This window comes from Fundulus heteroclitus, chromosome 15 (assembly GCF_011125445.2).
Source record: "Fundulus heteroclitus isolate FHET01 chromosome 15, MU-UCD_Fhet_4.1, whole genome shotgun sequence".
In the NCBI taxonomy this organism is placed as follows: Eukaryota; Metazoa; Chordata; class Actinopteri; order Cyprinodontiformes; family Fundulidae; genus Fundulus; species Fundulus heteroclitus.
Window position 1 is genome coordinate 12350494 of NC_046375.1, and position 71838 is coordinate 12422331.

General features: G+C 38.4%; 2 protein-coding genes and 1 pseudogene across 3 annotated transcripts; 2 read left to right on the forward strand and 1 right to left on the reverse strand.

The window, feature by feature from the left end:
- The first annotated feature begins 25558 nt into the window (after nt 1–25558).
- alkal2 (ALK and LTK ligand 2) lies at nt 25559–31362 on the forward strand. The gene is made up of 6 exons (XM_021318891.2): nt 25559–26369; nt 26697–27041; nt 27207–27260; nt 28597–28677; nt 28800–28880; nt 30091–31362. The coding sequence occupies exons 2-5, from the start codon at nt 26768–26770 to the stop codon at nt 28862–28864; spliced, it is 474 nt and encodes a 157-aa protein (XP_021174566.2). The 5' UTR covers nt 25559–26369; nt 26697–26767; the 3' UTR covers nt 28865–28880; nt 30091–31362.
- Nucleotides 31363–35497: 4135 nt separating this feature from the next.
- On the reverse strand, nt 35498–54070 carry acp1 (acid phosphatase 1). 2 transcript variants are annotated; one of them, XM_012867407.3, is made up of 6 exons: nt 53975–54070; nt 51766–51839; nt 50767–50880; nt 43279–43340; nt 42463–42568; nt 35498–35915 (listed from the first exon to the last, which is right to left on the reverse strand). In XM_012867407.3, exons 1-6 carry the CDS (start codon nt 54015–54017, stop codon nt 35838–35840), a joined length of 477 nt encoding a protein of 158 aa, XP_012722861.1. In that variant the 5' UTR covers nt 54018–54070; the 3' UTR covers nt 35498–35837. The 2 variants fall into 2 exon arrangements, with proteins under 2 accessions (XP_012722861.1, XP_012722862.1); XM_012867408.3 differs by lacking the exon at nt 50767–50880 and adding an exon at nt 50946–51059.
- Nucleotides 54071–69100: 15030 nt separating this feature from the next.
- LOC118566165 lies at nt 69101–70355 on the forward strand (annotated as a pseudogene).
- The last annotated feature ends 1483 nt before the right edge of the window (nt 70356–71838 follow it).

A 71838-nucleotide genomic window follows, 5' to 3' on the forward strand; every position in this document is an offset into this window, starting at 1 on the left:
ATACTTTTTAGTTCTGGTTCTCACATATCGCTTGATGACATAAGCGTTTTCCATTTCTCCAACAAATCATGAGACACTTAATTTAACTTGTAGAAATCTAGTCCCTTCAGGAGAGCTTTCAGAGATGGAGAAATAATTTCTTCCATGATTGTTTGAGTTTCTTCATATAGTTCTTTATCTTCATTTTAGGAGTATAACTGCAAAATAGGAGAAAATTCAGGTAAAACAACTGGGAAACAAGTTGCTTTGAAAGAGGTTACGGAGTTTGTTTAATAAGCTTCCTCATGGCAAGTAGATAACCTTTAATTGTTTATTTCTTATTCCATTTGGACAACTGAACGTTGTCCAAATGGAAAGTTTTTATCATTTTTAAGTTCTATATTTTTGTTTAAAAGGTCTTGCCTTTTATTTCTCTGTGTCCATTAGTGCTAGAAGGTGTTGCCATACTTCTTAATTCCTCTACGTTTAGTTTGTTAGAGTATTCTTGTGTTCTGATCCTTGTGCAATTGGATTAATTTCTCTTAGATCAGCATGAATATTTTTCCTGTTGGTTTGTGGTTTCTTTATATCCAATTCAACTTTATTAATGTTAATTATACATCCTCACTTGCTCTTCTGCACAACTGTTCCCAACTGCCTGATTAACACACCTGCATTCAATGGCATTCTCCACTCTCACCTCAGTAAATAAGTTCATTGGTTGTTATTACCTGCCTGTGGCCCTTGCTCTGCTCATCCTTCCTGCCCAACAACTTCTTTGTTAGCTCCCCTTTTTGTTTATTATTTATAAACTTTCTTTTTGCCAAAGACGTCTCTCCACTTGGGTGCTTTACTAAGCACAAACATGACCTCCAAACAGTTCAGAGCTATAATCATAAAGGTTTGCTTGACTGTCCAATTGATGCTTCTTAAGAAGTCTGTGCAGTTATTACAAAACTAACAAACAAAAACATTCAGCATGTCTTTAAAAATTTTACTTGATGTTCATAAACTTGCAAAAAGGGTCATGATTGGGTGAAATAATCTGGTCAGGTTGCAAAATTTAGAATTAAGAAAAATGAAAATGACTAAGGAAAAAAATATACACTGGATTTCACAGTTCTCTCACACTAACCAATGTCATACTGCCTACTATTTATTAATTTTAGGCTATTTTTAAGGAATCAACACATTTATGGTTGAGTCTGAGATGTCTCTTTTTGATATGAATTGTTACTTTTGGAGAAACTGATTAACAACCCCCTCTACCACTAAACTGACCAGATCAATATTCCAAAAGGTTACCTGACTTGATATTATAATTTAATTTAAAAAGCTGTTCTTTTTGAGCAGCGTATATTTGCCCAGGTAATCTTTGTTTGATATTAAAATTAGTTTGATTATTTCAAAAATTTAGATTTCTTTCTTCAAATGTGGTTTACTGCCGCTCCTTGAGCTATATTTGACCACTGGAAACATATAAATCAGACACATTAATGCTCTTTAGCCATTTATTTTCACTGCATTCCATTATCTTGTTTTCTAACACAAACCATAATTTTTGTCATTTATCCCAACAGTTGTTATTTTCCTATTTGTTCCTTAGCTGTTTCCCTAATATCCTCATCTTTAAAGTGTTATTAGAACTCATCTTTGTTTTTGTTAGCACAACATCACACTGATTTTATTTCTAAGGTCTGAGAGAATCCTGGGGAAAAAAAAGAAAAGCATTAGGGAATAATCAATGCATTGCATTTAGCTTACAGCTCTTGGTTGTTAAAAAAAATTGAGTGTAATGACTTTGCATTTCCTATGTGTGTGCATCATCTATCTTATGCCTATGAGTTTGAATTACAGCCATGGAGAATATCCTGTTTCATGTCTGAGATTTGGAAAATATCATTCTCTGTCAACAGTATGAGGATGTAGCAGGAGATCATAATCTCAAAGTGTTTTATTTGCACCGAAATTGTACATCTAAAAATAGCATGACGAGAATTGTTTCTGCAAATCTCCCTAATTCAAAAATGTACTTAATGCTCATGCTGTTGAAAGGGTAGACCACAAAACTCAAATTCTTTCATGGTGGTGCTAAAGGAAAACTGGCATTAAAAAACAGAATTTTTCTACTGGAAAATAAACAGAACAATGATTCAATTATGTGTTTTTCATTAAATTATTTTTTTATCTTTCTTTGAGTGGTTTAAATTTTGGGAGACTGGAACAGTTTGAGGGGTACTTATGCTGCTCTGCTTCATGGTTTTGTATAAAACGGGACACAGTTTGACATGCATATCTATTTTTATATTTGTACTTTTGCACAAGAGGTTGTCTTAAATGAACACATTGAAAATAAAGTATAACCACACAGTGTATCTGTAACTTGTGTTCATGTTTTTAACTGAGGCCTGGTCCTGAGCTGAGGTCCGAACCATCCTCCCTAAGGTTTACAGGAGAAAATGAAAGATGGTTGACCTTGTTCTGTTTTTGGAAACAACTGGCTCCCAATTATTTACTGCTTTAAGTATTAACCAGTCACATGGAGGCTTGTAGGACATCAAAAGACCACTACTAATCATGTAAATAATGTTAAGAACATTTTCTCTATTTGTTGTCTGCAATTAGTCAATATTACAGATTAAAAAATATAAATAAACCGGCTTCTCGTTTTGAGAACATAAAGCTTAAAGTCTAGGAATTGTGTCTTTCTAGATAATTGTAAGTACCACAGTTCTTCCAGTGAACTGGCTGCAAGCTGAAGTAACTGATCCAGGCCTGAGTGCATTTTCCGCACAGTGATGGTGAGACCTTTTCTTGAGAATGCACTGTTGTCAAGCAGGAGCCTTCTAGGAATTAATTAAAGCCTGTGACCTAATGCCAAATCAGATACAAATTATATTCCTCTGAGAGCATTTCAGTTTTTTCTTTCTCTGCTTCCTATCTCTGGCATTCGCCCATATCCACGCTCAGCATGCGGGTGCATGCATGCAAAAAGGAAGGACACTTTCCATTGTAACGTGATGCAAAACAATACCACTTATTCTCTCTGGGGAAATTTCATCTACAAAGCTCTCACTCTGAAACATTTACAGTACAAACGTTGAGCTGATGCAACCTCATATTCATCTTCTCTCTCTCTCTCTCTCTCTCTGTTTCTGAGGCTTTTAGATCCCATGTCAGCAATCCTGAGAAGTCGGGGGGTGGGGGGTGAGAACAGCATGAAAAGTGTTGGTATTATTACTGAGTGATAAAAATAGGGGGAAAAAACTTGTTTACAACCTAACGTTCACAGAAACTGTTTCTTTGATACAGCTGACAAAGCTTGCCCCTTTTGCTTTAAATGCAACATTGGTCACTGTGACCAAATGCATTTTTGTTTAATGCAATCTGGCTTTTTATGTCATATATTGTTTTCATTAAGAGCCCAAATGCAGAGAGCAGTCAGGCAAGATTTGCTGGTGTTTATATATAAAAAAAAAAGTGAGTGAACTGAAGACACCCCGGTTCAGAGATGGTTAATCCAGGTTTGGTCAATTTAGACGTCTGTACAGAGATTAGTTTCAACCATTTGCATTTACTGCTCCACAGCATAGACGGTGACCAATGTTTAAAGCAATAGTCTCAAGCTCCAGTCCTCCAGGGCCTGTGTCCTGCAACTGTTGCTACGTCTCTGCTTCAACACAGCGGACTCCAATATGAGCTCATTAGCAGAGCTCTGCAGAGCTTGACTGCATCATAGACATCGTACACGTAGACATCTCACTGGAGCTGCCCATTAGAGTTGATCCCTCATGCGCCTCCAGTACATTTATAGGAAGCCGTTTGCCCAACTGAAAAAACAATAAAAAAAAATCAGAACTGCCCGAATCTTTAACCGATTTTCACACGGCTGGTTTGCTACAAATGGTAGAGATGTAGTTGAGATACAGAACCCTGTCACACATTAACAATACATGTTTTCATGCTAGAATACCTTGTTTAATGCTCGTTAATAAAAGACATATGATGTGGGTAATAAATGTGTAAATATCTCCTTTCATGCTGAAATGTTTTGTTTTATGCTCTTTAACAAAGACAGACATATGGTATGCTATGTTAATAAATGTATGAATTAAAACATTTTAGATTTAATAAACAAAAAAGATTGTTTCATTTAAATGTATTTCATGCTTACACATATATTCAATCCTGTAAACGGCAACAACAATTTCTTCATATTTTTGCATGCAGCACATCCCCACGTGCGTGGTGCACAGAGTTTCTTTTAAAGGCCTGGAAAAATAATTTTTAACATTTCCAGGTCATTCCAGTGTCTTACGCTCTGTAACGTCAGTGTGCTTAATTTTGCAAAGTGATGCAGTCTTGGTTTGTGAAATACAGAGACAACAAAATTACATAAGCAAAAAATGATGATTCTTAAATCCAAATTGGGTTGCTGCAATGTTCTCCCCAAGTAAAAACACATCTTCTAAACCCATCTCAGCCCAAACAAAATGGTGATCTGCACCGTGTCTTCTACTTTCAATAGTGCACCGGTTATTGCAACCATATTACTAGCCTAGAGGAGGAAAGACCCATCCAATATGGTGGTGACGCAGGATAAGCTCTAGCAAATAATGAGGCATCTACATAAATAATGTTTATGGACTGCATGCTAGTGAGGTAATTTAGCTATTTGATTCAGGTGTGTAGGACACAGTTAAAAGTTGCAGGAAAATTTGAGTTTGAGATCACTGGTTTAAAATCATCTGATTACGTGAACAGGATAAAGGAAAACTACGCAGGGGTTTTACTTTCTGGAGCCGGATTTACCCACCTCAGCCTGTAAAACAGGTGAACTTGAGGAACTACCAGGGGAAATCACATAGGAGATGACAAGAAGTGGCAGAAGACAGGCAAGAATAAAAAGAAAGTAAGATGAACACAGAAATGAAGGGAAGAAATTATTTAAAAAATAATAATAACAGGATCATAAGGTAAGCAGTTAAAACAGAATCTTAACTAAAGCACAAAATAAAGATAATAACTGGACAATCCTTTAGTGCTCATGGTTGAGGGGAACCCAAAGGCATTTTACCCAAGGGATAGCCACACTTATATAGACGTTCACAGCGCTCTTCCTGATATCTTGCTTGATTTGTTTTTATTGTTACGCAACGTCACAAAAATGACGCAATGTGTTTGAGGTTTGAATCCATTTAACTCAAATGCTGTGAATTGACCTACCAGAAGCTTACACATCCATGACATCATCATCATTATCATCATCTGGGCTCTTCCAAATCGTTTAAAAGCTGAGTAATCTTATTGTATGGGAACGTTTGACTTTGAAGAAAACAAAACAAAAACAAAAAAAACAGAAAGAAAAGGGAAAAAAAATTCTTTAAAAAGTAACATTTAATAATATTCTAGTATTCTTCAAATAAAAAAATGCTGGTGATCACAACTGACCTAACAGGAAAGGTTTAGTCTCCCTGGCTGTTATATCTCGAGGTAAAAACTGGTTAGATACCTTTTTCGTCTGTATCCGTCTGTCTGTTTGGGTTACTCATGGACAGACAGCTGCCATATGAGATTGTTCTTGATCCAATTCAGATTTGTATTTCAGCAGTAGTACTGACATGCACCGCCTTAACCCTTCTGCAGTCACCGAAACTTCTCTACGAGCATAAATATCGATTAACTCTACCGAAGTGTGACGATACTGAACCGGGGGGAACAAAAACCACAGATTTATGCAAGGCAATTATGATGCGAGGCCAAAAGCGGTGCACTTTCTCCCCGGAGCAAATATCTCATTGTCACGAGAAAACCAGTTTGATTTTCTGGAGATAAGAAAAACAAATGGAAAAATAATGTTGCCATGGGCCTTTGCAACTTTTCTTATGAAGAATACGCCATATGACTCGTACCCACAGCTGATTCAACAAGTTTTCTAGTTGTTCTGTTTGAACTTAAGGCTGAATCTCTTTAGAAACTCTACACGAGGTTAGACAAGAAAGACCAAAACATAGTAAGTAAACGGGCTGACAAATAACTGAAGAATTTTCATCTGTTTAGACATCCTTGTCTTGTCTAAGTTTCCCGGTGTGCAAAATGCTTCCTGTTGTGTTGGACTTGTGCACAGAAGGTAAACGTTAAACACAGCGAATGAGATCGCTCACACATTTTAGCTTCAAGTGATCCACCTTTGCTGGAAATTTGGAAAAATTTGTTCCAGCATGAAAGGCGGCGTTGGTGGACTGCTGACCGAGACAGAGAGGAGTAATCAGTGGAAACACTCTGAGAGGTGGCATGCCTGGAGGAAGAGGAGGAAGATGATGATAACTAGCAGGACGGATAACAGGAATTTAGGAGGAATTCTAGAAAGTGTGATAAAGCAGTAAAATGTCAGCAGACTCTCTGTGGCCGCTATTATCAGCTTAGTCACACAGAGCTCAATGTTTGCAGATGTTTCTGCTGAAATTGGCAATATTTATGTGCTTTTAATTTCTACGCACCGTTGCAAACGACACCTAGGGGAACTGTTTTTCTAGCAATAGCTCATTATCTTGGTTAAATTGTGTTGTTGAGTTGTTAAAAGGGATAAAATGAGCTATCCTCCAGATTTTCTAAATCTAACCCTAAGGTTAGATTTAGAAAATGTTAACCATTTAATCCAGGAACACATATCGATTTAACGTTCTTAAGCAACTCTTAAGAGATGTTCGAAAAACCCTTTTGACCCTAACCATTTACACCATTATTTAAAAAAAATAATAACCTAACCCAGATCTATTATTTTTTATGTCACAGTTTGGAGACCAGAATATAAATCCAGTGGCTTGCAAAAGTATTCACACCCCACTTATTGTCACATTTCAACCACAAACATGAATATATTTTATTGGAATTTTATGTGAAAGACCAACACAAACTGGTATACAGTTGTAAAATAGAAAGAAAATGATACATTATTCTTTTTTTTCTACAAACAAAAAACTGAAAGGGCATTTTGCAAAAGTATTCAGCCCCCCTCAGTCAATACCTTGCGGAATCACCTTTTGCTGCATTTACAGCTGCAAGTCTTTTAGGGTATGGCTCTGCCAGCTTTGCACATCCAGTGACTGAAATATTTGCCCATTCTTCTTTGCAAAACAGCTAAAGCTCAGTCAGATTGGATGGAGAGCGTTTGTGAAAACCAGGGTTCAGATCTTGACGCAGATTCTCGATTGGGTTTAGGTCTGGACTTTGATTGGGCCATTCTAACACATAAATATGTTTGGTTTCAAACCATTCCATTTTTAGCCCTAGCTTTATGTTTAGGAGTGTTGTCCTGCAGGAAGGTGAACTTCTTTTGCATACTCCAACAGGTTTTCTTCCAAAATTGCCCTGTATTTGGCTCCATCCATCTTGCTACCAACTCTGACCCTCTTCCCTGTCCATGCTGAAGAGAAGAACCCCCAGAGCATAATGCTGCCACCATGAGTTGCACTCAGATAAAAGGGGGCTGAATACTTTTTCACACAGCCATATCCACCTTTTTATTTGTAAAAAAAAATGTTAAAATCATGTTTAATTTTCTTTCTATTTCACAATCTTATGTGTTTGTGGTCGTCTTTCACATAAGATTCCAATAAGAAAATATTTATGTTTGTGGTTGTGCTGTGACAAAATGTGGAAAAGTTCAAGTGGTAGGATTACTTTTGCAAGCCACTGTAAATCTAAAAAAAAAAAACGAAAAACAAAGTGTGTCTTAACAATTATCCTTAAAAACCTCCCTAATAGCGTGCTGCAAACAAATACTCCGTTGAAGAGTGGGCCAAAGACTGGATCCCAATCATGTCTGCAGGCAAGAACGTTGCGCTCGGTCCAAGCATCGCACACACATGCACTCAGCAGGATAATAATCTGATAATAGCAAACAGACATTAGGGGTGATTATTCAAAGAAAAGTGGGGGAGGGGGTGGGGGAGGAAGAAAAACTGTAGAATGATCAAAAGAAAAAGGCAGTCAACCGAGTAGGGAAATGGGACAGTATTGGATCAAGAAGAGATTATTTCCTCCTTCTTAATGTTTTTTGACTGGAGGAGGCTGTGGGAACATGAGGCCTGGACCGGTGCTGGATGTGCTGCTTTGGCACCATCAATATGCGTAAAAGAGCAGGATCAAATGAATATGCCCCAATCTGCTGCATAAGCAAACGTTTACGTTAAAATCTTTATTTGTACATTTGTTCTCCTCTGCCTACCAAATAGACACACAGAATCCAATTTATCAAACTTTATACGATGTGATGAGCGTAAAATCTAACTAACGGGGTTTGATCGTATAACCGTCTCAAGTAGGGTACAAAAATACCAGGTCCTAAAACAACAAAGCAGCCCCAGACCATCACACTACCAACACCATGTTTGAATGTCAGTATGATGTTCTCTTTCTGAAAATTATATTTGTTTTACACCAAATTTTACAAGATGCACAGCCACTAAAAATTTTTACGTTTGTCTTGTCAGTCTACTCAATAGTCACTCAAAAGTGTTGGAGTTCACTGAGTTTTTTGGGGACTTTTTTTTTGGTAAATGTGGGAGAATGTGGTTTATCATAATTAATTAATGATTCAGCCAGGTAGGCTATGGCTTTTTCATATGTGCCAACACCGCGTTGGATAGCTTTTTTTTCTCTTAATAAATGACATACTCATTTGAAACCTTCTTTTTGTATTTACATTATCTTTTTCTGACATTAACATCTGTTTGATGCAACCAACTTTTTACTTGCCTCTCACAATAGAAAGTACTCCTTGCGTAAAATGCTGTGTAATGAACAGCAGATCAGAGAACCCGACAGCCGGACACGGAGATGCGTTTTAAAAGTTTATGGTGAAGGTTTATGGATTGAATGACAAAACAACACCAGGCAGGTGATGACTGGAGCTGCTAGTGGTCGATAGAACTGGCTGGAAGAGGATGAACTGAATAGAGGCAGGAGATGACAACAGGAAAACAGTCAAAAGCAGGACGGGATGAAGAAGGAAGATGAAATTAGTTGACACAGAGAGGCTGACCAGATTAAGATGACTGAAGCAGACGTGACCAGGTGATGACCAGAGTAACGGCTGATGAATCCCGAGAGAGGGCAGGGCGAGCACTTGATCCAAACAAGAAGTTAGCACAAGCACTAGAAAGACAATCTAGTGAGGGCAGGGCGAACACAGGATCAGCAGACGATGCAACACAAATATGAGCTAACACAAGCAGGCAATGAGGTGAGACTTTCTGGCAGAGAGTGGTTTTGGGAACCTGGTATAAATAGGTAGAGTCATAGGTGGAATGACTTGGTGTTAATCAGATAGCAGCAGGTGGAGCTGATCTGGGGAATGGAGCTGGGAATAGGGAAAAACAGCCAATCAGCCAAAAAAAAAAAAAAAAAAAACAGCACAAATAATGACAATTCTGTACTATTTTTCTATGTATGGTCTTTCTTCTCAATCCCCCAGTTGTGGCAGACAACCGTTCACACTGAGCTTGGGTCTGCTGGAGGTTTCTTCCTATTAAAGGGATCCATGATTAATTGTAACAATTAACTTTATTTGGAAATATCTATATATATATATAAAAATAACATCCATGATTAATTGTAACAATTAACTTTATTTAGAAATATCTATATAAAAAAAATAACATCAGTTGCCATAACTATGCTGACGACACACAGGTTTACATCACCATGTCACCAGGTGACTATGAACCCATTCAAAAAAAAAAAAAAGAAATGCTAAAAAGAAATCAATGTATGGATGTGCCAACATTTTCATCAGCTGAATAAAAACTAAACTGTAGTAATAATTTTTGGACCGATTGAGGAGCGTTCAAGAGTTAGCACACAGCTTCAGTTGATTCAGCTGGTAATCACCGATCAGATCTGAAATCTGGGCGTAGTAATGGACTCAGACCTGAACCTCCAAAAGCATCTAAAGACAATTACAAAGTCAAATCTATTCTTCTGGCTCAAATCTACTCTGCATACCCAGAATCAGAACCAAACATGGAGAAACAGCATTTAGTTCCTATGCTCCGCTGACCTGAAACAAACTCCCAGACGACTGTAAAAATACTGAACGCTTGAGTTCTTTTAAACTTTAAATCAAGATTAAAAACACATTTGTTTAGGATTGCCTTTGACTGTTCTAGTTAAACTGTTTACTGAAACAATTTATAGTCCAACTGTTTTCAAAATCATTGAAAACAGTTTCCATTTACCTATGTTTTATTTTGCTTAAATTTTCCTACATTTTATCCAAATGTTTTTTTTCTACTTGCTTCTGTTCTGCTTTCATTTTCCTATGTTTTAATCATGTAAAGCACTGTGCATTGTTCTTGTATTGAAATGTGCTATACAAATAAACTTATCTTACCGTGCCAATGTCCTTTAGCGTAAGCTCCATCCAGCCAAAACAGCAATGAGTAATGTTAATAATAATAATAATAATAATAATAATAATAATAATAATAATAATAATAATAATAATAATAATAATAATAATAATAATAATAATAAAATAATACTTGCTTAGGATCTGATCGGTTTGGTCTTCAGTCCGTTAACACCTGTTTAGGGTCTGGTCTTCGGTCTGGTGTTAGGTCTGTGATTTCACAGTCGGTACTGGTGGCATTGAAAGTAGTTTCGTTGTTTAAACAGGCATCCGGTGTTCCCTGTCTCTGATGTTTCTCCCAGTGTCTTTCGCTCACGAGGCAGCTGGGTTTAGGCATTTTACGTATAAAAATAGTCGGTACGGTAGCTGGTTTTTGCTTGCGAGGATGACGCATACCTGTTAGCTCCTTCATCAATTTTGTTCGTATAAAGTCTTCTGGTGAAAAGCATTGAGAGCACAAATGTGGGTTCTTCAGAAGTTGCCTTCTTCTAAAGGGTTCTTCCCTTGCACTTTTCTTTTTTTCATGTGGGAAGGGATGAAGATTCACCTCATGTTTTCTGTTGTTTTTTTGTTTTGTAACTACAGCCAACAGTGACACAGTGTGGCATTGTCTACCAGTCAAACGCAATACAATAAAAAAAGAACTTGGATAACTCTGTCGTTTCCAGTCCAGTAGGACATAACCTCATCATTAACCCAGCATGCATTGCACAAGGGAAAGAAATGGCAACCTCCATGGGTGAAAAATAGAACAAACGATATACAACTTTTGAAGTAAATATGAGTTGTTACATATCACAAACAGCAAGTTTTAAGTTAATAGGAAAATTACAACATATATTGGCCAATGTGTTCAACTCGGTATGAGGGATTGTTGTAAAGTCAATGACACAAGGCAAGTGATTGTCCACTGTCGCAACAGTGATTGCATAAAGTCAGTAACTTGATGCAATCTGCTGGGTTTCCTTTGATAGAAAACTTTTCCACCAATCTTTCTGCATGATTTGAAACTAGTTTCTTCAGTAGGATCAACTCTTGAAAACAGAACAAAAGGGATGGAAAGTGACTCGGCAGCAATGTTTTGCATTTTACAATGGGAGGTTTTTAACTAATATCTTATGGGAAGCGCTTCTGACTGAATTTCCCTCCATGCCTCCTTTCCTTGCACAATGCCAGCTGGATTATCAAAAGATTATATTAGTGCTCTCTGTTGCCATCTTCATAACTGACTAAAAAAATATTTAATAGAGGGGTAAGACATGAGTAATGCCAGGCTGTCACTTTATTGTGAGGCATTGCAGGACGGCCTACTGGCTCTAACAGTAGCTGCATCAATCGTTGCCATCTTGCTTTCTGATGGCACAACAATGTTCATGTCTGCTGATCGGTGCAAAAAAAAATTCAAGTTCATAAGGGACACGTTAACTCTCAGGTTTTTGTGTGTTTTCTTTTTATAGTAAAAATATGTGACTAGACCCCCTATCTTCATTTCGCAACACACAGGCAAGGACTGGTTACTGGTTGTATGCAGTCTGTACAAAATGACAATAAAGTTTGTCTAAGTCTAACTATCAATACCAAGGTTTAAAGTTGTAGCTGATGATACCCATGTGTCATATGCAAGCTTCCATAAGATATTATCCATGTTCATTCACTTTAATAACAATGGCATAACTACAATGTTAGGTATGGCCGTCTTTGCTTGTTTTCTACTCCACCAGCACATCCTCATATAGAAGACAGGGAAGATGCATAAGGCTGACAGTTTGTCCCCTTTCTGCTTCTGAAATCAGAAATAGCGACGCAACATGGCGTCTCCCATTGGGTGCACCAACACCTATGTATTTATAAGCTTCTAATTCTAAGTTATGAGAATGCTTTCATTTTTTGATGTGATGTTATTAGACTTTGCCAGAATATCTATTCATAAAAGTAATACTTGATTTTCGCTAATTAAAAGCCAAATTAGTTACACACTGTCCATTTAATTATTTTCGAAACCCACTGTGAAACTTTTTTTTTCAAAGTTATACAATAAAAATCCTGCCTAATTATAGATGTTGATTGTGCAGTTTAGACAGTATGACTTTCACTGGAAGCTAATAAAAGTGACGCTGGTTTACATAACTATAAGTGATCTATCTGAGGGCAGTTGTGTTTGTGGTTGTGCTTCAATGCACCTCAGCTCCTCCGCAAAGTAGTGGCAACCTTAGAAATGTGTAAACTTGCAAGTTAATCTGCTAAGATCATTTATAGGCTGCTTTTACGTGTGGCGTGTGGTTCAGGGGTTTATAGGGTTTTGAGTAGAAGCAACTGTGATAGGTACGCTTTACCGCATAGTCTAAATTACTGATTTACAGTAACAGGATGTTGGATAAATGTGAGTGAGAGAGACATTTGTGGGACAGAGATACCAATGTAGTGTGTAAGTGATGCATATTTGAGCTGAGATTGGACTTTAAATTCATCTTTGGAAATTGAGTGAAACATAGATAATTACAGTTGCCTTGTCTGGAGACACTGTGATACACTTTCCTATATAATTTTCCTTATATAGGAGGTGTGCTGAGCACAAGCCCAACTGCCTTTATGGTTTCTCATTAAGTGAACATTAGGCCAACATTTGAAATGAGGAATGTCTTTATACCTGTGGCAGCCAGTTTGTCTTTTTAGTAATACTCAAAATTTGTTTGTGTTTCATATGGTTGCATGTCCTCTTTATCTAAACTGCTCAGTTGATGTTGTGGATGTTCAATATCCTGCACTTATATGAAATGAACAAGAGGCCCGGCATGTCTGGAACGGCCTAAAGAGCAACTTACAATATGAAGAAGAACTCTGTAATTTGTTGAAGTTTTAAAAAAAGGGAATTAACACAGAAATTTCTCACAGTCAACATGAAACTAGCATTTAATTGTTCATTCTTTCAACTTTCATCAAAGCGATAGAATAATTCAAGTGTATCAGATTCTAGAGCACACAGTTCTGACCTAAAAAAAGTTTGTCATTACAAAGCAAAAAAAAAAAAAAATTTCTTTGTACATCCTGCCATCCTTAGATGAAAGGAAATTGTTTAGGATGTTGGGAAACAACCCAGGAACCCCAAATGCCGAGAGGCCTAACGAGAACTAAAAAGGGCTGAAACACCAATTTCAGCCTACGTCGAAGCAAATATTAAATCACCATGCACTGGCCCACAGAGAAGCCTCTGTTCAAAAACCTTCAAAAATTTGCAGTTTTCCTCATAGGCAAGCCAAATGCCTTCTGGAAAAACATTTTTAAGGTCATGGGAGACTTTAGATAAGGTTGGTATACTCACATATGTTTAGTTGTGTTTCTCTCCTAAATGAAGCCATTAATGGAGCCACTGCTGCCATTAGCTCTCTACTTTTTCTTTAACATAGATTGTAATCCTGCACCAGTGTGTCTGTGTTTTTGTGTCTATGTGCTCTGTCTTCTCAAACCCCCAGTCACAGCAGATAGCTGCTCATACTGAGCCTGGTTCTGCTGGAGGTTTCTTCCTGTTGAAAGGGAGCTTCCCAGAGGATATTGCTACAAAGTAAGTCACTTGATATAATTGTCTGGTTTTCCTGAGATAGAAAGCTTTTTACCAAATTGCATAACAAAACTAAATTTCACCGGAAGCTATCACTAAACTGGAATGTAAGTAACTTAGCTTGAATCTGTCTGTATGAATTAATTGGATCGCTGTCTGGTCTGTACCTGTGATCAGTAGTATGACAAATACTATTAATAAACTCCTAAAAAAGGGACAAACCTTAATGTAACTAAATATTAATGGCTTGATAATTTTGCCATACCAGGTTCATTGCAAGTTAAAAGTTGGCTACGGATATTTATATTTATATTGTTGTTTATATATAGGTAAAAAAGTGTGCCAATGATATCATTCTAATTGTTAGAAACCATTGTTATATGTTATATGTTATAAATTAACCCATTTATATGTTATAAATTTTAAAATGGATTCTGGGTAATCTTCAGAACAACAGATTTAATGCATTAAAACAGAAAACAGAAATTCTTCCTTCTTCAAAGGGGGGCACAACAGGAAATATTTGGGAACTATTGCCTTAAATCAACAGTCAGACCTTGTTAAACTGTTAAACTGATTGACAAGATAATGACTCCAGATCCACAAATTTGATTTTAGAAGCATGCTACTAGCAAGGTTTTCGAATGCTCGTCTCCAAGCCTTGACATCAGCAACATTGAAAATGTGTAGACTGTGCCCAAAAGCTGGATCTCTGCCAGGAAACCAACTAATTCAAATTATGACTCCCAATTCTGCAAGAAGAGTGGTAAATGTGGTAAATGTACATCCAGGCAGAAATCTGCTTGAGGCTTGTCAATTGCTGCATAAAAAGTTTGTAGACGTATAGTTTAGAAAGAGACATTTAACCAAATCTTTTTGGGTACATGTTTATGTTAAGTCTGACCCATTGTGTGAGACTAACTTGCATATTCAGAATTACAGTAAACACAATTTACCTTTAGTACAGTAGTGCACATTAGAGTACACGTTCTAGATTTAGCTGAAGGCATGAGACACCTAGTTCAGTGTACATTAGTAACTGAAGACTTCATCGAAATTCTGTAAAAACCTCATAATTAAATGTTATTAGCAATCACAGTGAATGGTTTCCAAAGTTTCTGCTAGTCAAAAACCAGAATGTATTTCCAAAGACAATTTTTCATAGGTGCCTAAAGACTACGTTCACACTGCAGGTCTTAATGCTCAATTCCGATTTTTTTGTGAAATTGGATTTTTTTGCGTGTCCGTTCACATTTCCAAGTATATGCGACTTGTATGTGATCTCCTGTGTGAACTGAATGCGTTCAACCTAAGTGTCCCGCATGCGCACTCGAGGACGCGATGACGTCACACGTAGCAAGCGTCCTCAGTGTTTGCAGAAGTAAACATGGATTATAATGCTGCTGCACATTTTGCGGTCATTAATTTATTTTCTAACCGGAGCTTTTTCTTCACTGACTGCTCTCCTCATTGTAGTCCGCTATGGGTGTCGTCTTTCTTCCCGCTTCTGCATAGCAGGAAGCAGAATAGTGACGTTTGTCGAGTATCGTGACGTACAGGTCGGATAAATGCGACCCGGCCGTACAGACACAGGTCGCATTTGAAAAGATCAGATACGTATCGGATTCAGGACCACATATCCAAGCGGCCTGGGTCGCATATGAAAAAATCCGATCTGTGTTGATCAGGCTGTCATAAAAAGATCAGATACAGGTCACATATGGGCAAAAAAATCTGAATTGGGTCACTTCAGGCTGCAGTGTGAACGTAGCCTTACTGGCTTCTCCTAAAATTCCAAGACTCTTAATTGAAACTCAGTAATTTAGTCCGTCTTTGGTTGTGTAGCGGGTTAACTCCATGTTTTTGATACGGGGAGAAGGGGGGGTTTACCGGGGTTCAAATCTAGGTTGCGTCAGAAAGGACATCTGGTGTAAAAACTCTGGCAAGTCTGTGTGCAAGTTGTAATGACTCGCTGTGGCGACCCCTGAATAATAGAGCAGCTGAAGGGAATCACCACTGATAATCATTCATTTAAATTCAGTTGTGCAACAAGCAAACACATTTAGGGACACTCTCTCAGACGACAACAAACAGAAAATGCACAAAGTCTGCAGAAAGATTAGGCAGGACATCTTTGGTAGGAGCTTGTGCAGACAATACCAGGATGAGATGGATGTTTTAGATTGGTGGAAGGTGGTTTCACTGACTGAATTCGCACTAAAGCCTTTCTCACAGTGTTGAAAATCAATTTGAAATGCACTCTTTAAAAACACAGATTTTTTCTTTTATGACTTTAAACCTCTGTGTACTTCTCCATTGGTATAGTGGTCTCAGGTTGACAAGGTTTACCTTTTTTCTTCAGATCCACAGGTGTGTGTGTGTGTGTGTGCGTGTGTGTCCGTCCGTCCATCTGTCCGTCCGTCCGTGCACCTTACCTCCCTGACTGCAGGGTGTGACCGGTAGGCGTGTTCTCACATCTGAGCACATTTTAATCCAATCAGGAGGAGTTTAAAAAGAAGTGGATCCACTGAGGCAGATACCAGACTGTTCTGACCTTTAAAGGGGTAATCAGACCTCCTCTGCTTTGTTGCGCTTAACTCTAAATGTTCTTAGCTCACCTTTTGTGTACTCATTCCAGGAACAAACTCGTACTCCAGTCCACATTCTGTCTCCTGGTCTTTAGTCCTCTGCCTCCTCGTTTCCTGGAATTCACTGGTGAACTCACCTCTGGATCTCCTTCGGAGAATATCTCCACCGCTCCACAGATTGCTCCTCTGGTTGCTCCTCTGGTTGCTCCTCCCTGGATCCGCCACCTGGACCTCTTCACACACCAAAATCATCACTCATTACAAATTACCACATCACCCATACAACAACCACCTATAGGTGTCATCTTGGAAACCGCTCCCAAACCTGGATGAAACCTTTTAATTTTTTCTCCTCTGTCAAGAAACCATTTTAACCTTCTTCTGTCATCCATTGCACAGGGGCCTCACTAAAAAACAACAACACCATGGCCTTTTTTTTTTAACTGTACTTATTACATCTTCAATTTCAGTTTCATGAGACCATGGACACTAGGATATGTATGTCTCCAACAATTCAGGTCTTTGACGCTAATCTCATTTGTTGGGCATTGGGCACTGAATGCAGTTAAGTTGTTTTATGCTGTTATCAAATAAATTGCCTCAAATCATAATGTTTCCACCTCCGTTCCTGACTGTGGAGATGGCATTTTTCTGGTCATTTTCAGCACTCCATGCAAACACACTGGGTTGAGTTGATGCCAGAGAGCTCAATTTTAGCTCCATCGGACATTAGCGCTGTTCACCAAGCCTTATCAACTCATTCAGGTGCTCACTGCCAGATCTAAAATGTACATGTGTTTTTTATAGCGGGACCCTGAAAGATTTACATACATTACAGTTCAGTATTACCAGATTACTGATCATTTTAGATTTCTCCAGTTTCCAAATAATCACACAAGCAGTTGCCAGATCCTCACCAAGCGTCTTACAGATGGTTTTGTGGCCCATTTGAAGCCTTGTCCAGCGCTACTATCTGGTTCCTGGTGCTCTTTAACAGCTCACTGGTGTTGTCCATGATGACTGAGAGATTGCATTGAAGGAAAATGACCCTGCTCTTAATTAAGACATTGGCTTTTCTTTAAAACAAACTCTTGTTAACATCAATATCCTTGCCCCCTGCCTGCTCCTCCTCGCCACTTGTTACATACTATTGAAAATAAAATTGCTGCCTGTTAAAGAAGTATTTATGCCTGCACAACAAAATTCCAACCTTTGCGCATCCGGATCAAGCGGCTGCACTTTCTCCTCTTTGCAGCCTTAACCTCACTTTGGGGCTTAGAGTTAACAGATTGCCTCCATTTGGCAGTTTTAGATGAAAAATTGTATTTGCTTAGCTGTGCCAAAATTGCAACCATTTGCAACTTGTCATTTTGTAATCAGAATGCGTGGACTCATTTTTCATTTTTGACATCGGATAGTTATTTAAAGCTTATTGAGTTTGAAAAACACCTTAAACCAATTACAATTGCGTGTAGCTGTAACTTATTACATTTAGAAATTGACTGACCCTTACTGGGAAACATACTTATATCCTTTAGATCCTTCTGGAAACTGTCAGTCAAACACAGCGTCTACTTCTCTGCACAATAGACGCACTGAATCCAGTGAGCATTCAGGAAACTTATAGATGACTGTAAACAGTCCCTTTCTGAATTAAATTTCACTTTTGATTAAACTCTGGTTTGATACCTAAAGTGGATGAGTAATGAAAAACATTAACAACCTTAAAGCAATCACACGTCTGACAGGAAAGAGAGCAACATTTTCCCCTGATAGTATTTAAACCACTTGTTTAAACATTAATGTAAATAATGTCAAAACAAATAAAGCAACAGGCCATACATTCAGCAGTTCCTCAATGCTCACAGTCCAAAAACACAATCAGCAGATGCCTGCTCTAGTTAAAACAGCAAAATGGTACGCTCATTCCCAAAAATAGAGCTTTGTGACAAACTGTACATTTCAAGAGTTAAAAAACTTTAATCGCATATTTTCTTTATTCTAACATATTTTCTCTATATAGACCTAAAATATGAAAAAAACGTTTAATAGAAAAAAATTGCAGTATCTTACAAACATATTAATAAAATATTATATATATTATATATTCATATTTTGGCGTCCTACAACTACAAGTTTTAATGTGTCTCATACCAATTAGGATAAGGAAAGTAGCCCCTAATTGTGAACTTGAAGCAAAAGTAGACATTTTTAAAATAAAAATCCTATCACACCATTTCAAGTGGTCTGTGAGACGTTAAATTGTAAAATCTATTTTCAACCTAAATGGAGGTCATTTGCTTGTGATTGTAATGGATAGATGCTTAATTCAGTGACCTGCAATCTTTTGGAGGGGAATTTGGCCTTTGCCCAAAGCGTTTATTTGTAAAAACAAACAAACAAACAAAAAAAAAACCAGAATGACGAAGTTCCTAAACTGCAAAAAAAAAAAGAGAAAAAAAACAACATTGCATTGTTCTCTGTATTTGACTAGAGACCTTCCTATAAAACTGAGTGTGAAAAACGTCTCCCTTCACGAGGTTTGCTCAATAACAAATACGCTAAGATGGCTCCCTAACCCAGATCATGGAAACTGTTGTGGCAAGAGACGAGCTTTTTAGAGCTGAACGCTGACCCTTTTTATTTATAGATAGCGTATTCATCAAATCATGAATACAAGCGTATGATTTGTTTGAAAAACAAAAAATAAGTTCAAGATACCTTGAAATATGTGTTCTGCAATAAAAGAAACATCAATGAACTGAGTCACTTGGGAATCACTACATGCTGTTTAGATTAATAATTCCCACACTGTTCTGACTTCGTATTTGGGATTGGATAATGTAAAAGAAAATATGCAATAATATGCAACGTCCTTTTGTTTTTATAAAATCATATTCAATATTCAAAACATTATTTTCAAATGTCTTATCCAGTTATTGATATAGTATTTGTGTCTTGAGAGATAACTGATTTCATACAGCAAAGCCTCTCGTAAATATTGGAAGACGCTACCATAGTAATTGAAGCCTAAAATGAATAATACCACTAGTAGATTTAGATCCTATTCTATTTTCAACAAACTACAAAGTTTGTTTTTTGGTTGAAAATTTGACAAGTATCTCCCAAAACATAATAAAACAAGGTAACAGGAGTGGGAATTTTTAACAGAACAAGCATATCTGTTTTTATTTACATTTAGATAAAACACAGCATGCCAGTAATTATTTATACCCTTCTTAATAATCAACACAAAAATTGGTATAACAGCAGTCAAACCCTTTCTAGAAATACTGACCAGCTTTTTACATATTTCCCACTTGTATTTTGTGCTTTTTCTATTTGATAAGTTCCAAGTCTTTGAGGTTCCTGCTGGCCATCACCCTAATCTTTAGCTCCCTTTACAGATTCTCTGTCCAATTTAAGTCGGAAATCTGGCGGGGTCCCTACACAACGTCGATATCACTTTTACCCAGAAAAAAACCTGTTGGTATAGTGAAAATATAACTTTAAACCTAAAACTTCCAGGGGTATGAATAATTTTGGCCTCAATTGTTGATAAAAGGTAAATAAATCCTTTCGTCTCTCCAGAAGGAGTATTCACAGGGTCAGGGGTGAAATCGAGACTTGTTGCCTGCTTTTCATCTCTCTTTGGGACTAAATTATATTCAACCGGTAATACAACAGACCCACACACACACACACACACACACACACACACACACACACACACACACACACACACACACTTGAACAGTACGGTTGTATTATTGTAAGGGTCAGGATGATGAACATAATAATGATCTGCAAGTCAGATTTTGGCTGTGGCTGAACGTCATCATTAAATCTTTTTTTAATCTTTGCTTTTGCGCCACCTTTTTTCACAGTTAAAAATATGTCTTTTGTTATTTCACAAAGATCATTAAACCTTTGTTCAGCTATCCAGCTGTTTGTGTTTCTGGTACAGTCAAGGTTTTAATTTTGAGACAAGTATTTTGCAGCCTTTGTGGAAAATAATCATGCTCTTTTTAGGTTGCTGAATAGGTTGATCAAATGTATTTATTCCAAATACACTAAAATGTTGACTTTATATCAAAACCCATCAAATGTATTTCTGCTGTTGCTCGTGGTTCTAAATCCACTTCTTTTCAGTGCAGTCGTTTCATATGCAAACGCAAAGGTTTTAAGCCGTTGTAAAATCACATTTCGTAATCAGAAAAACGGAAAATTCTCTTTTGTTTGGTTGCCTCCAAGGAAACCATGATGCCAGGATTGCATAAAACAGTTGAAAGGGACCATGAAAGAAAATTGCTTCCAAGTGTTTTATGCATGAATCAAAGTTTTTCAGATGACAAAAACTTTTGAGGTAAAAGTTTCAACTGCAAGTGAGGAAGGCTTACGTAAGGTTTGTCGTTTTTATTCCCGCTGCCAATGTGTTTTGCCCTCAAAATATTGGGTTGGTGGCCTTGTGGCAAGAGCTAAAAAAACATTTCTGTTAAAACATTAATGGTATAATACAAATTTGTTAATTACACAGCCCTTATCTGCCCATTGTCTAGCACCATGGCGCAAAAGCAAAAAAGCAAAAGCAATAGTGAAGTCGCTCAAGGATTATTATAGTGAAATTCTAAACTCACAGCCAAGAAATTCTCTTGATCATGAATCCCAGTGAGAACATTTTGGACCCTTTGATGAATACAGATTTGATAAACTCTAAGCTCTAGTATAAGAATAATCACCATCACAGTCAGTAGTTGGCCCCGATGTTGCATTCAGCATGCCAAAGAAACTGCCAAAGTTACTATAATTTGTTTATTTATTTAATTAATTGTTTATGACTTGGTATGTTCCCTATATCTTATCCCAAGCATTGTTTCTGAATGTTCTGCTCATAGGGTGTGCCATCAGAATGCAGACTGACAATTCTAGCTGGCCCAACAAGCTGGTTATAATACTGAGCGGGAAGAGGTGGAGAAAAGGTGGGCAAAGAGAAATAATCCCCTGCCTTTGGGAAGGAATTACTCTTGCAATTAGAAAACTTGCTCTACTCTAAAACACATGGCAAGCGATGTGATGCACGGAAACTTGCTCCAGGAAACAACAACACATTTCTGGGTGGGAAATGTTGTGGCGTGTTGATGACTGAAGATCAGGATTTCTGTGTTTATAGAATAGTTCAGCAAATTAAAGATTTAAGAGTTTTTTTTTAAATTAAGAATAAAGAGATGTTCTCATCTCTCAAATAAAAGTATATATATATATGTCATCCATTATTGACAGATGATGTCACAAGTGAAAGCAGAGACTCCAGGATTGATTTGAAACAGTCTAGGGTAGCATCGTAAGGTGATGTCACACAATACAGAGAAATAATGTTGTAAGTGAAAGCCAAGATTCCATGTGGCCGTGACAAAGTCTAGGACAAAATACGTGGGTCAAATAACATGGAAGAGTTTTGTCAGTATTTTAGAGTGTCAGCTAATCAAAATAGATTTTTTTTGTTAAATAAAAGGACAATATTTGACAAAGTGAAGACAAAACAATGTCATGTCAAACATGATGTAAGCATTCTTTAAATTTTAAAGCTCAGAGATTTCTATAGTTTTTAAATTAACATAAAGTCAAAGTACCCTAAATAACATAAGGGAACTCCCATTGTACAAAACAAACAAATACAAAAATTCAAATCTTGAAAAAAATGCATTGTGTCTCCAAATGCTATGATGAGTTTCTTTTTGACTGATCGAAACACTTACATTCAAAGGTTTACATGTAGTCTTCATGGGCTTGAATGGCAAATAGATAATAGAAAGAAACTATGCTATTTTTTGATGCTATCAATAAGATTATTGCATAATTCTGGTTGGCTATTGGAGCACTCTTATTGTTTATTACTGTTTATCACTTATTGCCAATGTCGGCTGAGGCACACATTACTCAGGTTTTTCCTTTTTAGCTAGAGTGTCTGCGCACTGCCTTTATCAGAGCATTCATAAAAAAACAAAGAACCACCCAGGCTCTAGCCTGCCATGAACTGGAAACTGGCCACAGCTGTCAGTTCAAGCACCACAAGTTTTACGTCTTGGACTGTGAGAGGTTATTGAAATGGAAAAGAGCTCCCGCTCCTTTGAGCTCAACAGAAATTTGCGGCTGAACATATGAATAATATGAATGCCTTTCTGAGCATTATGGTTAAATGAGCCAAAGATTGACCCATTTGCTCACAACAACATGAACAATGTTTGGAGGAGTTAACTAAGTCTCGCCACTATAAATGAGGGCTTTGCTTTTTGGCCCAGCTCTATCATCACCGCCTGCGTTATTGCCAAAGAAGCCCCAATCCGTTTGTCCATCTCTCGTTCTATCCCACCATCGTTCCTGAACAAGACACCAAAATACTCTTTCCGCTTTAGGCAGAGATTGGACCCCAACCAACAGGGGGCAGCCTACCTTCCAATTCTTGCTTCAAAAAATCTCTGACATTATTCATAGCAATAGTAGTTCACCCTAAAATGAATAAACTGTTCAAACAATTAATTAACAATACCAAACGCCGTTTGTGATAATGATTGGGTATATTGCCTGCGCAAATTCTCATGGGTATATTGCATGTTTGTGAAAAAACTATTGCATTCCACTGTGATTGTTTGAGATTCACATCCAGATTTTTTAAACTTGGAAAAAAAGAAAAAGAGAAATAAAGGAAGAAAACATCAGTTTCTCAGATCATTCTTTCCACAGATGTTTGTTTCTTTTATCAAGCACCAATTCCTTTGAGAAACTGAAAGTACATGTTTTCCGTTTTCACCTAATTTAGTAAATGCATTTTCAAGCCCAGACCTCACTTTAAAAGTCATAATCATTAGTGATGAGAGTTTAGCCAACTCCTTCAAATGTAAAAAAAAAAAAAAAAAAAAAAAAACAGCATTTATGACCGGATGAATCATCCTTTTTTTTTTCTCAAAGTCAAAAAAAAAGGAATTAACTTTGACAAGAAATAATCCCGTTCTTGTGAAGGTGATAACATTCTCTCATGACAAAGCGGTTAAGCTGCAAAGAGGTGAGAGAGGTCATTTGGAAATGGAAAGTGTCACAAGCAGTATGTTGAAAGAAGCAACAGCGGCATATAGCATCTGGGAGGTTTTAACATCTGTGGTTCACTTAAACTCACATGAGCCTAAGTCACTGAATGAAACATGGCAGAGCGTTCACTTGTGACCACTAAGGAAAGCTGACCGAGGCTATTAACGGGGTTAAGTGAGGTCATTTGTGCATGCAAATGGTACACATTTCAAGTATCTATTAACTTCTGCTGTTTGTAAAAATGTGACCCAAAGACATGTTGACATGATGAGAAGAAGGATGGATTTCTCGACATTCCCAGCTGGGGCGAACTGCAGGCAAAGTGCCAAAATGCATGGTTAGAGGAGTCTTTATGGTCTTTTTACTCACTCAGAATATTACCATCCATGAACACATGAACTTTGCTTGCCTTCGCCTGGGATCTGAGCCAACACAATGCTCATCTGAGTTGTTGTTTTTTTTCTCCTTATGCAAAGTTCAGACCAAGTTTCCCACCTAGGTGCCTCAAACGTGTTTTATCTTTTTTTTTTTTTTTTTTTTTTTTTTTGAGTTTTATAACCTTAAACCTCTTCTATGTGTGCTGCACAGTGAGTCCAGCGAGGGCAATCTGTTAAAATGGAATGTGATGCAAGGCACGCAGCTGATCAACAAAGCAGACGTGCATTCTGTGGTGTAATTCGATCTCATCGGTTTTCATGATGGCACTTTGATTATCCATTTGTATGGAAATGTTTCATGAGTCAAATTCCCCCAAACATGCTGGCTCAGTGCGCTGCTGAGGATGTGCAAATGTAAACAGCATGAGGGTGTGCAGCAATTGCAGAATGACGCCCCCTGCTGAAACTACTAAAGTTTTCATGCATATTTGTCCTGATGTTTATGTTCCTAAGCAGAACTTAAACTACAATTTTTTACATCTATCTATGTATCTATCTATGTATCTATGTATCTATCTGTCTATCTATCTATCTATCTATGTATCTATCTATGTATCTATGTATCTATCTGTCTATCTATCTATCTATGTATCTATCTATGTATCTAAGTATCTATCTGTCTATCTATCTATCTATCTATCTATCTATCTATCTATCTATCTATCTATCTATCTATCTATCTATCTATCTATCTATGTATCTATCTATCTATCTATCTATCTATCTATCTATCTATCTATCTATCTATCTATCTATCTATCTATCTATCTATCTATCTATCTATCTATCTATCTATCTATCTATCTATCTATCTATCTGGTAATATCTGCTCATTTGAAAACAAATCTGCCCTGTGTCACTGGAGTTCCTTGAAATGAGTTTGACCACTAATTCCCAATAAAACGGGTTCAAATATCCCGATGGCGGTGTGAATCAGCAGGGAAACCAGATATCACCTATGCTTTGTCATCATTTTTGGTATAGGGTCATCTGTCATCGCAGGCCACTACAATACTGGCCACCCCTTTAAAAACTTTCTGGAGACGCCCTTGGCCAGGAATGCAAAAACGCACAGAGAGTGGCTTTGTTCAAAGCAGAAGTTTGGTGAATGGTGACAGTGCGCTGTCCTTTCAGCACCGAGTTTTTTTTTTCTTTCAAGCAGGGCTACAAGGACGTTTCCTCGCTGAGCTGTGCTGTGAAATACCCAGACTGCCACCACATCATTCTGTAATCCGACTATGACAAAAATAGCAAACTATGCGCCAGAAGTTTGAGTGAGTTTCATTAAGAGTACAAGATCCCCCTATACAGGTAAACTATTTGTAACCTGCTTTCTCTTAAGCACAAGTTGAGTTGAATGCATATTTCTTTTTTAAAGATCTGTCCACCCCCACCACCCCCTAGCAGGTTTGTGAGATTTGAAGTGGTGGGCGTGGGAGCCACTTGCACGCCCCGACTTTTAAGAAAGCTGTTCCAGCCCCAGCAGCAGGCCAGTGCAAACTATTCTCCAGCGAGGACAAACCTCAACAGGCTGCACTGACGTGGAACAACTGGCAACAAATTTAAAACAAAACAATCAATTTTCAAAGAACCGTCCCTTAAAAGGTGCATAATTGGGTTTCAATTTTCCATGATGGATGTAAAGGGCGCAATGGCTCTAAATGAGGTTATGAGGATCCCAAGAAGGATATGGGAGCATTTCCACTAAGATGTGCTGCATCTGCACTGCACGCTGGGCTGATTGGAAATTTCAGTGGAAGTATTAGTGGAGGACAGACGCTTCCTGTAACCGCGTATATCGCACAGATAAATGGAGTAACGGAAAGGAGGAGAGGGAGGGGGGCCTCAGTAAACTTGACACACTGGTCAATGGATGGTCGGACAACTCGTGTTAACTCTCCTCTTCAGGTAATGCTTCCTATAATTACCACATAATCTGGTGGAGTAGTCCACAGGGGACAGTTCCCCCGCCGTCGGGGAGATAGAATAAAAAGCGACTGGACGCACAAGAGAGGGCAAACTTGGAACTTGGAGCGCCACACCGGACGATATCGGCTTCTTCTTTTTGCGCACTCTTTCTTTGCGCTCCGAATGCCGGCGTTTGGAGGTTGATCACCGACCCTCAGCGATCACTCCTATGACTTCAGTAGCTTTAATCCTTCACATATAGGAACCGAGTGTTTTTTTTTTTTGTTTGTTTGTTTTGTTTTAAAGAGAACACTTTTCGGAACAGGACGTGAAGTTGCGCACATGAGCATCGTTTTTGGCAGGACGCACCGGACGCATTCATAAAATAAGGGAACTTTGAAAAGGTAATGATTCTTTCACACAACTAAAATGCTTTTTTCCCCCTTTTTACAAGTCACATATACAAATAGTTTTAAAATACTGTTAATTTTTCAACACTTATATTAACAAAATAAGAAAGATAGGTTAGTATACTATATTTTATGATTTATTGGTTTCGCTAAGATGTTTCAGCTAACCCTACATGAAGTGTCCTTTCTTATTTGAGTTTTAGTTCCTCGTCATGTAATTAAGTTGCATTATTATACGAGTATAGGATTATAAATAACGTGAGTATGGGGTTTTTTAAGCGCGCCAAGACTTGAAATTTCCTCTTTGATCTTATCCCTCAGGTGTCCGAAGAGAATAAAAGTTCACTTTCCTCCTTACATCCACCTTCCACTTTCCTCACTACACTGGAGCTATGAGCGCACCGCGCAAACCCGTTATTGTGGGACTGCTGTTACTGATGTGCACTCTGACCGAGCACTGCGGCGAGAGCGCGCCCACCGCCGCGGCCGGCGGAGACGCGCGGCGGAGCTTGAGGCGGATGGTGGAGATCATGAAGCACGTGGAGGAGAGCCGGGGGCGACACGCCGCGAGAACGGAAGCCCCGCTGACGCCGCGGGCGGTGGGCAGCGCGTCGGGAGAACAGAGGGAATCCCGCGGCAAAGCGGACAAAGGGAACCAGGCTCTGGGTGAGTGGCTGGCCCGTGGAGATGGATCTCTCGCCTGCTAGTCCTTCAAATGTTCTTTTATAATAATAGTGTGGCTTAAAACATAAGTTTTTGTCCTTGTGATACTTGAGACCGCCTTTAATTATTCTATACCTCTCTTCTCTCTTTTTTTCTGTCTTTCCGCAGCTTTATCACCCACAGATTTTAAAATGAAAGAGAGAATAATTAGATATTTCACAGGTAAGAGCTTTGGAAAAGGTTCCCTTTTTATTAAGATGCGTTTCCAGACTTTATGGCAAGCCATTTGTGCCTATTATCGTTTGGCTACTTCCTGTTTAAGTTCAGCCCTAGTAATGTACCAAAATATAACTCCTGATATAGCTTCCGGTTTTGGCACTACTGCTGCCCTCATCTGGCCACCCCGTACAACACTTTCTAGAGCAGGGGTCACCAACATGGTGCCCGTGGGCACCAGGTAGCCCCCTAGGACGATATGTGGTGCCCTCAAGCCTGTTCAAAAAAATATCCTCCAGAGAGCTGCATTTTAAATGCTATTTTATTCAGTTTTGCTTACTTTTTAATCATACTTGTATTTATATAGATTTAAAAATGATAAAAGCATGTCAACATATTTATATTTACGTAAAGTTAAGGTGAGCTTGGACTCTTATTGTTCAAAGGTCAGTATAGGTCGCCCTTCGTATGACACAGTACCGATAAAGTAGCTCCCAGTCTCAAAAAGGTTGGTGACTGGCTTTGTAGAGGCTTTCGAGTACAGCATGTCATTAATAATAAATATCAACCTGTTTGGTAAAGAAATTAGAAATTGGAAAAAAAGAATTCTCAGTGTTCAGTGCCGAGCTGCGTAGCATAAAAAGTGCTGCTCAATGATGGGATGAAACCTTGTTTTTATTTTTATTTTTTTTAAGAAAACAAGGTTTCTTCAAACACACGTTTCCTGCCGCTCATAAACAGCTTTCGTTCTTAACTGCATAATAAACATCAATCACATTTTCTCCCGCAGTCACTGCTGAGCTGAGCAAAGACAAAATGACACAATCATCCTCATTCTTTTGGCTGCTCATGAAGGAAAAAATGGCATTCTTCATGGTTCTTGGATGCCACTTTTTCCAAAGCTCATCAAACTTATCACTTTTTTTTAATCACTTCTCAGATGAAGGTAAACAACCTTGAACTCATGTAAAATACAGCAACCAATTTATTTATTTTATTTTTTTACCAGACAGGTTGAAAAAAAAGGGCCAATATTTGGCCCTAATGGTTTGCCGTACACAGTTTCATGTTATCTGGTACTTTCACACCAAAAACAAAACAGAACCTTAAATATTAGTTAGCATATGCTTTTTCTAGCCCTCACAAGATGTGTAGTTACTGATTTTCAAAATGCTGTAACTCTGCCAGCCTTTTTGCCCTCGTCTCACCCCTGCCCACTTGGTGGCACCACTTTTATGGGCAAACATACATGAAAGTAGATAGAGTAAAACACATGTTGATGCAAGTGCATAAAAATGATCAGAAATGTGCTCAAAGACCACTATCTCTCCTTCTCCGTCAGGTCCACTCGTGTTCAGCTCCAAGTGCAGGAAGAACGCGTACAGGCTTTACCACCACACCAGAGACTGCACGTTACCTGCATGTAAGCAACGATTGCTCTCCACCTCCTGCGCCAGGGGGGGAAAGCTATCACTGTCCAACGTCAACATGCTGTGTGAAAAGAAAGCGCTCACTGTCTTTCTCTTTGTGTTTTCTTTTTCTCAGACTTCAAAAGATGTGCGCGACTTCTCACACGGCTCGCAGGCAGCCCACAGTGCACAGAGGGGTAGCAGACACACTCATAAGGTGCTACGACGCTTCAACTCACACACATGGCCGGCCTAAGGCATAAGCATAAGATAGCCACAGCTGCTTAGATCATTCAGGTCTCTCACACAGTAAATAGACCTTAAACCCTACCATTTGTAGTTACATGTAGAGGAAAACATTAAATGATTGAAAGTAATGACACAGAGGAAAATATTCACAGTTTATTAGATATGTTACAGAGGGTTAAATCATCCTGCAGCTTGTGTCTGTGTAACAAACAGCATACTAGTCAAGAAATAATTGACAATAGCTGCTATCTAATCCACTTTAGAGAGTCTGTATTGAAACATTGTACTCTGAAGACATCTGCCCGGACAAATGTGTCAGATAGATAAATAATTTTGACCGTAAATTTTGTTAACTGCTGTTTAATTTATGGATAAATTATGTGAGCAAGGATTTGTAGCCCTAAATCAACGTCTGTTTAGGACCTCATATAATCTCATGAGAGCTCTGCTCAGATGATCATTGGTTAATTGTGAAAACCCCGATTTTGCACGACACAGAGAAGGTCAAAACATTGTGGTTAAAAAAACAAACAGTTTTGTATCTAAAACGCATCTCAAAACTCAGGATATGTTCACCACTTCATCAGCAACACCACCTAGGTTTACGTTTCCATATGATCTGACTGTAAAAAAAAAAGGCCACAAAATTTCTTCTAAAATATCACAGGAAACGACTCCACACACTAACACAATAATTCCCAGAGGTTTTGCGGTAAACATCATCTTAGCAGCACATAAAACGATCTAAAACAAACTCAAGAACTTGTAAAAGCAGAATGGATCAAAGTCAGCTTCGTTTTTACGTGCAACCCTTCATCGTGACCCAGAACATTCCTAAAACTGCGGCTTCTCTTCGTAAGTGTGGCGCTTCTCACCGCTGCGCCAGAAACGTATAAACACCAAATGATCATAATCAGTCAAGACTCATAAAGCTCAGCATGAATTGGGCTTGGGTTCAGAGCGTAGATCATGCTGCTCAGGAGACACTCGGCTATTTGTTCTTAGTGTTAGCATGCTGGCTGTGTGAACACACGCAGGCCCTTGTGGTGCTTTCAGTTCTGTTGCAAATCAAGTTTTCCCATTTATCATACAGGACTTTTATAGTTTTACCTGATTAAAGACTGTGCTGACACTTCCCTTTCCCCCCCTTTTTTTTTTTGTTGTTGTTTGTTTTGCAGGTTGAAGTCAATCACGAGGACTTCAGAAGAAAAGAGACAAACAAAAAAAAATACTTTGGTTAAAAAGTGCCTTGGACGTTGAGAGGGAAGCCTGAATCTGACCAGCCTGGCCGACTTTAGGCGCAGCGTTTTGCTTCACTCGCGTCCCTTCTGCTGAGGTGAAAATTGCTGCCAATCACCACTTTGGCTGGGCCTCGACGGTTAGCTGTCCTCACGCGGGAGCAACGAGGCAAGAAAAACCCAGACCAGGATAAAGACTGTGAAGACTGGAGAGGAGAAACTACCGAAGATAAGCGAAGTGGGGGAGTTTTTTTCTCCCAGCGCTGGAATTCAAAAGGATGTCGCTTACACAAAACAAAGAATTACTTTCTTTTTGAGCGATTTTTGCCCTTTTTTATTGTCATAGGTTGACTTCGGCCCTTCTGCTGCACTATCTCGATCTAAAACAGAAGCTCTCACCGAACCCCAGCTGGTGACACCATAGTGTCACCCACTTGTGCTCAGAGTGAACTGTCATTAAATTATTACGTGAACGTTGTTCCTGCAAAAACAAAAACCCAAGTGGTGGCTGTGAGCCTAAGCCAACCTGTGGACAGACTATCCCTTGGTACAGCGTGGTAAAGCCTATGTTTATGTATTACAGCCGTGAAAAAGGCTTAATGGTACATAAAGCATAGGTCACAATCGGTTCAGCCTGGAGTGTAATGTACATACGGTAAACAAAACCATAGGAAGAATTAAAAGTGTAAAAGTGTACATCTATATATATATATATATATATATTTAAAAGTGAGATATATTTAAATAAATTATGAGATTGGTACAAAAATGACTCGTCTTTGCTGTGCTGTATTTTCTCTTGCGTCCCATCTTAAAATGAGGAATGCTGCCTGATCTAGCGCATGACTGGACTGAGCCCTGGGACAGCTGATCCGCTGAAATTCCCACTGCTGCTTCAGACGGAGATCCTAAAAAAAGTTCAAACCAGAGAGAGACCAGGGAGTTTCTTTTTTTTTTTTTTTTTTACGTTTGAAATAGCATTGCAAAATCACTTTTATGTGATCCCTGCCCAGATTGTGAGTGAGCATATTTCTCCATGTTTTATTGCACTGACACTTAAAAAGAACAAAGCTCTCTAAGGGGCTGCTAAGTCACACAACTGCTTCACTTTATATGAGGTGCCTTGCAAAGCCAAACACTTCAATAATTTTGTCGGGATCTCATGTGACAGACCAACACAAAGTGTTACACAATTAACATGTGTAAGGAAAAGGATACATGGTTTTTTAATTAAAAAAATTAAAAATTCTGAATGGTGTGGCGTGCATTTGTACTTAGTCCCTTTACTTTCAGAGACCCTGAAATAAAATGCTCTGCAACTGCATTGATTAGTAAATAGAGTCCAATTTAATTTCAGCATAAATTGAGCTCTTCTGGCCTTAACAGAGCAACGACCTTTAAAGTAAAAAGCCCTACATTTCAGATTACTTCCAAAAATGTTTGAAAACCCATTAATCGTTGAACTGAAATTGAAGTTTGTGGCTGTAACGAGACAAAATCTGAAAAATAAAATCAGTGGAATGACACAGAATGCAAAAGCTGTGCATTTTATGACCTTAAATGTTGGGAAACCCTACAGATGTTCTGCAGTAGGAACAAAGGTGCTGGAAAGGAAACATTTTCCATGCTAACACGACCATGTAACGTGCTGTCAACGGTTGTCAGAGAAAAATCTATCTAGCAAAGTTATACCCTTTGTGAAATCTATTAAAAACATCAACCACCTGTGGCGGCCTTAGGCCCGTTTTGCTGAGGTGCTGTTGGTTTGAGAACATTTCCTCCAATAGCTTTTGGATGGAGTTGGCTGTAATTCGCAACACCTGGCTGGTGCACTACAAAGTTATCTGGTTCCCCTTGAACCTGTATGCAGTATCTGTCTCGAGGGCGTGCACCATTTTTACAAAAAAAAATCCTTTGATATTGTTTTCGGCACTTGAATTGTGCTTATAGCATAGTTGAAATAAAAAAAAAGGAAAAGCGTTTGATGAGAAATTTAATTACACCAAGCCGAACAGGACGTTGACCCTAATATGTACTTTGACAGACGCACGGACAACTCCGACCTTTCTGGAACGGCATTCTTTGACGCGTGGAAGCCCTCCAGTAAGCAGATGGTTCATCTTTCCTTGAACCCCACCCCATGTTTAATGATTTACAGCCCTCTCCTCGTCTCCAACTGTGATGAAATCATAAGTCTACCATGAGGAGGCTAATGGGTTATTTGTATTGATAGTGGAAAGACCAGACTTGTGGGAGTAACACTAATCCTGATGAACAAGCAGTGACAACAGAATAACTTCATGTCAATAAATGCCAGCGATGAGAACTTGTAAAAAAGAAATTGTAAAAACAAAGCAAACAAAAAGAAAAACAACAATGTCGTGGCATTTTACTACACGAAAAAAATAATAATGTTGAGTAGTGCCACAAAACAGTATATTACAATAAAGATTTGCTTGTTGGCCTTTACACACACTGATTTGAGGGACATCCCCTTCTTCACCCATAGGGTTTAACATGTGGACCCACCCTGTCTGACTATGACAGCTTCAACTTTTGTGTAAAGGCTTTCAGAAAGGTTTAGGTGTGGGTTTAGGGGAACTTTTGACCATTAGTCCAGAGGACCATTTATGAAATCAGACATTAATGTTGGATGAGAAGGTCTGGTTCCGTCTCCGCTCTTATTCATCCCCAAGTTATTCTATCGGGGTGAGGTCAGGACTCTGTGCAGGCCGGGCAAGTTATTACACAGCAAACTTGCTTATGTCTTCGTGGACTTAACTATCTCCACTATATGGTAATGTTGAAACCAGAAGGGGCCATCATAAAACTGTTCCCACAAAGTAGGGAGCATGAAATGGTCCAAAATGTCTTGGTATGTTGCAGCATCCCCAGTTCCTTTTACTGGAACCAAGGGGTTGAACTAAACTCCTGAAAACAGCCTCACATCAAAGACTACGTTCACACATATGCGATACATTTTTTTCATGGCAGTGTGGACGGCCCAGTTCCAATTTTTTCACTAAAAAAAAGAAAATAAAAGAAAGAAATGATTTGTGCCACATCCATATGTGGTACTAAATCTTGTGTATCGGATATAATTCAAGGAATATGCAGTCTGAACGGTCATGTCGCATTTAATCCGCTTTTTATGTCACCGTCCTAGATCTGCACTGCAAAAACTGAACTAAAAATAAGTAAAATGTTCTTAAAATTAGTGTTTTTGTCCTAGATTTGAGCAGGTAAATAAGATAATCTGCCAACAGAATAAGATTTTTGCACTTAAAATAGGAACAACTCATCTCCATCATCCTATTTTAAGTGCAGTATATCTAATTATCTTATTTTAGGGGTGAAAATACTCATTCCATTGGCAGATAATCTTATTTACCTACTCAAATCAAGGACAAAAACACTAATTTTAAGAACATTTACTTATTTTTAGATCAGTTTTTGCATTGTGGCTACACATCCACAGACTTCTCTACAGTAGCAGACGTCATGGTTCCACAGAACACCATCATTCATAGCTGCGCTGTTTTCTTCGCACGTTTCTCATTTGTTATGATGTGGTGTTAATGTTGTCGGCTCCAATTGCTCAACAATTTCATATTAACACAGAGAAGTATTGTTTTGTTTTTCAACTAAGCCTTATTGAACGCTTACCACCACTACTTCTGAAATGCCATGCTGCTGTGTGAGATCTACTTTGTCCTGTTATCTGCATATGCGGGTTGCTTTGGGGTCTTGAACCGTGCAGCATTAAATCCAATAGCGGTCGCATTTAATTAGTATGAACTAACAATCCAACTTCAGCCAAAAAAAATTGGAATAGAGTATCAAGACCTGCAGTGTGAACGTAACCCAAAACGCCGCTTCATTAATTAAAAAAAAGTAAAAAACAAGTTTCGCCGCTTCATCAAAATTTACAATTCACTCAATGCAGTCAGATAAATACCGTTCATCTGGTCAAACTGCCAGACTTGTCCGTTAGATTGGCAGACAGAGGCATAATTTGTCACGACACAGAAATCCAGTGGCAGCCACTTCATACCACTGCATCCACTGGTTTGCGTTGCACTGGTAATGGTAAGACTTGGATAAAGCAATATTCTTGAGCTAAATTTAAGGGAACACGAAAATAGGAGGTCTATTGTTACAGACTCTGCAGAAACACTATGGACCTCAGCATCATCTGACCCTGTTGTCTCGAACTTCCTTTTTGTTACGATACCACAAACCATCGACTATTGAATATGTTGTAGTGAAAACACGGCAATGGAGAGCTTATTGCAGTGGAGGCATCCTACATTAGTACCATGCTAAAATCCACTGATCTCATGAAGGCGACCCATTCTTTCTCAAATTTTCTAGCATTAGACTGTGTTCCTCTGTGCTGAATTTACTACACTTGTGCCCATAGAAGCTATAAAGACACCTGGTAACAAACCTTTTAAGAAACAAGACAACCATTGAACAGATCAATATGTAATAATCTATAATCCATGATAAGTCTGTACCAAAGACTTAAATGCTGAAGGTAAATTGAAGTTTCACAATGAATTATTTTAAAAGGTTAAACACTATTACAACCAGCTTTTTGTTACATTTCTCTCCCTAACAGATATGGTTGTTTTATCTGAATAAAACAAGATTTGTGTCACATTAAATGTGGAAAAGGTCTGAATAGGGTTGGGCCAAATATTGATTTAATTTTTAAGATTAAATTTTTGGAAAATCTGGATTTTATTTTGCCATTGCACTTATTGGGCTTCCATGAAGAGAACACACAAGTGAAGTCTATTATGAGTTTAATGTGCAATACCACCTGCAGCAAACATTTTGTTATATCTTCATTGTTTACTACGGCAGAGCCACCATCTTGTTTTACAAGCATGTTTCACAGCTTGTATTTAGTTCCACTTTGAATTCAGGTCAACTCCCAGACAGATTGCTTGACATAAAAGCAAGTTTTAAAAATAATTTCTTAAATTTCTTTTTGTGAAATTTAAGAAATTATTAAGAAGGGGGAGAATGGAATAATCGCATTTGGTATAATAAAATCTGAGATTTTATTTTTAAGCCATATCACTCAGCCGTAGTTCCCAAATGATTTATTCTTGTCTATTCTTTTCACAACTCAAACACCAGGCATCTTAATAGCGTTAAGCAGATTCCTACATCTGTTGTATTGTCAAAATAAAAGCAGTTTATGCTTTTATTTTTTACATACGTCAGTGTATGACTGAATAATCAAAGCTTTCAGTTATAAGATCCCACTCCATGGATAATAAAGCAAAAGTCCCTTTTCAAAAAATAAAGACTTTATAAATACATACACTTCAATTTTTTCCCACCCATTTTTTATTGAAGCTTTAATGAAACTACATTAAACCTTACATAAGACATTTACACATGTTAAGCAAATTTATAATCAAATTAAACAATGTTTCAATTAAACTGCTCAGCTTTTTTGAACCAAGTAAACCTGCAGAAGCAGCACTTTTTTTAAAGGTCGCTGATACAACAATTACAACACTGTAGCGTAGCGTCATGGTGGTCTTTCAATGACAGTCATACTACAGGTATGTTAATCGGTGCTTTTGTGACAACCAAGATATATCAGGGCTTATTGATTATTCATGTTGTGGTGAATTTAGGTAAATTTGTGTCATGGTGGGATCTTGTTAGGTGTTCTTCTCCAGGAAAGCTTTGCAGCAGCGTAGACACTGTTCATACACCTTTTCAAAGTCTTCATCGCTTCCCTGAGGGGGAAAAAAAAAAATGACAGAAAAAAATGGACACAATTAAATAATGACTTACATCCTTTTAAGAGACAAAAATGGAGACAAACACACACATTATGAATGGTAGCGACCTACTCAACTGGAAAATTGTTTTCTCCTCACTCTGAGCACCACATTGAGTCAAAGCAGATGCCAAGAGGCTTACCGAGTGGTGAAAGCCGCACTCAAATTCAGACACATTCCTACTTGTCAAACAGTGGCACAACGCCAGACGAGACTTGTGTATTTCTGAAACTCTGTTTTTTTTGTTTTGTTTTATTATCCTTAAAAAAAAAAAAAACTCGGAAAAACAGGAAACATTTAGAATATTTAACACATTCTCTGGACTTGTCTTTGCATCTCAACCACTGTGTGTGAAATACCGGCATGAAATTGTGGATATGTTGTCTTAGCAGAAGCATTTATACGCCTTAAAACATTGTCATGTTGCAACCACAAACCTGAATGTACTTTACTGCTTTAGATTAATACAAAGTAGCACACCGTTGTAAAGTGGATGGAAAACAATGGATTAAAAAAGTGTGGCGATCATTTAGGAATTAGCGCCATATATGATGAGATTACATTTAATGAATCCAGCTGTTCTCTAAAGGCCTCAGAGGTTTGTTAGAAAACATTAACGAACAAACAGCATCATGACGAGCAGGGCAGACGGGTCAGGGAGAGAGCTCCTCCCTGCAGCTGTTAGACTGTACAACCATCCCTACTCCCCCAAAAAAAACAAAATAAAATGTTTACATTAATGATGCTCTTTGCACAGGTTTCCATGTTTTTGTAAACAGAAAAATATGAGAAAAGCTTTTTCACATAATATTAATACAGTTGTCTACGTTTAGGATGTGCATCTAGTATTAATTTATAATTTTATAACTTGAATTTCACAATCCTTGCTTATTTTTAGTGTGTGCATCTGTTTGCAAGTCATTTTGCAGCTTAAAGACTTTCAAATCCTGGCTATAGGATAAAAAGGTTTTATTCTATTCTTAAAGACTTGAAAGTGCAGTGAAAGGTGCTTGTACAAAGCTTCAACTTTAAGGAACTAAACGAAAATGCCAACAAAAAATTAAAACCAATCGTCCTTGTCCTTCCACTTGAGTTTATTTTGCGTTCGTCTATCACATAACATCCAAATCAAACACATTAAGGTCTGTGTTTGTAACCGAGAGTGAAGAAGTTCAACGAGCCAGTGTGAGTACTTCTGCAATGCAAGGGGTTTTAGCTCGGCTTGGAGAATTTGGCTGCAAATCATCCTGGTGTCAAGAAATATTTATGATGGATGTTGCAGGAAAACTTGGACCGCAAATACGCAAAAGTAAAATTGTTGCCCTATAACGGGAACGTTTTCTTCTGTCGAGTGAAAAACTTTATATTTAATCCACAAAGTATTTGGGTGGAGCTGTGCTCAGATAAAGTGTTGAGTTGACAGGATGGTTCTGAATGAAGCAGATAGCTGACATACGAGCTGTTGATCTGACAGAACGCCACGTTAAGACTTAGCAACCCAAAAAACAGGAATGTTATGCTTCAGCTTCCTGTCAAGACCTTGATTAAATTCTGTAAACCTGGAAACGAGTCTGTTTAGGCATTAAAACAGAATTGGTCAATTTGGACTGCAAACAGCAAAACCCTGAGGATGGAAAGGAAGCGTTCTGCGAGGCTACAGAGTTTAAGCCTCATCCCTCCCCAAGAGAATAAAGAAACACATGTCTCCGTTTATTTTGATGCAGCGACACTGATTGTCTCGTTTTGTGGTCATACCAGTGGGTTATTGGCCAGGGTCCCACAATCAAAGTGGTGTTTAATATTCAAACGGAAAACCGCAAAGAATATCAGCAGCTCTGGTAAGTAGACCTAGAAAGCCCCCGTTCGCCATGCAATGACCCAAATAACATGATTATCGTTTTATTTGGGGCTGACGTTCCAAGACGAGTAACAGAGCCGATGAAAACGGGAACAAACAGAACGAGTACGCCCAGCAGAGCTCTGGAGCACAGCTCTCTTCAGGACCACACGTGATAATAGTTATTCGCTGTGAGATTATTCAAAATACCTTCAAGAAAACATAAGGTTTAACAACCTGCAGACATTTCTCGCGAATGTATATTGATGTGTTATCGCTGCTATTTGTGCTCGGAAACCTGCTGCTACTTCTCTTTGGGCACCTTTCCAGCTTCTGCCTTTTTTCATTCACAACCCTCAGGATAGATCAAAAAAGGAGCCAAGAAACACGGTCCAAATCATCTGGCTGGGATTCCCGCTGCTGAGAGAGTATGTAAAGAACAAAAGAGTCGAGCCAGCCATGGAGCGTGAAAAGCCGAACCAATCGGAAACTCAAATAGAATTTATATATATATATAGACTTTTGTTGAAGTACAAGTAATTACAGTTCTGCTAAAAAAGCCCCTGCAATGAGCAGGGGTCTGGAAAGGTTGCGCAACATGTGTTTTTGAAGCTAGCAATTGATCCATCCTATTACCACAGGCCGCACTGTATTGCTTTGGAGCTGATTATTGCATGAAACGTGCGTAGAAAAGATCAAATTTCTCCCTCTGGACGGTGAATTCTCTCCATAACCACCTGAACACGGGAAAAGTTCATCGCAAGACAAAAATGGTAACAACTGGCTTCCCTGTGCACAGTATTCTGCTCTCGCTCCCTTTGCAAAGCCGTTCTAGTTATCCAAACTGTGACTCGGACAGAAAAGCGCCGGCTGCTCAACACCGTTCCTGGTTTTAAACTCAAGGAACAATCAGTTTTGATCAGTTCTGTAGGACGAGCAACGGGTATTTACGATCTGGGGTGCACAATTCTTCTGGATGTTTCAGTTGCCAATTTTGGATTTATTTATTTCGAAGGAAAAACACTGAGAAGCAAAAAAAAAAAAAAAAAAAAAAGTAGCATTTAATCAGGGAGGATCTGCCTGATTGATAATGATGTATTCACCAGCGTTAGGTTTGTTGCTTTGCTTGGGGACATATAAATGTTGTGATAATGTGCAGAGATGAGGAAAGCAGAGCTGCAGTTACAGAGAAGAATAAGAAATAAAGAGGCCTGTTCGTCTCACGTGTCCGACAGCGGAAAGCATTAAGCTAAATAAAATAAACTGACAGAATTGTCCATTTAGAAGACCTATTTGTCCCCGGGCTTCAGCTTCCTGGCTGACGTTGTGAGTTGTTGCCTCAGTATTTCCAAATAATGGTCTTTCCTTATGATCCCATCTACTTGGTGAAGTGCACCAGTCCCTTCAGCTGCACAACAGCCCCGCGTTTAGAGGTGTTTTTCTCCTCCCAGTGTAACGATGGTCATCTTTGCCAAATTTGGATTTCATCGGACCACAGGACAAGTTTCCAAATGTTAAGTTCTTTATTCCATGAATCAATTTAAAAACTGTAATCCAGCTTTATATGTTGCTTTTGGAGTAGTGGCTTCTTCCTTGCTGAGTGGCGTTTCAGCCCAAGTCATAACAGGACTTGATTCCATGTGAATAAAGGCTCTTTAACCAGTTTTGAAATCTTCACAAGGTCTTTTGCTTTTGTTCTGGGATTTCACGCCAAAACCCTCCCCCTGCCTGTACAGCATGTAACCTGTTCTCATACTTGTTTGAACAGATGAACATGGCACCCGTAGGCACCTGGATATTGTACCTACGGATAAATCTACGGTCTACTGTACAAAAAGGATCCGTTTTCTGCCAATTCCTGTTCTCCCTAGAATTTGGTTGACGTGTTTTAGTGCCGTCTGTTTGTCTCCAGCTAGCTTGCGGTGAAACAAACCTCAACAAGGATGATGTCATACACACCAATGTTTTCATTTGAAAAAGTTGCAGTGATGTTTATCTGAACTTTTAAGAATGCTCCATTAATCAGAAACTAGAACAGCTGTGTTCAATCTAATCCCAACCAATAAAAACACTTGACAGTCACGCAAACCAATATATTAGAAAGAACTTCTAGATGGACTTAAAGTCAAAGTGCTCTGTTGGACAGAGACTGTTTTAGAATAATAGCAGAACTTGTTCTCTCAGATCAGGGCTTTCTAATAAGATTTAACTGTAAATGATTGCACATAATATATTTTTTTTGCAGTCACAATGTACACATTCTTTTTGAACATAGAAGATCTTTAAGGAATCCCAGTTTGGATAACTTTTAACGCCCTCTCAATGAAGATCACCTCGGCAGTAGCTTTCACCTAGCTGTGGCATTGTTTTATCAAGCTTGAGAATTCATAATAAACTGTTCTCTCATTAACATGTAGTCCAACGAATTATTCCATTGAATTATACTCTCCAATCTGGGTAAGAGTCCAGCAAGGCCCGTCTGGTTTCCAGTGAGTTAGAGCCTTCTCTATGCTTCATTTAGTATAATTGTACATCTAGATCCAAAACTAATGTACCTTTTTTCATATTTTTCCTCAATACCACCAAATTTAAACACATTTTGTGAAAGGTTTAGACTAATCTTGCTAAAAACCGGACTGAAAATGCACAGATCCCACACAGACCAAAAGCATGAACGGTTTCACATATAATAAAAAAAACATAGAAGAGCTCAGAATCATTTAAAATAGCTACTGAACTGTTCTAAACAATGTAGGCTGAGAGCAAATTCATGTCATAAAAAAGGAAAATGTTTTTCAACACTTGCTCCATAAAGAATGAAGTTTCCTATCAGGTTGGGGCCTCCAGTGGGTCATATATTATTTCTGTAACGCTTCAGATATTTCCAGTGGTCAGTTTAGGACACGCTTTCAACGAAGAGCCATGCTGTCGTAACAGGAGTAGCATCGTTTCACTGAAATATGATCTATTTTCCCTTTTTCTTTGCATGGATGAGCTTTTACATTTATAAATCCATTCAGTGACTGATGACTGTTTCACATTATATATAACAAGACAAAAGACAAATATTTTTCCCCTCAAAGTGTTGAATTATTTTTCAACAAAGCTAAGCAAAGTGATGAAAACACACATTAGCCTAGAAAGAGTCTGCCTGTAGTGAGAAAGTGTTTTAAATTAACCACTAATTCTACAAAGATGTTGCCAGATTATATTATATTATTATATATATATATATATATATATATATATATATATATATATATATATATATATATATATATATATATATATACATATATATATAGTAATAATTGTAATTATTTCAACATTTTGCCTTATATTTTTATTTAAATACTGTTTACGTTATAGCAGATCATTGGATTCTGCTTTTATTTACATTTTTCAACGTTATACACCTTTACAGGTAAAAATTACATGCCAATAAACATTGACCCCTTATACCCCTAGGGGTTTAGGAGCAATTTCCTGCCTGAAATTACATACCTGGTATAAATCAAGTACAGCCCCACAGCTATAAGGTGTAAATGCAAAAAATGGTATCTGTGTGAAGCTAAGGCATTAAAGAATATTTTTCAATTAGAAACACTGTTACACTGTCACTATGTCTGATTTCGAGTTAAATAAACAAAGAAAAAATAAAAAATTTTGAGCCTTGCCTAAATTGTTTCCTAAATAACCACGGCAAAATTACATGAGAACCTTTATGGATCGGCATGTTGACTAACTGCAGCAAATCTGAATTGAATCAGCTGGAGTATATTTGTTTGGGCAGACCTGTGATTTTGGCATAATTAAGCCAAATGTGTTTTTCACCATATAAAGGGGAACCTGGTCAAATAAAAGTGCTGATTTTCATTGTAGGGCTCCTTCTGCACACGACAAACCCTTTGGAAATGAGATCTGTCCTGTGCATCCTCAACATGTACCATTGTGCACTGCATAAAATTAATAAAATGAAGGGAATACTTATAAATCATAACTTCTTACAAAGCTTCTAGAGCTGCCAATTTACTCTTGTGCACCACTATAGTGATAGATGAGAGAGAAAAAAACACAGTACTGAATATAGTTAAATTTTTCCAAATGGAAAATGACCCTAAGCATTGCATCAAATTGATAGAGATGCCCTTATCTCATGTGTAGATAGAGCTGAAAAGTTCTGTGTGAGAGCAAGGCGGCCTAAAAATCTGACATAATTACACCAGTTCTGTCAGAATAAATGGACCAAAATGCCAGAAAACGTGTGGAAAGAAACCAAACCAGTTGTATGAAAAAAATTGTCTCACTTGTTTTCACATTTAGCAAAAAGAAGTTATTTTGATTATCCTAACTTGTCCAAATCAGGAAATGATTTGTCTGATTCAATGTCAGACAGTAAAAACAAGTCAGGTGTTTTTTTTTTAAATGCAATGTATTTACATTTGTTGTTTTATCTGTAAATTAGAAGAAGTAAATAGAAGAAGCAGTAGACACGTTTAAGACAATTTAGGCATGAAAAATCTGGACTTTAAAAAAATGTTTAGGGCTTTATATTAAAAAAACTAGACTGTCAATCTTTTATAATCCTGAAACTAGACCGCATGTGTGTTTTGTTTTAAAATTGCGCTGGGAAACAAACCCAAACATTTTTGCTTATATACTTACATAATATGGGTCTTTGATGATCAGCTGGTTCTGAGGATCGTATGAACCGAGAAGCTCGATTTTGGCTTTGCAGTTTTTCACAGAATTGGCCTTCTTCTTCAAGTCACTATGAAGTCAAAGACAAATTGCATCTCATTCGGAGCAGATTTCAGTATGTAACTTCCTAAACATCCATGTGATCAATCTTGCCTGAAATCATTAATATACGAATTATACAGTTGCTTTTTGTTGTGGCAGATATCCGTGCAAAGGGTTACAGAAAGTGATTTGCAGAAATGTGCAATAAAATAAACAAATACAACTCAACCCTACTTAAGAATTTCAAATCTAAAGCAGTAAAAAAGAGGAAGTCCAACAATTAATGAACTCTTTTTGTCAGGCAATAAAAATATGTGGGAGGGGGGGGGGGGGGGGGGGCGCCTAAAGAGCAAAGACGAGGCATCCAAAGAACTCAGTAAGCTGCTTACAGATCAGATCTGCCACAGGCATGTGATCTCAAAATGATCCCTAAACGTTCAAAGTAGCAAAAAAATATCCCTCCCCATGACCTTTGGAAAGAGCTTAAGAAAGGCTATTGCTCATTAAAGGGAGGCATTCAGCGAGGAGTTAGTTGTAGCTCAGTGTTACCAGAAGTTTCTGGGTGAATGTGAATGAACAGCATGGATCACCAATGCAGAGTCAATGTTTTTGGATCCCAGCAGCACGACGGAGCGTTTAAAACATGACCCCGGTGTTTTCGGTGCCTGGGCGTCGTCAAACTGCGATCGACACGCAAAAAGGGAAAATAAACAACGCTGCGAGCCGGAATAACTGTACCTCAGGTTGCTCTCGTCCATGCAGAGTATGTAGTCGAAGCTCATGAAGTCATCTTTGGTCACCTGGAAGTGGGAGAGAAACGCAGAACAAGGCAAATATTAGTTTTGAAACACGGTACGGTCAGCAGAGACTCCCTCTGGTCCTTCGGTTAGAGGGGAGAATCCTCAGCAGCAAATATAAATCACCATCAAACAACGCTTCCTCCTTTCATCCATGCTTCAAAGTTAGATTTCTTACACAACAACAAATATGTTTTATATTTTAACAGCAGAAATTCAATGGATCTAGATTTAAACAAGAGCAACAGCTTTAAGCAAGACAAACAACTCTATTCAGTCTTCTTGCTGGGCTGAAATTGACTTCTTCTGCTTTTATAAAATCTGATTAACATGTTGTTGTTGGCTAAATGTTCACAATCAAGAAACTTGGCTGATTACAAAATAAGTCTGCATATATTTGTGTGTGTACTGAGAACAAGTATTAGCCTCATTACAGATTTTTGGGGGGGGTTTTTTTACTAAAAAAACCCTCTTTGAAACCATCTCCAGACAAATAGATGTTAATAACTTTTTTTTTTTGGATCTTGATTTGTTGTAGATCAGTGTATGATGAGAGCTGGCCTACTTCATGCTGTCAGGGAGGTTTTATCTCAATCAGGGCCGAGTGCGGCTTGTGATATAAGGGGTGTAAATTACCCGTACTTATTCACATGTGGCCACGTTGAATTGAATAGACTATTTTATGCAATTAAATTTAACTGGAAATCGAAATATGCATTGTGTTGTTTATTTGAGCTATGCTGGTCTAATATTTCCAATTGTTTAATGATCTGAACCAATTAAGTGTGGCAAAAAAAAAAGAGCAAAACAGGACATTTTAGAAGGGCTAAATACTTTTCACAGTATTGTATAAAAGCATGTGTGCAAAAGTAAATGATTTATTTGGATATGCTTTAATGGCAAAGAAAGAAAACATGTTTAAAAAGCAAAAGGGAACCAGGAGAATAACAAGAGAAGAAAAAAAATTATATTTCCTTTTAGACATACACATTATTTATGCAACAGGAGATGAATTAAGACAACTGATTAATCACAGAAATGAACATTCTCACTCTCCTACAGCTCTTCCCCACACATGGTGGCAGAGTTTTCCTGTTGAGCTCTGTGCTCTCACAGATTAAATAAAAAGGTGCTAATCCTCCTTTTAAAAAAAAAAAGAAAGTCCGCTTTTAAAACCCTGACAGGGATCCTGGGATTGTGTGGAGGGGAAAACATGTGGCTGAGAGTGAGAGGGGAGGATCTCATTGAAAGTAAGGAGTGAGTGCAGCGATACGCAACGTTCAAGCTCCGATAAAAAGCGAAGATAAACTCCTGATGAAGCCATGAGGAGATGGTACTGTACTGGGTGTAAAAATAAACCACTTTCCATTTTAAGGGTGAACTCTTTAAACCTGCGTTTTTTTAGAGAATTATGGGAAACATTTTTGTTGTTTCAGGGCTATGTTGTTTCAACTATGGCCATCATTCTTCTCCTATTATAAAACATTCTGTCCGCTTGTCTATTAATTTTAGAAACGCAGTGCTCCTAAATATTTCATTGGACATTTTTAGTAATTAGCATCTATAAGCAGCTTACTGAACAGGGCCTTCTTTAATATAAACGGGGGGGAAAATGAAGAAAATGGATTACAAAATAAAAAAAACCTGTGCAGAATTATAAAGAAGCAAGAATAAAAATAGATCATACATCTATTATTATCAACCTAGCCACAGGTGTTTTCACTGTGTAACAAATGTCATCATTCTATCTTTGTTAGGATCCAAAGATTTAACCCTATTGGTTTGTTATTTCTGCCATTTTTGTCCAAGGTCATGAAAACTCTTATTAATACTTATTAATGTAACTAATACTGAATATCTGAGTACTGGTCATACTGAACAAACGTTATCCCCTCACAGGGAAGAAATGGACGAAGAAATTGATCCTTACATGGGGAAGGACAAATCTGCTCCTTCTGTCAGAATCTGGGTTGAGGATCTTAACGACACGCTTCACTCAGAGAACAGAAGATATCCGCTGAAGGACAACCTGGGGCAAATTTTAACAAAATCTGGAAACCTTTCAGATAATTTCTCATGGTTACAACCGCAATAACCACCTCAGGCTAATAAGATGTTTGTCAGTAGATGGCCCCACTGGATCGGGGTGTAATAAAAAGGTTTGCAACTTGGCTGACCCATCTTTTTTTTTTTCCCCCCCTTTTGCTTTTCTCTGTTAAAACTCTCTCTTCCTCTATGCGTTAATACTTCCTTTACGGCTGTGAGGGATTATACAGCACCAGCCATGTTTATTAGTACACATGTTAGAAATGTTAAGAGCCTAAAAACAAATTCATCTTCATTTCAGTCGCATAATCTCACACTGATAAAACAAATTGGAAATCCAACCAAAAACTGTAGATGAAAATATTTCATATTACATATTAAATATAAAATGTACAATAAATGTTTTTCTTTCAGTTCAAGAAACTTCTTTATTGAGGTATGGTAATTTATGAAGAGTATCTCTTTTTAGATTAATAAAAAAAAGTCATGGATAGATTAATCGATTACTGAAATAATCATGAAAGAAGGTAGATTTTGTGTGTAGTGAGCTATACCTTTGGCTACCGATTTTCAGTTCACTGGTGAACTTCATTTACATCCTTTACAATCCTCCTTACTGTATGCGCTGTTAGAGTGGCATTATTTAAGAAATTACAAGCGTCATTGCGATGCTAGTGTCGCGCTCAAATAGCTTGGATGTAATATTTGTTAGATCATTGCTTACGTGCAATGCATTCACACTGTGTATTGCAACATCTGGCCAGTTAATTGGTCTTAATCCGCCCTTCATGCCCACACTGAGGCTCTGAACTCAAACTGGATTCAGATTAGGGACATTTCAATTATGATCTTAAACGTGTTTTAAAAAGAGGTGTGATCACAATTAATTTACTATTAAATGGTTATATGCTTTTATTGGATGTGTCTTGTGGCTTTTGATATGTAAAAGGTATATATACTTGTTCCTATTAAATAAAACGCTGCAAATGTAGTTTTAGTTGCCAAGATGTTAAAACTCAAAGAAATTAAAATAGTGTAAAAGACAGAAAGGAGGGCGGGAAATCTGTCTTAATCATAATATACATTATTATCGGATTATTCAGCTATGTTATCTTAATTAAGAGGTTTCCTCTTATCGTGGAGCTCTGTTTGGTGGCTAAATAAACTGTCGTAGACAAGCGTTGAAACCCATGACTAAAAGAAAATGAGACCCTAAAAACTATTATGAAATTAGTTAAGTGTGTTACAAAATTTTTATTTAAATGTAGGATTTTTTTAAAAATGTTCAATGTAAGATTAGGCAAGTACGATAAAAGATTAATTTGTATCTTTAACCATCTTTAGTGGAGGTGCCAATAAATGTATATGTATCTGTATCATAGGGCTGGGCGATATGACTTTAAAATAAAATCGGAGATTTTATTTTACCAAATCCGATTAATCAATTTCTTTTTTCCTCCTTTTCTTTTCATAAAAAGAAATGAAAGTAATTAATCTAAAAACTTGCTTTTAAGAGCAGGCTTCACATCACTTGTGTAACTTCAAACTAAGTTTAAAAAAATAAGTAAATGAGTAAATTAAAATGCCTCGCATTACGGTAAAAAAAAAAAAAAAAAAGATTAAATTGATTTATCGCCCAGCCCTACTGTATCAAAAAGATCGTTCAATATAGACACTACTTAACTACCTCTGATAAACATTTCTATTTAGTGTTACACATTTGTTTCATCATTGCGGAGCATTACCTCTCAATCGATGGTTTAATGATAAAGAGCCATATTTGGTTAAATACATATTTGTGCTTAATGGTGGCGCGAATCGACTCCAACAAACATATTTGATCAGCATCAAAATGCAAAAAAGATAAGCAAAATTAATGTGATTACAACAGGATTGTGGTATTTTGGCTAAAGCTGATCATTCCTAAAATGTTGACACAATGATAACACAAACAAGGACGGAACCAGAACTTCAGTCCTCCTAAATCCGACGGCTTGCCTGCAGTTTTTGAGAAGCGGAAAAACGTTCCACATTACTTGTTATAGATGTCATCTGAGAATGTCTGCCTTATTGAACAAACACTCTTGTTTATTTGGAGATGCAGTGGTCTCCAGGCGATATCCCAACAGGCCAATTTGCTTGAAGACAGGCTGTACCAGAAGTTCAGCAAAGCGGGGCGGTGGGAGCAAAAAAAATCAAATGAAAGAAGCGGAAAAAGACTGATAAAGGAAAAAGCAAAAAGCTTGTCGGGGCTCATTGTGTGGATTTGGTTGAGTTTAAGCCAGAGGTCTAGCCTTCTGATTTAAGGAGATTAAATGTGAGCCTGACAGAATGGGTTTATTGTGAGACAACGCTAGGAGACAGCAGATCTCAGGCAAAGGGTCAGACACCAGAGATGTCTCACGAAAGAAAAGGGAGAGAGAAAAAAAAAAGTGTTATAAGGTGACGGGTGGGGGGACTAGGAGGTACTCTTGAGGATGAGCCAGCACCACAAAGAGCTTCAGGTCCCAAGACAAGCAAAATATCCTGGTGTGATATCTGGCTCCTTTTAAAATTGGAACATAGTATGAAAAGGGGTTTGCTATGACGCCAACAGCTGCTTTTCACAAACACGGCTAGGATGAATATTCTGAACAGCATTTTAGACCAACTCGTGTGTTTCGACTTTTTTGCGCCTTAAAAGAAAAAAAAAAAAACGCATAAGCACCTCAACAGGATTCCTATTTCTATAGTAAAAGATTATTTTTAGTGCAAAAAAAAAATAACCGAAACCCAGAGTCAAAACATCTGAAATAATTTGTTTCCTTCATAGTGTTTTAACAATTAATTTTTAATAAATGAGCGCTGTGGGAAGCATCCCCCCCCGCCCCCTCCTCAGACAGTTTTCTTAGGTTTTTGCATTGTGGTTACACATTTATCAGATCAACAAACTAACCTTACTATCAGACAGAGATAACCAGAGTAAATACAAAACTTTGTATACAAATGATCGCTTTATTTATGAAGAGAAAAAGCCATCCAAACAAAAACGTCGCTATTTGATAAAGTAATCCTCCTCTAAAGGCTAATAACTGGTCGTTTTAACGTTTGTTATTCCAGCATTTGGAATAACAGGCAATGAGGCCTGTGGCCCACGCTGCAAATTTGTTTTAATCCACTCACACTGGAGAGTTTACAACCATGAATTGTCTGTTTAAGGTTATGCCGCAACATCTCAATCTGATTTAAGCTATGACTTTTACTAGGCCACACCGAAAGTTTTAGTTTTTCTGGGGTTTTTTTGTTTTGTTTTTTTAACCATTTAGAGTCGGACTTGATTGTGTGCTTTGGATCGTTGTCCTGCTGCATACCCCACGAGATTAAGGTCATGAACCCGTGGCCGGACAAGCTCCTCCAGGATTTTCTGCTGGAGAGCAGAATTCATGCTTCCATCAATCGTGGCAAATCACCTGGGACATAAAGCAGCCCCAGACCATGACCCTCCTGCCACATTTGACCACCGGTATGATGGTCTTCTAAACTTTGGTGTTTGATTTATACTAGATGTAACAGGACGGTTACTGCATCAGTAGTCTACAGCCTAACTTCCTAAAAGTCTTAGGTATCATTCGGAAATGTGAGACTGTTTTTGTTTTTTTTAGTCTGTGGTTATTATTTTTTTAAACTTGCATGGAGGCCATTCTCCCCCAGTTTCTTTCCTATTGTTCTAATCATAGACACTAACATAGGCAAATGAGGTCTGCAGTGTTTTAAAATTTCAGGGTTCTTTTGTGACTTCCTAGATTAATAGTTCACACACTCTTGGGGTAATTGTGGTCAGCCAGGCATTCCTCTGAAGGTTTACCACTATATCCGGTTTTCTCCATTTGTGGAAAAAAAAGTTCTTACAGTTTTTCAGAGGAGCCTGTTAACACTAGAAATTCAATTCAATTCAATTCAATTTTATTTATATAGCGCCAAATCATGAAACATGTCATCTCAAGGCACTTTACAAAGTCAAGTTCAATCATATTATACAGATTGGGTCAGATTATACAGATTGGTCAAAAATTTCCTATATAAGGAAACCAGTTGATTGCATCAAAGTCCCGACAAGCAGCATTCACTCCTGGGGAACCGTAGAGCCACAGGAAGAGTCATCTGCATTGTACATGGCTTTGCTGCAATCCCTCATAATGAGCAAGCATGAAGCGACAGTGGGAAGAAAAACCACCCATTAACGGGGAAAAAAAAACCTCCCGCAGAACCGGGCTCAGTATGAACGGTCATCTGCCTCGACCGACTGGGGTTACAGAAGACAGAACAGAGACACAACAAGAGAAACAAATATGGCTTTGTAATCATTTACTGGTCGACATATCTGATGTAAATCACCTTGTTTCTCATTTTCTCTTTAATTTCTTTAGATTATAATACGATGTGATGCTTTTTAAGATATTTTAGCCAACCTCATGTTGTAAAACAGGTTCTATTACACATTTATTGACTGAGCCGATTTGGCAGCAATCAGACCTCGGTGTGGCTAATGAAATTTAACCAGGCCAGATGTGTTTAGTTAGCATTTTACCATAATAAATGAATCCATAACTTGAATGCTTCTGTTTTATATATCCAGGTTATCACTCTCTGATATTAAAGTTCATATATGACCAAAAAAGGAAAAAGCCGACCAATGTGTCAGGAGATGCTTTTTCTGCATTAACTGAACAAAAGAAAAAGAGAAAAAGAAAATAAATTGAATAAATACATTTTAAATAGCCACAACAAAGTATTACATATTGGTATAAGTTACAGCCCAAGATGTCACAAGCATGCAAGTCTAAATAAAAATCTTTAGTATTTTCATGACATCGTGGACATCAAACGCGTCTCCATAAGAAAGTTTGTGAAATTTGCTGTTATTGATGCTGAAACCTAGACTAAATGAAATGTTCATTCGAACACACACACCTTAAATGCACCCGTTGTTAATTATAATCAAGACCAGAACAGCCGACATCGATTAACAACTGACCAGATCAACATCCTAGGAGTTTAAACTTACGTCATATTGTATTCTATTAAAAAAGTATCACTGTATTCCTTTTTATATAAATGTAAAGTCATAGAGTGAGAACAATAGTCAATAAAACTATAAAACCAGCACACCCATCCATATCATTTAGCATCCTGGCGTGCTGATTTATGGTTCCAGTATCACACACCGGTGTTTTTATAGACCCTTTTTAAAGCTGGATGTGTCGAACCTGTAAAGAATGTATCCAAAATGACCTCTAATAGTCAAATAATGTACAATTAACAAAAAGATCAGAACAAAGAAGATTGGGAATAATCTTAAAAATAACTAATGAGGTGAACGGAGCCACAGATCATCCATCTGTACCTGTCGGGCCCTATGGCTTGTCTCAATGCCATACTTCCTCAGGCAAGCCAGGCCTCGGGAATCCGGTGAGCTGCCTGTATTCCAGTCAGATGTGGCGCCACTGTCTATGAGCCACTGCAAAAACAGAACACAGAAAGGGGGCGCTAGCTACTGCTCCGTGGAGAGGAGCGTGGTCGTACCTGCTTGGCCACGTGCCTCATGGGCACGCCATGCCTCTTCATGCAGGCTTGACCGCGGTGGTCTGGAGGGTTTCCTATCTCATAGGTGGAGGTGGCAGCACTGTCTATCCTCCACTAGGCAGAGCAGGGCATGGAGAACAACAACACCACGTCAAAACTGGGTCATGTTGCCAAATAAGTAGAAGTTGAAGGTCTTTCAAATATTATAGGGATCGTTGAAGATTGTATTAATTTTTCTACTTATTTAACTAAGGATAGTACATATACAGCATTAAAATATATTGAAATAAAAAGCAATATGTGCTAGTGATTGCAGGGGCAAAATGTGCATACCTTGTTGAACTTTGTATATTCTAAGTCTTCCAACCATAAACCGTTTAACTTCTGATATCCCAATTATCAGATGTATAATCCAGAATTTTTACTTTGCCATTTTCTTACAGATAACACATATACAGTATTTCACAAAATTCTACCGGTAATTCTTTATATTTAGCTTCCAGACCAGGTTGGCTTCCCTGCTATGTTTAAAAGTGGTTTAGAGCAATACTTCTTAAAGCTTGCAAATGACCTTCACATTTCACTCATTTTCAGCCAAATATAAAGAATTTGTTGACAGTTGCACAATATAGCAAAGCTATATATTGATTGTAAAAAACATATTCTCATTAAAAAAAAAGTTCTATACTACATATCTATATATTTTAAAAAGCAAACCTGCATAACTAGTTTAAAGATGGGTGTTTCACCCTTTATTCTTTCACAGTTGAAAAGAAATGCAATATTCTGTAATGTATGGATGAAATACTGATGACTTTACCTTATCAACCAACCCAGCGTCTGTTGCCATCTTCCTAAACACAGCTTCGGCAATGGGGGACCTGCAAATGTTCCCTGTTTAAAACCACAACACACATTAATGGGATGTTTCAAAACATAAAAAACATTTGAAAAAAGCAGCAGTAAAACCTTCACTTGAAGAATAAGCTATGACAGGATTGATACGTTATAGGACAAAAAATAGTATGTTGGGTCCCGATATAAAAGCCATAAAATACAAAAAATAATAATTTCAACATTTGTGAGGAAAGAAATTAATTTCTGTAAGTTAATGTCATTCAATTATGAAATATATTAACTTTACAAACCCTACTGAGATCTGGCCAAAAACAATGTACCACATAGTCTTAATTAGCACAACAATTTATGAAATCTCTTTAAACTGAGATGCAAACGGTAGAGAACATCCTGGGATTCCAAGGGTTGTTACATTTTTAGGGTTGAGATAGAAATAACCCCAGCAGCATTTTTTTTTTCTCAAATGAAAAGTGTTGTATTTCTCAGATTTTGATTACAATACCTATAAATTAATAAAGTTTCACTGATTTTAGTCTTTATTTTGAAAGAAACCAAGACCTTTCTTTGAACTAGTATCTTATCTTAATAATTTAATTCAAGTTTACAGTTCTTTAAGATAACATTTTTGGAAAATTCAGGATTTTATTTTGCCAATACACTCACCTGGCTTCCATTAAGAGAAAAGCCTACAATTAATATATGTTTAGGAAACTACACTATGAAAAATATGGGAAAGAGAAAACTTTTTTTTACCATAAAATGACACTAAATTTATTCATTCACTTATTAATTTTTAAAGTTAATTTGAAGTTACACAAGTGATGTGAAGCCTGTTCTCAGCTCATTGTGTAATACCACTAGGAGCAAACATTTTGTAACATTGTTATTGTTTACAATGGCAAGGCCACCATCTTGTTTTACAAGAATGTTTCACAGCTTGTATTTAGTTGCACTTTGAATTCAAATCAACTGCTAGATGACATGCTTGAAATAAAAGCAAGTTTTAAAATAATGTCTTTAATTACATTTGTGAAACAAGAAATTTGATTAATCACATTTGGTGTAATAAAATCAGAGATTCTTATTAAGCCATATTGCCCAGCCCTATAAAAATAAGGTAATTTCTGTTGTACTTGACAGAAGTTGACAAAATTGTACAAACTAATCAATATCTAAAGTATTCACAAACATTTTCATCTCTTTTTAAAGACTATAGTTTTAGGATCCTCGTATTGCATACATGCCTTGAAAAAAAGATTGCATGCAGAACAAAGAACCCAACTAAGAGTGAACAGATCACCCATATCTCTTTTTACTATGTAGTTCATTTTGGAATCCGCTTTTCAGGCATTTGATAAAACATGGACAGAATAAAAATAAATAGTGATGTTCAATTCATTTTCAGTCCCATCGGTTCCAGCTACGGTTTATTGAACAAACGCTCTTTACTTTCACTTTTAAAAGTAAAGTGCTCTTGTATTACTTTTTTAAATAATAATAATTTTGAAAAATGAAAAACATATACTAAGTCTTCAAGATTGCCATGACACTTCAGACAAAACAATAAATGACTAAGATAACCAAAAATACAATAAACAAATACAAGTTTAATTTTATTAAACTAACTAGGATCTCAAGTTGGAAAGCATTAACTAGGGCTGCATTCCATATCCGCATATTTGCATGCTTAGTGTGCATGAAACAACAAGAACGCAGCTATAATCGACCTTGTCATACGAGGTTACGTATAAAAAATGTGATCGTGTCAAACTAAACTGAGATGAGTTTGGATGTCGCGCCTTTTGTAGCGATTTGCAACATACTATAAGCAAGTTTAATGAAATCCTGTACGAAACTGAATTGGCACCAGTCCGGTTTCCCCACACATGTATTGCTTTTGTTTCTGTCACATCTGACTGCATTTCAGTTCAAACGTATCTAAAACCTTAACATATTTTTATGGGTAAATTCCAGTCCTCAGTTCATGGTTTATGGGCCTGACGTGCAACTTTAATGACAGCACCGGAAACAAGCTAGCTAAAAAAAAAAATCTGACGATAACCCGATTAAAAAAAAAAAGAAGTGGAAAAGTATAAAAACAGGCATGTCTTCTACATAATGTGTTAAACTTAGACTGGTTTGCTAACAGTTTTGCAAAAGCCGTCTCTTACCCAGGCAAACGAACAGAACCGATTTCGTGCCGGTGGCCGCCATGGTGCACTGAAGGGACCTGAGTTACGTCATAGGGGCGACCAACTCCTGCCTGAACAAAAGTATGCTCACATGAAATCCATTCTCAAGTGGAACTTCTGAAAAGCTTCCTTATTACTATATTATTTACAACTTGGGTTTGCATTTTACATACTTATTGTTCATGTAAATATCAAACCCAGCTTACAGTATTCATACAGTTTTTCAGAATTTGTCATGGTTACATCCATTCAATCCATTCAATGTATTTTATTTGGATTTCATAGACCAACACAAAGGAGCACACAGTCATGAAGTAGAAGGAAGAAGATACATGGAAGATACATTTACACATGAAAATATGAAAAGTGAGGTGTGTATGTGTATTCGAGGCAAAGCAAGGCAAGTTTATTTGTATAACACATTTCAGTAACAAGACAATTCAACGTGCTGTTCATGAACTGAACAAAGAAAAGAAAGATTGCAGAAGAAAGTACACTGCAGTGTAATAGTAGCAGCTGGTGAAGATATAAGACAAGTTGGACTAAAATCTTGATTTAAAGGAACTCGGGGTTTCAGCACTTTTACAGTCTTCTGGTAGTTTGTTCCAGATAAGTGGAGCATACAAACTAAATGCTGTTTCACCATGTCTGGTTCTGGATATGCACAGTAGACTGAGCTAGAGGACCTGAGTGGGCTGGATGGTTGATACGCAGAGTCTGTGATGTTAAGGCGTTAAGCCATTCAGTGATTTATAGTCTAACAGAAGTATTTTAAAGTCTGTTCTCTGAGACACAGGGAGTCAGTGTGAGGACTTTAGAACTGGGTTGATGTGCTCTACTTTCTTAGTCTGTGGGCAGAAGTGTTCTCGATTAGCTTGAGTCCCTACATTTCTTTCCAGAACTTCACACTTCTCAGCTTTCAGTTCTGTGGTGTAGTTTGCTGGAGCAGCAGCATGTCTACAGCTAAGAGTAAGGGCTTAAATATTTAAGCTCATCAGGAAGGCCAGCTCTGTTCAATGGTGCCCCCATCGACCCAGTGCAGGTGGTGGATGACAGAAGGACCCCAGCAAAAATAACATAACTGTTGGACAGCATCTCCCAGTCCATGCATGAAGCTGTTGCAGAGCTGGAGAGCTCCTTCAGTGAAAGACTGCTGCATCCTAAATGTACAAAGGAGTGTTATTGCAGCTCCTTCTTCCCAGCAGCTGTTAGACTTTATAACCATCATTGCTCCAAACAAACTCATTAAGTTGTTTATATCCCTGCTGTTAATTGCATTTCCCCCATTTTTGTAGATAGTCTGCTGCTCTTTTTTTATCCACAATTATACATGCATATTTGTACACTTTCGGTCACCTACTCAGTTGCACATTTCGTTTAATATAAGTACGTCAGGCCTATTGTTACAGTTTTAGGGTTAAAAATGGATGCTGGACTTAAGTTGGAAACCCACAATAGAGCTGTTGTAAAATCCAAATTTTTCCACTTGAGGAAGCTTGCGAAAGTAAAGCCTATCCTTTCTAATCAGCATTTTGAAACAGTAATCCATGCTTTTGTAACCACTTGGCTAGATTACTGTTATGCACTCTATAAGGGAGTCAGTGATTCATGCATTTCCCAGCTTCAGAGGGTGCAGAATGCTGCTGTGCGTCACTTAAAAGGTATAAGAAAATGTGAGCATGTTTCCCCTGTTTTAGATCCTCTGCACTGGCTGCCAGTACATTTTAGGATTCATTTTAAAATATTTTTATTTGCTTTTAAAGCTCTTAATGGCCTTACCCCGCCCTACCTGTCTGAGCCAAGGAAAAGACCCATCTCTTTTCCTTGGCTTTTACCACAATATGTGATGTTGACTTTGTCTTACTGTATTTTACTTTCTTTAATTTTATTGGTACTTTTATATAAAATTTGGCTTATTGCTTTATGATTGATCATTTTGTATCTTATGCTTGTGTATAGCACTTTGGTCCAGTAGGTGTTTAAAGTGCTTTATAAATAAAATTGGTATGGTATGGCATGGTATGGTATGGTATACACTGATGTTTTTTTATAAGTGTGTTGATGTATGTGGCATGCATGCTGTTACTTATATACACAGATGTAAGTCAGAACACTTACAGACTAATGGTTAGGGCTTGTATTTGTTTAAAAATGTAATTCTTTCTTGTTAATGATATCTCTCCTTTCAGAGAGAGAAAATCTTGTTGTTTTATTCTTAAGTATGAAAGTTTTCAGCTCATTCTCCCATTTTCTTTCAAAGGTTTTGCTAGTGTTACAAAACTTATACTGCTTGTATTCCCTGGGATCTGAGATCTCCATTTTTTTTTTATCCAGACAATATCTGTAATTTTCATAACTTTGTAACCATTTTAAAGTTATGTAAATCTATATAGCAGCTGTCAATATTTTTTGGATTAAATGCTTGGGAGTTTTGTCCTTATTATGACTAATGTGAAAGCTCCTTTCAAGTTTAGTACGCTCACACCCCTCTTCCTTTGTGTTTCTTTAATTTTGTGTCCTGGAGTGAGAACACACACCACCAAAACACAGAAGTTTTATTGGCCTTGTCACCAGTCAAACAGCAACACTAGTTTCCAACTGTAATGCTTACTCAGACTGAGAACCCAATATTTTAATCAAAACGCAGTGTTGTGCTTAAAAAGTTTATTAAAAGGAAAACGTGATGCTGGGAGGCAACAGTACAGAACGGAGCAGATAACAGTCTGGGCTGAGAGCAGGCTGCGCACAGCAGGGGGTCATGGCTGAATAGACTGGAGGAAGAGAGCAGGTTTGTGAGATGAGCAAGGGTAATTTCTTTGTTTGCGATGGAAATGAGTAGCAACAATTTCCTGTGTTCCTAGAAAAAGGCTACATTTTCTCAAGGAGCAACGACAAAATTGTCAGGATCCCCAGGGGGTTGATTACTTCTTGAAGCTCCCTGGGGATCCTGCTGTCTGTTTTGTACTTTTTCAGTATTGTTAGTTGTGATGAATTTAGGAGGACCCAAGAAATACCCGAAAACAAGTGAGTACAAAAATAATATCAGTCTTTATTTTGACGCTGCGGCTCGGTCCCTGGTTCGGCTCGCACTCTGCGACTGGCCGCTCCTGAAGGCAGAGTCGCAGGTTAGTGACCAGCAGATATTAACAGGCTTGTTAGAGAGAAGTAAGGTCACTAACCTGGACGTGCTGAGGGCAGAACTCTGACTCCTTGTTACGAAGGCGTCCGAGAGGGGGTTATCCAGGGCTCTTTTGTCCAGGTCCGGTCCAGGTCTTTGTCAGAGGGAAATCCGTTTAGTTCAGGCAGCGGTCTCCAAGGGGGAATCCAATAGAGCGTCCAGGTCCAGGTCCAGGTCAATCCAGAAGGCACAGACAGAACAGGGGGCAGGCGAACTCGTTAACTCACGGACAGGCTGGGGTCGGAATCACGGTGAGGCAGTCCAAAACTCTGAGGCTGACAGGCAGGACCCAGGCAGGCAGACAAATCCAAAGGGGCAGGCATGTATCCAAAAAACAGAGGCAGAACAGGTCGAGAGGCCGACAGGAATTTCAAAAATGCTGGAAGCGCTCACCGTATGGCTAGAGACGTTCTGGCACTGGAGGCTACGAGGAGCAGAGCTTTTAAGCAGCCAGGGTGGAGACAGACACAGGTGTGCTGATTGCAATCAGCAGCTCCAGTGCCAGAAACGTTACAGTTAGTTACTGTATCTGCAGATTACTGGCACTACTTAGTTTTCTGTTCTCTATTATTTTGATAGTTTATTTTTGCATCTGTTAGATTTGATTCTTGTCTTAGTCAGCTTCTGTTCATTATGATTTTAGTAGATCTGTTCTTTATTCTCAGCCTGCCTGCCCTTAGTTAAATTAGGTTATCCCCTCATGTGCCCATTCTTCACGTTTCCCTGTTAGATTCAGTTCTCCCTCTGCCCCTGCTAGTTCATTGCCCTTCCTCTCCTGCGTAATTGGCTTACTCCTCTCACCTGTGAAACTTCCTCCACCTGCTGTTTCTTCCAAATTCTCCACTATATAGTCCACCTGTCTATTCACACTCATCGTCTGCTCCTCCTTCATTCTACCCTGTTCTGGTCTCATCTACTACGCCGTGTTCCTGGTTCCTGTAATCCCGTCCATTTTGTAAGCTTTATTTATTTAAAGAAATCACTCACTCTTCAACATGAGGTTTCCCAGCTCTTGTCTGTGTTTTGGTCCAGAACAAAACATCGCAAATCTGACAAAACATAACTTAACTACTGGCCCTTGTAGACATTGAATTTTCAAAGCGTTTTTAGTGGAAGACCCAACAAATGCTAAGTTGGAAAATGAATGCATGGTAAACTCTAATCCAAATCTTGAGTTTTTTTGACAGATAATTACACAGCTTTCACATGAAGATCATGAAGACCACGCAGGTCAGGGATTAGGATGTGGAGACATAAACATCATCGTTAGATTTGCACAGGGAACAGTGCAGTAAGTCTGTGCATTTTTTAAAGCTATGTAACCGGTATCTGTTTTTATAATCATTATTATTATTATTATTCCTGGTGGGACGCTTTTGATGCTGTCTGTATTTTAGAAGCTCATTCAAAAGATTTGTGCTGTTAAAATCTCCCAGAACAATGATAAGAGATTAGATCAGGATTGCATGTCTTCTGTAACACTGTGACATCAGAAAACCAACATTCGTTTATATGAAAGTAGATTCCACTTCCTCTCTTTTACCCCTGGCGGTCTGCTCAAAAACGTCTGGAAAGCCAGCATTAGAAAGCGTGCAGTCAGGGATCCATACTCCAAACCGGGTTTAAGCTAAGCAGTGAGCGGAAGATCAACGGCAGTCAGAGCGTCTTGATGGTAGCGAAGCACACAGCCCCTGGGCTTTAAAAGAGCTCATATTTTGTCAGTGAATCACAAACTATTGAATTTTTTTTTGTACAGGTAGATCTAGGCCAAGGTAGCATGCTTCTGAGTTTAAATAAATGCATTTTTTTTTAAATAAAAACTAAAACGTGTAAGCTCCTTTGTTCCCTTGAAATGCCTTGATGCAAAATTTAACCGGGTTGCTGTGAAGTCCTTCTCTTTGCTCTTTTGCCTTAAGGCAAACTGTAAGAGCTCCAACATGTCATTCAGTATGTGTTAAATATCAGATTTGATATTATTTTCTATGGTTCTGTAACCAGGGATGTCAGAGCCATAGGGAGGCTGTTATGCATTGCTTTAGGAGATTTAACCTTTGCCACTGGCACCACGATAGATTTCTTCCATATGCTGGAAGCTTTCTGTTGTTTCAATGAAGAATGGAAAGAATGTTATGAAACATCAGCCGACTGCATGGCATAACGCTTCAGTCATTCTTTATTCTGTACCACCGGGAAAAGAGCCTTTCCTCCATAAGAAAAACAGATTCACAGAAAATCACCTCATTAATTTTAATGTCAAAGCTTCCAGTCTCAGCTAATAAGAGTCGCCGGTTAAACTATCAAATCAAGGTTATGAAGATTTGCTGAAGGCTATTTCAGCATCAAGCTTGTTGGAATATTTTTTTCTTAACAGGTTTTGCTGAGCAAACACACTTAAAGTAATTCATTTTAATTAAAGTGTAATTTAATTCACTTTTTGATAGCAGTGTAAGTGCCTCTCTTCTATTTAATAATACATTCGCAAAAAGGGGAAAAAAAGGGAAAAAAGAAAGAAAAAAATGGAAAAAAAGAGAAAAAAGAAGGAAAAAAATAAAGGGAAAATAATAATAATAATAATACATTCTCAGGTAAAAAAAAAAAAAAAAAAACTATACTTTCCCAGAAATGTAAATTATATTAAATGTAATATTAACGTATATTTTTAATATCAACGTATTGCCTACTAATACTTTGCTCGTTAGAGTCATAACAATTTTCCACTTGGTCTAGAACAAAGTGTACATGTCACTGTTTATCATAAACAAAAACTGCTAGTTTTCATAAGACGTGGCGGTAAATGTATTAACGTTTAGGAACCATGTCTATATTGTTCAGTCCAGACTTCAACCACAAGAGCAACATTTATCAATGGTGTAGTTTCAGAACCCCAAAGAACCATTCAAATAAAATTTACAAGCTCCTCTATTAGTGACTGAACTCTGGAAAAGTTTGGTCTTTTGGTATTTTACTGGTGCAGTTCTATATAGACACAAATCAGCAGCAGATGTGGATCCAAATAAGCAATTTTAGCATTGTGGCCTCGCAGCAAGAGGACCCTGAGTTCATATCCAAGCTGGGTGTCTTCTGTTTGGAGTTGGCATGTTCTCCCCCTGCGTACATGATCTTACTCTGTGTACTCTGGCTTCCTCTCACCAATCAACAGCATGCATTTGTGGTTAATAGGTTACTTATAATTGCATTGGAAGCGTTAGTGTGTACATGCATGGTTGTGTGTGCCATGCCTCTCACTCACTGAACTACTTGAGCGAGTCACCAGGCACAACACTTTGAATCGTCTTGTTACTGAAAAGTGCTACCTAAATATACTCGCATTGCCTTACCAGTCCCCCTTCCATGATACCGAAAGAGGCACGGAAAATGGATGATCGAATGGTTTTGAGTATTTATTCTCTTGGATAAAAAGTAATTGCACTAGATCTTGTGCACGACCAGTAACAAACAAGATCAACAGAAATAAATCATCACATATTTAAACTTTTCCATCCAATCGATCCATCCATATAGTGAACGCTTTCGTCCAATCTGAGATCCTGCCAGAAGGGATACAAATTACAGGAGGGAAACCCTGACATCCCGTTCCACAGCAACAATCCCAAACCAGAGACACTCTACAGTCCTTGTAGCAACTTCTGGGTCTGATCTAGGATGCTCTTCCAGTGTGACTTGCTTCTAAAGCCTCTATCCTTATCTGATTTCCAGACCACCTCAGCTGGGCTCCTGACAGGCCTGATGGTGATAGTAGCGGAGGACGCCAGCACGGTCAGAGGAGCAGCGTTTGACTGGAGTGCCAGGAGAAGTGATTCTTGTGAGAGTGATCCTCTGCAGGAGTACTGGATGCCAGGTTTCAGCGTAGCATACCTGAGAGAGAGAGAACAAGGAGTATTAGCAGAGGATAACTAGGAACCATGGAACAACTTGGAGCTCGGATCTGGTTGAGCTGATGCTCTAGTCTGGCACCTTCCATCCATCTCCAGTTACCTTAAATGCTCCTTCTGATTGGTGTAGCTGAGAAACACCTGCAGCTGCCATCCCCCTGTCGCGCCCTGCTGGAGAGAGGTGAGAATACACACCCCACTTCCACTGCACGGAACAGCATACTTGACTTTATTTAATTTTATACATAGGCTACAATTTGGCTACAGAAAGCGTCATTATTGTTTACCATTTTACAGCTATCTGCAGACATGTATGATTTTGCTGTAAATTTAGGCATATTGATTACTTGCTGTATGCCTTGTTTCCTTCAAACCATGAAAAGTGTCAGAGTACAATTATAAAGATCAAGCATGCTAAAGTGAAAAAGTGACTATGGTCTTGAATTTTTAGATAAACCACCTTAGTAAAGTAATGTTCATAGCTGAAAACTTGGCAAAAAACAGAATGTTTTCCCTCTACAACCTCTTTGACTGAACATCCATTTGTATTAGAGGCTTGTCAAACTAATATAGAAAAGTAGATAAAGCCTCTTATGGACAAACACAATGAGCCACCTTGATGTTAAAAATGAAAATGAAGAAAGAAAAAAAAGCACTTCCCTCTTACCAGTAATAACAAACAGGACTCCTGTCTATGTATTGAATTTTGAATTCCTTGTTATATCCCTGGGACTGTGAGTGTGTGTGGCTGGCCTAATATTGACGGTTGCAGGGGAAATTGGCAGATTGGCGGATGTGTCCTTGCGGCTGGAGCTTGTTCAAGCCAATCTGGAGGAACATAAAGAGGGTTGGATTCCCTGAGACAGATACCAGATAGTTCTCTCTCACAAAGTGGTTATCAGCCTTCTTAATGATTAGCTGCATTCTAGTTCATGCTCTTAAGCTTACCTGCTGTGTCTTAATGGAAGAAACTTGGTTTCCAATCCTCAAGTCCTTCTCCAGTTCTCCGCCTCCTCATTCACAGACTTCACTAGTGAACTCTCTCCTATACCTTCCCCAACAAAAAATGCCCCCCCCCCCCCCCCCCGGTCTGGATCTCCGCAAACCACCACCATAACTCACCTGTCAGTCCACCCTGCTACATCATCTCAAGAAAAAAAACATTTATTTTCTAAAATACAGTAAGATGAGTCTTAGACAAATAGACTACGACCCACTGATTGGAAAGTGAGATGATATTCCTGGTAATTATGAATGCATAATTACTAATTATCTGTTACTTTACATACTTAAACAATAACTGCGGGCAAAGCGATGGACGCAGCAATTACATCTAATAATTTGCAAGCCTTATTTAATTGAGTGCACCCGTTTCGTCCAGGTCTCAGGGGCGGCGGGTAATTGTTGTGAATGACTCAATGAGAAAGCAATTACCGGGTGACGTTGTGTCATATTAAAGAGTAAAATGTGTTTTTCATGCTAGCTGTGTAAGGTTAGAATTAAAATTCAGCAAAAAGGGCTCAGGGGAAAAGTGGCTAAATGGTAACAATCTACATGTTTGTTTCTTTCTTTCCCACACAGGGCTTCTCTAACAAGAAACAGATTTGACAGTTTTCTCAGACAAGTAAACATGGCTTCTGCGGGTAGTTTCAACTCTGAAACTTCATTAATGTAAGACAAAGGAGTCTGCAAAACATGTGGAAAGTTGCACCCATGAGGGGAAAAGGCGGTTTTAATTGTGATGCTTTGCATCTGTCTTTGTGACACATTTTGACCCTGTTCAGAAAGTGATTTGTTTTATAGTGTTTCCCCTTTTATTGGAAAGACGGAAAAGAGAATCTGAGAAAGACCACCTAAGATAGTCAGTGTAATCATATTTGAATAAAACAAGTCATTAAAAACACCCATTAAAACAGGTTCCATTGCACGATGGGGCCAACTCCCCAGCAAGGAACCCTCCATAAACTCTACCGTCCTTAAGGAAAATGTGAGAACAATCAGTGGAACATTAAAACTAAAGCAGAACTGGACCCTGCAACGTGACAATGACCCAACACATACTAATATTCCCACCAAGGCCTGGATGAGAGGTAAGAGATGGTAAGTCCTAGGCTGAGTCAAACCCAGAGTTTAATCCTTTTGAGAGTGATGTGAAACGGGCTGTGTGTGGGTGCAAAAAGCCCTCAAACATCTCGCTGCTGAAAGTGACTGAAATAATTTCCACCAAAGATGGTAAGGCTGGCTTGAGGGGGCTGGCTATCCTAAAACACATTTTTGTTCGTGTAGTCCAGCAAGTAAAACAGTTTTTATTTTCCGGTGTTGTTTACCTGTAATTAAATCACGTTATTTTTTTAAGAATAACAACAGCAAAAAACATAGATGTCAATATGTTGACATTTCCTTTGACAGAAATGAACATTTAATGGGATTTATTCCACACCTTCACCCAGTCTTCAACTGAGTTACAAAGTCAACAGTCAGAGTAGCAGGAAAAAGGCAATCAAGGCAATCAAAAAAAATAAGAAAAAGAAAGGAGAGGGAAAGAAAAAATGTGGGGAGACATCTGCTTACTCACTTCTTCAAGATGAGTTGTAAAAGCAATTTAACTGCTCTGCTAACTAAACCCGTCAGGTGGGCAGCCATCTCTATATAATCCCACTACTTTTGAAGGATGGGCTTGTTGCTCTGGAATTTAATTACCAGTGGTGGTAATAGAATAAAAAGGTTGAATATTTACAAGATTCAAAGAAACAAGAAAGTAATATATTAGTTTCCTTGGTCTATCACATAAAATCCAGGTATTATTGTTGTATCATGATAGTATGTGAAAAAGTATGACAGGTAAATGAATACTTTGGCAATGTGATGTACTTTCTGTAAAATGACTCAGAGACAGAAAGTCCCAAGCAGAACACCTCTTGTTGGTATCCTTGATAATTATCCTGGACAAGTATATAAATTATAAAAGTAACATTTTTCATTTTAATTAAATACAATTTACTGTTTCTGCAATCATTGTTTCAGTGTGGAGTTTGATGTGCAGCATCGCCTGATGATGAGCCCTGCTTAGAAGGATGAAAATAAATGTGGGGAAAAAAAGAGAAAACAATGCATGCAAAAACCTCCAATGTAGTTATTTAATCTTTATTTCAACTTTTCTTCCAACATAAGATGCTATGGTGAATAAACGGACTTGTTTCATTTGTACTTTTGCTTAAACTAATACATTAAAGTCATGCAAGCAACAACATTCCAACCTGAATACCATTCATTGTGTTCTTTTACAAACAAGAAACTTACAAAAACATTTTTGAGACATTTCAACCATTTTTATTTATGTAACAGCATGCATGTCTGCTTTAGATTCCCAGACCGGTCCTAAAAAAATGTAAAGGCTTATCATCCCTGCAAACAACCATTAATCATCATGACACACTCTGCATGCCTTTTGATCTGAAAATCTGGGAATTTATCTGAGGGCTATCATTATTAATTCAGCATGGAGGTCAAGAAGACTGGAAGTACAAGTAAACCCAGCTGATTCCCCAAGAGAACCACCCGGTCTGTTAGAGGGAAGCCAATCAAAAGAAATCATGCGCCTGAATAAATGTAATCAACACATAAACGCAGATGTGGTACGAAAATTATGTACAAACAACAAAAAGTGGTTTTATAATTATTTGATTTTGGTCTTTGTTTTCTTTTGTTCAATTAAACGTGCAGCAGGAGGTCAGTAATGTCTTCTTTTTAAATGAATCAATGCGGCAAGAGATGGTGCTAAGGGGCTGGAAAAAAGCACATGAGAATTATCTATGCTTTGCTAAGCTTCAGCCTGACCTTCAGACTATCCATTCCAGTGCTGCCCTCTGTCTTCTGAACAGGCAATGCTGGCGATTTTATGTATTTCACAGTCAGCTGGGAGACATTTATTTAAATTTCTTCTTTAACACCCGTTTACCTGGGTGGAGCAAATTGAGAGCAACTGTGACTTGAGGTTTTTAGTTGAATATTCACTGCAATAGCAAAAAATTAAATCAGTGGTTTACGTTTCCACTTTGTGATTTTTATCTTGATCTGAGCTATATAAATAGCACTGTACTTATTTAAATGCTTTTTTAACAACATTTTTGTGAGAGAGACAAAATAAAGTAGAGTGGTAAAGCTGAATGACATCAATCCATTGTCTATACACGCTTATCTGTGCAGGGTTATCCACCACCACGTTTCACAGTGGGGATGTTTTACAAATAGGGTGTTGCACATGTGCCAAGAAGGAGGATTTTCCTCAAGACTTTAGAGAAACTGCAGATGAAATTTCTGGATCTTTTTCATCAATAAATACCACATTTGTACAGTACAAATACAAATCATACAAAACATATAAAACATTTTTCACAGTCCTCTCCGTGGGGTTAATTATGATATACACTGTTTTGAGTGTTACCGTTGAAAAATCTAACATCTGTGGAAGAAAACTCATTTACAAGTACACATGTTACACTAGAGTTATCTTTTAGGGTCCTTTAAGGAAGCAAGGGCTAGATCTTTTTTCTAACCCGCTTTTTGTAAGTGGAGAGGTAACACTAAGTTATATTAGTGACATCTTTACTTGTGCTGCACCACGGCTACTATATCCTAAAACTAAGTCCTAAAAGCAGTCCAAAGCTCCTTTCCTAAAAGGACGACTCCGCCGTCATTACGTCACTGAAACACACACGGATGATTGTAGTCAAATCCGGGCCTACAGCCTTTCCGAAAATGAACAACAAAGTATGCGCGCTCTTCTCTCTGGACATTTTTGTTCATTTCTGTGAGGTGGGCTGTGCTTATGCGTCATGTCATGCAAAGGATCATGGGATTCCTCATAGCTCCTTAGCACTGGTAAGGGACATTGCAAGGTTAAAGTAGCTATGAGAGGAAGCATACATGGCTCCTTTTTCCTACCTCCTTCCTTACTGACTGCACCATTCGGAAAGCACTTATTACCTGCGACTGCTGACACATTTCCGCTTTAGCTAAAGAATCCTTACCCAAAAGACATATTCGGATGAAGCAATAGACTGGCATAGAGTTTCGAGGTAATAAAAACAGAAACTTGCAAAATGGTGAAGCACAAAGAGAACAAGGCATAGGGCACAGGCAGAGAAACAGGTGATGGAGAAACAGAGAGCATAGTAGTTGAATGGAGCACGACGCAGTATAACTGAAGTATCCAGTGAAGAACAATGAGAACTAATGACCATATATATACCGAAGGATAAGTGGAGAATTACAATGAAGGTAGGAGGGTTGATCAAGAGCAGCTGGGGCACAGGTAGACTCAGGAAGGGGAGGTAATCAACACAAATGGAGTTGAACAGCAATACAATGAAACTATCCAACTAAGACAAAACTCTAACAGTGATCTAACAAAATAATGTCTAATATACAAAGAACAGTCATGTTTTTGGACTGTTAGGTTAATTGGTCTCTCTAAATTGTCCTTAGGTGTGAGTGTGTGCGTGAATGGTTGTTTTTCCTGTCTGCCTCTGTGTTGCCCTGCGACAGACCAGGGTGTACCCCGCCTCTTGCCCATTGAAATGCTGGAGATAGGCACCAGCACCCCTCGTGACCCCATGAGGGATAAAGCAAGTTAGAAAATGGATGGATGGATGGGGTATAAAGAACAGAAAAAGAGACCAAAACAACCAAACACAAAAAATAAACTCATAAGGCCACCCCTTAAACAATATAAACTACAGGAAAATTAAAAAGTCAGAGACACATAAGAAACCCAGAAGCCTAGTACCATAGGATCCTAACTCCTGCCATTGAAAAAAGACAAATCTTTCTCTCCTTGGTAGTTATAGACCCATCTCCAAGCTTCCAGTTACTGCTAAGCTCTTAGAGAAGGTTGGGGACAACCATGCTGCTCTTGATCTGCACAGCATTCTCATTTTCTGTCTGATTTTGTAGATCTCTTTACAGTGAAACAGTTCTTCTGAGAGTATCAAATAACATTGTGATGCTGGGTGACCATTTCAGGGTCATTGTTTAAGGATAACCTGTTGTTATGGCTGGAGTGTGTAATGTGGCAATTACGGTTATTTTGGTACTGTGAATTGACATGGGGATTTAATTTAGGGGTATGAGATCAAAGGGGACTGAAATGTGCCTTTGTAAGGCACATTTCAAGATTTAAAATCTTGTGTATTTTTTCTTTCCCTTTCACAATTGTGTGCTACTCTTGTTTCTCTATCTTTAAAAAAAATCCCAATAAAATACACTGACGATGTTGGTTGTAACGTGATAAAAAAATATCAAAATGTTTAAGGGGTAGAATACTTTTGCAAAGCACTGGAATAATTGTGAAGAGCTCTAGTGCTAACTGTAGGTGCCTACTATTTATTTGATTATTGCCATGAAAATGCCTTTTCATGGAGCAGAACAGTGCAAATGTGTTGCAGTGGCTTTTGTCTGTTGTTTTCAGTACAATTAAAGAGGATGGACCCATGTGTTCCCAGTTACTCATGTTTCCCTGGGCATATCTTGTTTTGTTGAGTAAACCTTCGAGCTCTCCCAAAAGAAAAGAATGGTTTAGAGTAGCCTGGCAAATAAATAAAGTCATGACACAGAAATGCGCACTTTAAGTTTACTAGAATCAAATTCGATTTTCTCAGAATGTTTCAAAGAACAGAAAGGCATCCAAAGCAGAGGGGGCAAGCAGCAACAGGATTCAGGCGGGGTCAGAAAATGGGCAGAGTAGAAAATGGGGGGGAGGGCTGGGACTAGCAGCACAAACCCGGCCTATCCTCAAAGGTACACCTGGAAATAACACTGGCTTTTGCAAACTCTTGAAACAGAAGAAGCATATGTTGAAAAAATAACCTACTTTCTTATCCAAATAAAACTAGATACATTTTATTGCCTCAGATTTTATTTCCGAAGCCTATGTTTCCCTTTATCCCACAAAGCTCATCACTTTTACTCGGCTTGTGCACCCCTGGTGGTAAAATGTGCGAAACCACAAGAAGACTGATCAGGAACACCGAGATAGCTGTGCAGGAAGTCTGGGGAGATCAGGTGACAGATCTGGCCTAAAATGCAGGGAAAGTGGGAGTGGAAAGAAACACAGAACGGTTATCTTCAACAGGAAAACTGGGTCATATTCAACACTGTATAAACATGTATCTGACACTGTATACCAAATAATCATAGATTGGACCTGGATAGCTCCAGTTAACAAATATTTGAGGGCTTACAGAATTTCCTGATTAAGGCTGAGAATTGAATAATGAACAGGTGGACTAATCCAGTGACATCAGACAACATTTGGTTGCTCAGTATCGTGTTTGTGTGCATCAAAGTAAAGGGGGCTGAATAAAAATGCAGACCTCACTTTTCAGATTTTAATGTGGAGAAATAATTAAAAGCATTTATCATTTGGCTTTCGCTTCGTAACTATGTGTTACACTAAAGTTTGTGGTTGTAATGTGAGAAAATGTTGAAAGGTTTTAAGGGATGAAAATTTTCAACTTGGGTTGTCCAGCAAGAGAGTCTCTTGCATTCCAGGAAACTGAGCCCTCACGTCACGTATCAAAAATAAATCTACAACCGTTTTACCCATCAGGAAATTTCAGAAGAAAAATTGTAACATTTTCAACAAATACCCTAAGAAAAATGCACTTCCTAGTATTGCCCAATCATTTTTTGATTCTGATCACTGCTCACCACAATCTACCTTCCTTTATTCCTTTATTCCTTGCATTACTCATCATATGGCCACATATGCCCAAGTATGTGTAACGTGATTTTACGCAACATTTTTACTGGAAGGATAAGCATTATTTATGAACGAGTCAGTTTTCCAGGTAACCCCCCCCCCCCAGTAAACTGGGGTGTTTATTTGTTTCCCAGGGGCGATAAAAGGACTTGATGTCAGATGAAAACTGGTTTGCTGACCAATTAAACCAGTTTATGTGTTGCGTTGAGCAACAGGTTAAAAGACATGCATCACTACTTGAAGAGGAGGTGGGGGAAAAAAAACGTCTGCAGGGGTTTCAGCTTTCATTGTTCTCAGTATCAGGTGTACTTTGAACAGGGTTGTGTTTGGTTAAAACTACTCCTGCGCAGGATGGGTGGGGTGAAGGCATGTGTGTCTGAGTAGACGAGGTGAAGCCTCCTGTTGGGATTCATGCTCAGGCAAAGAGCGGGCTTGAATGGAATCCTCTAGCTGTGACTCTGGACTGTAAACCAAGGGATTTCTGACTCCACGGACCAATCTGCGAGAATAAAATGGAGACAAATAGTGACACCACGAAAATCCTTGAGAAGGGTCCTGAATACCTTCGGAGGCAAATGGAACTGGAGAGCGAGGCGAAAGGACACATGAGTGCTGTGATGAGACTCGCCGCGAGTAAACCAAAGTATGTCAAAAGTCAGCAAGTGGTCAACTCCCATCAGGAGCCCGCGATCAGTATCGGTTCAGCATCTGTGAGTAGCACCGGGTCTTCCAACCGAAGCTCAACGCGTAGCGGGAATCTTGTCCCTGGCAGTGGCCCGTCTCTGCATAAAGGTGTTGCAGAGCTCTCTTTACCGGTGCAACTGCTGCGATCCAGCACTAAAAAAAGACGTGACTCCCTTCTGCTTTACAGGCAGAAGTGTGACTTACTCCGAGGGTCAGGAGTCATTGAGCAGAGGCGGCACATAACTAGACAGCTGCCCCTCAGTTCTGCGAATAGGCCTGTTCGATTGCTTAAAGCTGCTGACAGGGAATGTGTGTTTGAGGAGAGCAAGGAAGAAATCAGCGCACCGGCGGGGAAAGCACAGGAATGTAGCTTCCGTGTGGTTATTTCTCAGCCAGAGGACGGGTCTAATGGAGCAGCAGAAGAAAGCAGTGACAAGTCAGCAGCTGGTGGTCTTGCAGTTCCTGAGATTGAAAGGAGGTCCGGCAAGGGAGTGGGTCGCTCCCACTCAGATATCAGCTCCAGATACTCCAAAAACTTTGCAGACTTTGATGCATTTTTCAAGTTCTGCGGCCTGGACGGCGAGGTGATCGACTCCTTGGGGAGGGAGAATTTCTCGGCGCGCTCTGACGACATCGTAATAAACATCAGGAGCTCAGCCTCTCCACATCCGACGATGGCTTCTCCAGGGACAGCGGTGGACAACGACGGGCTTCTTGAGGACGAGTTGCACGACAAAATACGGCAAGCACATCGTTATCGAGCGCAATGCCGTATCATCAAATGGCTGTATAGTTTGCAAAAATGCTTCGGAGACTGGAAAAACGTTACGGGACCTTAACTGACGGCTCAATAAAGCTACAGAGTTATTTTTTTGGCAGATACTGAAATACACTGATTAACCTCTGACCATATAATAAATATCCCCAACTGAGGGGTCAAGACTGTTGGAACGTCTTAAGCACAACTGACTAAGATCTGTGGGATTAAAGGAGCAACTGGTAATCTGATACCTATATTGCAAATTGGAACAATGTAAAAATTCAGAAGCCGTACTAGTGAAAAGCCATTTCTTAACGATCGTGGTGGTGTGAAACATTAAATTTTTACTTCCACAGGACAGGTATATGATGTATTCTGTTCTATTTCTGGTCCGCTTCTCTTACTGACTTCCATGTTTGCAAGCTGCTGCTCTTTTGTCAAGATAAAATACCAAATGATGCGCTCTATTTTGGGGAACCCTGGGAACTCTCATATGATTGGCTCAGGAACCAGGAAGTAAACATGGGTTACACTGCACCGAAGTAGTTCCGGACCGTACCTCTAGGTTTGAAAGGGGAAAACATGACTAAAGGTGCGTTCACACCGAACGCAAATGGTGCCACAATGTCGTCATCTTTGCGTGCTGGCGCAGCCGTCTCCAGTCTCCCACGTACTTTTTTGGACTTGTCACAGTAGTAATAACTGTTTGAGTCATACAACTCAGGTCAACCGCAGAAAACAGCTTCATCTCCGTCGCAGTCCTTCACTCCACGTCACAACCACATCCAGTTCCTGGTTGGTTGTTGCGGCGTGACAAGACACAAAAGTTGAGATTTTTCAACTCCAGCCACTGTCACTTCGCATCCATTGAAAGTGTCGTGTCGCCCTGACTTCGCTATAATCGCCAAAATCGTCGCTAGAATTGTTCTGTTGCCTGGCTTTGCGTTGCATCACTCCTGTGTTTCTCCTGTACATAGGGGTATCATGTAAATCTGTCGCTCGGGCTACCACATTCATGTGGTGTGAACGCACCTTGAGACATTGTTGATGGAGAGGACAATTATTTATAGGGAATGTTACTTACATCCCAGGTGACAAATGAGAATGATTTACGTTGCGTTTACAGTAACTTCTTAGTTATTGCTCCTTTAAATAATGAGTTGCTGCAGCTGTTTACAAATATTTTCGCTTTCATAAAAGATCACTTCTGTTGATATTTTTGCAAACCAATGTCGGTTTTATTTAAGAGCAGCGGAACTGCATTTTTCATTGTGCCTTACAAAGAACGTTTGTGGCTGAAAGCTATGAAAATGTAACAGGCTAAAAGTCCCCTAATCTTAGCTCGGTTACTTTTAACAGCTATTAGATTGTATCTCCTCATAATTTTGTATTAAATTTATAAATGCTTAAAGATATCTGTAAAATCCTTGCAAATGGTAGTAATTATACATTTTAGTATGTATTTAAGTACTGCAATGTAATTTATAATTTAAACAAGTTGGATTTCCTGCATTGTCTGCATAAATAATGGTGTTGGGAAATGGTAATTGCTATCAGGGTGAAAGG

What these genes read in the sequence shown, in the direction of transcription:
- alkal2 (XM_021318891.2), top strand. Translation starts at nt 26,768, where the DNA reads ATGAGCGCACCGCGCAAACCCGTTATTGTGGGACTGCTGTTACTGATG. An exon ending in CAAAGGGAACCAGGCTCTGG is followed by an intron (nt 27,042 to 27,206) that starts GTGAGTGGCTGG and finishes GTCTTTCCGCAG; the next exon opens with CTTTATCACCCACAGATTTT. An exon ending in AGACTGCACGTTACCTGCAT is followed by an intron (nt 28,678 to 28,799) that starts GTAAGCAACGAT and finishes TCTTTTTCTCAG; the next exon opens with ACTTCAAAAGATGTGCGCGA.
- acp1 (XM_012867407.3), bottom strand. Translation starts at nt 54,017, where the DNA reads ATGGCGGCCACCGGCACGAAATCGGTTCTGTTCGTTTGCCTGG. An exon ending in CAAGCCATAGGGCCCGACAG is followed by an intron (nt 43,341 to 50,766) that starts GTACAGATGGAT and finishes TCCCACTTCCAG; the next exon opens with GTGACCAAAGATGACTTCAT. An exon ending in TCATCAAAGACCCATATTAT is followed by an intron (nt 35,916 to 42,462) that starts GTAAGTATATAA and finishes TTTCCCCCTCAG; the next exon opens with GGAAGCGATGAAGACTTTGA.